This window comes from Littorina saxatilis, linkage group LG9 (genome assembly GCF_037325665.1).
Source record: "Littorina saxatilis isolate snail1 linkage group LG9, US_GU_Lsax_2.0, whole genome shotgun sequence".
NCBI lineage: Eukaryota > Metazoa > Mollusca > Gastropoda > Littorinimorpha > Littorinidae > Littorina > Littorina saxatilis.
In genome coordinates, this window is record NC_090253.1 from 46,407,309 (window position 1) to 46,479,193 (window position 71,885).

At 41.6% G+C, this 71,885-nt stretch overlaps 2 protein-coding genes across 7 annotated transcripts; one reads left to right on the forward strand and one right to left on the reverse strand.

The window, feature by feature from the left end:
- The first annotated feature begins 11,188 nt into the window (after positions 1 to 11,188).
- LOC138976247 (MLX-interacting protein-like) lies at positions 11,189 to 50,194 on the forward strand. 6 transcript variants are annotated; one of them, XM_070349079.1, is made up of 18 exons: positions 11,189 to 11,645; positions 19,050 to 19,156; positions 19,820 to 19,893; positions 21,383 to 21,523; positions 22,877 to 23,060; positions 24,001 to 24,090; positions 27,184 to 27,344; positions 28,529 to 29,194; positions 30,676 to 30,808; positions 31,376 to 31,638; positions 32,710 to 32,842; positions 33,553 to 33,725; positions 34,515 to 34,646; positions 35,420 to 35,504; positions 37,758 to 37,857; positions 40,176 to 40,299; positions 41,040 to 41,169; positions 41,607 to 50,194. In XM_070349079.1, the coding sequence occupies exons 1-18, from the start codon at positions 11,275 to 11,277 to the stop codon at positions 41,750 to 41,752; spliced, it is 3,213 nt and encodes a 1,070-aa protein (XP_070205180.1). In that variant the 5' UTR covers positions 11,189 to 11,274; the 3' UTR covers positions 41,753 to 50,194. The 6 variants fall into 6 exon arrangements, with proteins under 6 accessions (XP_070205180.1, XP_070205181.1, XP_070205184.1 ...); XM_070349080.1 differs by having other exon boundaries at positions 35,423 to 35,504; XM_070349083.1 differs by having other exon boundaries at positions 34,524 to 34,646.
- Positions 50,195 to 56,096: 5,902 nt separating this feature from the next.
- Positions 56,097 to 63,424, reverse strand: LOC138976248 (uncharacterized). The gene is made up of 6 exons (XM_070349085.1): positions 63,142 to 63,424; positions 62,714 to 62,848; positions 61,102 to 61,271; positions 58,541 to 59,157; positions 57,051 to 57,303; positions 56,097 to 56,615 (listed from the first exon to the last, which is right to left on the reverse strand). The coding sequence occupies exons 4-6, from the start codon at positions 58,815 to 58,817 to the stop codon at positions 56,183 to 56,185; spliced, it is 963 nt and encodes a 320-aa protein (XP_070205186.1). The 5' UTR covers positions 58,818 to 59,157; positions 61,102 to 61,271; positions 62,714 to 62,848; positions 63,142 to 63,424; the 3' UTR covers positions 56,097 to 56,182.
- Positions 63,425 to 71,885: the final 8,461 nt, after the last annotated feature.

Here is a 71,885-nt window from a genome sequence, read left to right on the forward strand (position 1 = left end):
TGTGTTGTGTATATTTATTAAATGTTTCTAAACGGTAGTTGTCCTTCGGGTCCGAAGAAGACGTTTTCGTTTTGCATCCTATCTATGTACACGGAGTACGTGGCTCTGCAATCCTAATCTGGAGGCGCAGAGCCTGGAACAGTGGGGGCACTGTAAAACAAGGCAATGTTGAGATAACCTTTATTTATCTTTTTATAGAACAAAGATTAGGAAGTAACGAACATACACTCTGTCTGGCTGGCTGGCTCTCTGCCTGTCTGGTTGGCTGTCGGTCGGTCAGTCGGTCTCTCTGTCTCTCGGTTTTGATTGTTTGAAGCCACTTTTTGTCTTGGATATCTGCCCTCCACAACACATCTTTTCTTCTTCTGCGTTCGTGGGCTGAACTCCCACGTACACTCGTGTTTTTGCACGAGTGGAATTTTACGTGTATGACCGTTTTTACCCCGCCATTTCGGAGGAAGCATGCTGGGTATTTTCGTGTTTTTATAACCCACCGAACTCTGACATGGATTACAGGATCTTTTCCGTGCGCACTTGGTCTTGTGCTTGCGTGTACACACGAAGGGGGTTAAGTCACTAGCAGGCCTGCACATAAGTTGACCTGGGAGATCGGAAAAAATCTCCACACTTAACCCACCAGGCGGCCGCGGCCGGGATTCGAACCCTCGACCTTCCGATTAAGAGGCCGACGTCTTACCACCTCGCCACAGCGCCCGTCCACAACCCGTACTACGTCTTGACATTGTTGCTCTGCGGTTTTACGATTCGCCGTTTGAGAAAGGAAGCGTCTCAACTTTTCGTCCATTTTGCATTTTCTAAGGTGAACGTGACTGAAAACACAATAGCTGTTGATTTACATGTATTGCTGAGGTCTTCATAACAATACAAAACGTTTGTACCCGGCCTCACACTGACATCACTGGGTCACCTCATGTCACAGGGCAACCGCACGTGGGGGTCAGTAAATGCTGATAGTATTTATTCTCGAGTCATAATTACTACTTACAAACTTGATGATCAGACGATCATTACTAGTTCCTCAGCAAGGCCTTATTGCCAGTAAAATTACTTTCGAAGTATCGATTAAATGTAGTCCTTTTGAGCGCCCACTGATTTTGTACGTGCAGCGGTGACAAAAAACAACTTGAGTTACACAGAACTTGGTGTGATATGTGTGTGTGTGTGTGTGTGTGTGTCAGTGTGAGTGTGTGTGTGTGCCGGTGTGTCAGTGTGTGTGTGTGTGAGTGTGTGTGTGTGTGTGTGCCGCGTGCATACTGATATATGTGTCGGTGTGCTCGTGTTTGTGTATCGGCGGTTTGCAGTGCCACGGTGTGTGTGTGTGTGTGTGTGTGTGTGTGTGTCAGTGTACGGTGTGTGTCACGTGTGTGTGTCAGTGTGTGTGTGTGTGTGTGTGTGTGTGTGTGTGTGCATACTGATATGTGTCGGTGTGCCCGTGTTTGTGTATCGGCGGTGTGCAGTGCCACGGTGTGTGTGTGTGTGTGTGTGTGTGTGTGTGTGTGTGTGTGTGTGTGTGTGTGCGCGTCAGTGTGTGTGTGCGCGCGCGCGGGTGTGTGTGTATGTGTATGTGTGTCAGTGTGTGTGTGTGACAGTGTGTGTGTGTGTGTGTGTGTGTGTGCGTGCCAGTGTGTGTGTGTGTGCCAGTGTGTGTGCCAGTGTGTGTGCCAGTGTGTGTGTGTGTGTGTGCCAGTGTGTATGTGTGCCAGTGTGTGTGTGTCCGTGTGTGTGTGTGCCAGTGTGTGTGTGTGTGGGTGTGTGTGTGTGCCAGTGTGTGTGTGTGTGTGTGTGTGCCAGTGTGTGTGTGTGTGTGTGTGATGTGTGTGCGTGCGTGTCAGATGTGTGTGCGTGCGCGGCACTATGACTCTTTACTAAACTGATTTGATTTTGTCACGTTAAGTGTTGGAAGTAGGGGAAGGTTGCCTAACATGGACCACCTCCTGTTCCGAGTGACAAACAAACGGTGCTGGAGCGCTCAAAACAATTTCATTCGCCGTATTTACCCTCACTGGATGACTTGCACATGTCAAAACAGTTGCAAAAACACAAACCACAAAACCGTTAGGCTTTTTCTCTTTTTTACACTGACTTTTGGCAGCGTTTACTCTAAATTGGACGCTTAAAACGCACTAATTTCTGTTCACAGCCAAAGCTGTTATCATACAAAATTGCTATATATATGACAGCTAAGCCTGTATTGTTTACATTTTAGCAGTTTTGATCCCGAGTTTCTACTGCAAATAAAAATTAAATGCAAAATTTCAAAGTATAGGTGTGTCTCCTATGATATAGACCACTTTTCAACAAATAGAAGAAAATAAAAACTAAAGGCTAGTTTAAGTAATTCATTAAGAAGCTTGCTGAAAATAACCTATATAGTATAACAAATAGTTTTCTTTTCGTCGGAAGTTGATAATTTCAATTTTTTCTCTACCCGTTTTGATAAGATTCTTTAGTTTTCTGTTGTGCTTCAAATAACGTTCTCGTCAAACCGAAACAGATAAATCTAAAGCATATTTGAATTAGTCTGTCTTGCACACTAAATTGTATAATGTTATTTTGAAGTATAGGGAGCTTTTTACAGTGATTCGTGAAGGCCCCTTCACTGGTCCGCATTAGGAGACCAGGTGTGAAATGTTCTGTATTTAATTTTTGCTGAATGTCTATCAATGCTAATTTGCTCTAATTAGGCCTTAATGTTAATTAAATAGAGAAGGACTACCAAACACAAAATGAAACTTCTTTGAATGAAAACGAGTTAGTTAGGGGAGACCGGGGCTAGTCCGCCCCCGGGGCACATCCGTCTTTGTCTGTTTATTCTTACGTTTGCCACCTTTTAGTCATTCACACCATGTGGGAGTGGTGTCCCTTCTTCCCGCCATATCCTGCAGAAGTTCAGAGGTTGCGCGCCCATATATCGTGAGTACAGATCACAAAAAGTGTTTTTCTTCATTTTTGTAAAATGAATGCATAGGAGTTGACTTAGGTTTTGATGCATTACCTCTGAGAACAAATACTTAGTCTTGGTGTCGAGTGAAAGTGCGTTAATTAAGGTCGAGTTCTGACGAAAGTTTTGCTTCTTCCTTCCCATGTTGTGCTCGTTATCTGGCACTAGAGTTGCCTGCCCGTGCAGGGGCAAGTCCGCCTATTTGTCATGGGGCATGTTCGCCGTAAGCAGTATAGTATGTACAACAAATGTTCATGCGCACATAAAAACTGTCTGCACATTGATATCAGCTACACATTTGTCTTGATGTAAAATAAAAAAATCAGTCTTCTAGTTCATCAAACTCGCCAGTTATGCTACCAAAAGCATAAAAGTAGCATAAAAGTAGGCGGACTAGCCCCGGTCTCCCCTAACGTAATTTTGTGTTACATTCTTTCGTATTTTGTCATTGGCATTTTTGAACCTAAATATTGAAGGGAATTAAAAAAGCTTTCCCACTAAAGCTTGCCCACTACTAGTCTTGTACCTACTATGGGATGAGAGCGGCGGACTTGCCCCACCCTGTAGGCGGACTTACCCCGACTTGGGGCAAGTTCGCCTACGTTAGGGTAGGTCTACTTAAAGCAGTATGTACAACAAATGTTCATGCGCACATAAAAACTGCACATTGATATCAGCTACACATTTGTCTTGATGTAAAATAAACAAGTCGCGTAAGGCGAAATTACAACATTTAGTCAAGCTGTCGAACTAACAGAATGAAACTGAACTCACTGCATTTTTACAGCAAGAGCGTATACTCGTAGCATCGTCAGTCCACCGCTCGATGACAAGAATAGCGGGGTAGTAGTTGCGCTGAAAAGGATAGCACGTTTTTCTTTATCTCTATTCTTTTTAACTTTCTGAGCGTGTTTTTAATCCAAACATATCACATCTATATGTTTTTGGAATCAGGAACCGACAAGGAATAAGATGAAATAGTTTTTGAAACGATTTCGAAAGATTAATTTTAATCATAATTGTTATATTTTTAATTTTCAGAATTTGCTTTTAATCCAAATATAACATATTTATATGTTTTTGGAATCAGAAAATGATGATGAATAAGATGAACGTACATTTGGATCGTTGTATAATTATTTTTTTTTTACAATTTTCAGATTTTTAATGACCAAAGTCATTAATTAATTTTTAAGCCATCAAACTGAAATGCAATACCGAAGTCCGGCCTTCGTCGAAGATTGCTTGGCCAAAATTTCAATCAATTTGATTGAAAAATGAGGGTGTGACAGTGCCGCCTCAACTTTTACAAAAAGCCGGATATGACGTCATCAAAGACATTTATCGAAAAAAATAAATAAACGTCCGGGGATATCATTCCCAGGAACTCTCATGTCAAATTTCATAAAGATCGGTCCAGCAGTTTAGTCTGAATCGCTCTACACACACACACGCACACACACACACACACATACACCACGACCCTCGTCTCGATTCCCCCTCTATGTTAAAACATTTAGTCAAAACTTGACTAAATGTAAAAATCAGTCTTCTAGTTCATCAAACTCGCCAGTTATGCTACCAAAAGCATAAAAGTAGGCGGACTAGCCCCGGTCTCCCCTATTACAGACCTGGGAACCCCTGTTTTGCATTTAGAGTATTCTCAAACAAACTTGGTGTATTTTTTAGACAAATGACCGTACTACATTCAACATTTGATTATCCTTGATTAAAACATGCTTCACACGCGTCCGTCACACCGTTAATTAATTTTATCTATACATTTAAAACAAATGCTTTTTACATTTAGTCAAGTTTTGACTAAATGTTTTAACATAGAGGGGGGAATCGAAACGAGGGTCGTGGTGTATGTGCGTGTGTGTGTGCGTGTGTGTGTCTGTGTGTGTGTGTAGAGCGATTCAGACTAAACTACTGGACCGATCTTTATGAAATTTGACATGAGAGTTCCTGGGTATGAAATCCCCGAACGTTTTTTTCATTTTTTATATTTAGTCAAGTTTTGACTAAATATTTTAACATCGAGGGGGAATCGAAACGAGGGTCGTGGTGTATGTGCGTATGTGTGTGCGTGCGTGTGTGTGTGTGTGTGTGTAGAGCGATTCAGACTAAACTACTGGACCGATCTTTATGAAATTTGACATGAGAGTTCCTGGGTATGAAATCCCCGAACGTTTTTTTCATTTTTTTGATAAATGTCTTTGATGACGTCATATCCGGCTTTTCGTGAAAGTTGAGGCGGCACTGTCACGCCCTCATTTTTCAACCAAATTGGTTGAAATTTTGGTCAAGTAATCTTCGACAAAGCCCGGGGTTCGGTATTGCATTTCAGCTTGGTGGCTTAAAAATTAATTAATGACTTTGGTCATTAAAAATCGGAAAATTGTAAAAAAAAATAAAAATTTATAAAACGATCCAAATTTACGTTTATCTTATTCTCCATCATTTGCTGATTCCAAAAACATATAAATATGTTATATTCGGATTAAAAACAAGCTCTGAAAATTAAATATATAAAAATTATTATCAAAATTAAATTGTCCAAATCAATTTAAAAACACTTTCATCTTATTCCTTGTCGGTTCCTGATTCCAAAAACATATAGATATGATATGTTTGGATTAAAAACACGCTCAGAAAGTTAAAACAAAGAGAGGTACAGAAAAGCGTGCTATCCTTCTTAGCGCAACTACTACCCCGCTCTTCTTGTCAATTTCACTGCCTTTGCCATGAGCGGTGGACTGACGATGCTACGAGTATACGGTCTTGCTGAAAAATGGCAGCTACTTGACTAAATATTGTATTTTCGCCTTACGCGACTTGTTTGATAAATGTCTTTGATGACGTCATATCCGGCTTTTCGTGAAAGTTGAGGCGGCACTGTCACGCCCTCATTTTTCAACCAAATTGGTTGAAATTTTGGTCAAGTAATCTTCGACGAAGCCCGGACTTCGGTATTGCATTTCAGCTTGGTGGCTTAAAAATTAATTGATGACTTTGGTCATTAAAAATCTGAAAATTGTAAAAAAAAAATAAAAATTTATAAAACGATCCAAATTTACGTTCATCTTATTTTCCATCATTTTCTGATTCCAAAAACATATAAATATGTTATATTTGGATTAAAAACAAGCTCTGAAAATTAAATATATAAAAATTATTATCAAAATTAAATTGTCGAAATCAATTTAAAAACACTTTCATCTTATTCCTTGTCGGTTCCTGATTCCAAAAACATATAGATATGATATGTTTGGATTAAAAACACGCTCAGAAAGTTAAAACAAAGAGAGGTACAGAAAAGCGTGCTATTCTTCTTAGCGCAACTACTACCCCGCTCTTCTTGTCAATTTCACTGCCTTTGCCATGAGCGGTGGACTGACGATGCTACGAGTATACGGTCTTGCTGAAAAATGGCATTGCGTTCAGTTTCATTCTGTGAGTTCGACAGCTACTTGACTAAATATTGTATTTTCGCCTTACGCGACTTGTTACATTTAGTCAAGTTTTGACTAAATGTTTTAACATAGAGGGAGGAATCGAGACGACGGTCGTGGTGTATGCGTGTGTCTGTCTGTCTGTCTGTGTGTGTGTGTAGAGCGATTCAGACTAAACTACTGGACCGATCTTTATGAAATTTGACATGAGAGTTCCTGGGTATGATATCCTCAGATATTTTTTTCATTTTTTTGATAAATGTTTTTGATGACGTCATATCCGGCTTTTCACTGTCACGCTCTCATTTTTCAACCAAATTGGTTGAAATTTTGGTCAAGTAATCTCCGGCGAAGCCCGGACTTTGGTATTGCATTTCAGCTTGGTGGCTTAAAAATTAATTGATGACTTTGGTCATTAAAAATCTGAAAATTGACAATGACAATTACCTGAACATTGACAATGACGAAAGAAAGATTGTGTGTGTGTGTGCGCGCGCGCGCGTGTGTGTGTGTGTGTGTGTGTGTGTGCGTGTGTGTGCGTGCGTGTGTGGGTGTGTGTGACCATGTTTGAATTTATTCGGATTTAGTTCTCTTTCCTTGTTTGTATTATGATTATGTAAGTGTAAAGCGCTCTGGGCTCGTCACCACGAGGTTTACGCGCTATATAAGTAATCGTTATTATTATTATTATTATTAAAATTGTAAAAAAAAAATTTTTTTTATAAAACGATCCAAATTTACGTTCATCTTATTCTCCATCATTTTCTGATTCCAAAAACATATAAATATGTTATATTTGGATTAAAAACAAGCTCTGAAAATTAAAAATTTAAAAATTATGATCAAAATTAAATTTTCGAAATCAATTTAAAAACACTTTCATCTTATTCCTTGTCGGTTCCTGATTCCAAAAACATATAGATATGTAATGTTTGGAGTTGAAAACACGCTCAGAAAGTTAAAACGAAGAGAGGTACAGAAAAGCGTGCTATCCTTCTCAGCGCAACTACTACCCCGCTCTTCTTGTCAATTTCACTGCCTTTGCCATGAGCAGTGGACTGACGATGCTACGAGTATACGCACACCGTATACCGTGGTTGCATTAGAAAAACGCAGCCGCCGGTTTTGGTTGCGCACTTCCGCCGTTTAACTAAGACACGCGACGTAAGTATCTCCACAAAATCACCTGTAACTTCTCACACATGACATATCATCACAGAAACATCGATTGTACTTTGGCCTAAGATGTTGCTGCATCGAACGATCGATCTGTTTCAATGCTTTAATGTGCTTGTGAACGTTGTGCTTCAATTATTTACACCTTTTTATGCGTATTCTGTGCAAGTTTTGACTTTCCACAGTCACTACGGACATTTAAGAGCATGATAATGATCACACACTATTGTGCTGTAATCAATGGCAATTCCTTGACATCGGGGTCAAATATTAAGTTTTAAAGTGGAACAGAAGCGTCATATTTCATGAATCTGTGAGGACACACCACGAATTTTCGGTTGCACACTTCCGCCACAGTCGGTTGCACACTGCCGCCGTTGAAGTTTTGCTTCGGGTGCACACCGCCGCCGCTTTTTTTTTCTACTTCGCTTATAAAATAGAGTTTCTTCACATTGTTTAACGTCTAACTGACCACACAGAGCCGTCTTAAGACATAAAACATAGATAGGCTCAAAATATTTTACAAAGAGAAGGGGAAAGTTTTGCAGTGCGGAAATTTAAAATAATTGCTTTGTTTGGTACACAATACAACAAAACTTGCTTTCTTTCCCGGAAGGTACATGGTATAATCAAATTGCGCCAGCTGTTGGTGAAAAGTCACTGGAGACGATGATTTCATAACCTTTTGGTGTACTTTCTTGAGTAAATAGTAAAGTGTTGTAATTTTAATAATGTAGACTTTGTCTTTATTTGTGATAGGTGATGAAAAGAAACAAGAAGCAATGGGCAGAATTAACAGGTCATACATTTCGATGTGTGCCTAGACATCAAAATAACGTGAGAGAAATATTCTAAGATTTTACTGTTTCTTATAGCCACAATTGCATGTCTGTAATTGCAGATGGAGGTATCTGCTCAAACGCTGGACAGCTACCTTGATATTAGCGCTGAGGTAGTCGTGGAGACGGAGCCTGTAAACCCTCCAATCGGACTTCCAAAAATGACATCTAGGCTAGGTATTGCAAAGTTTATTTTTGCGCATGATGACCTGCAAACACCGAGTGTCTCCGAGCCGTCCACAACTTGACCCTGGTTCTTAGGACCGCCCATGAACCGGATAAATTTTCCGTGGAAAAGGTGGTACCCAGTTCGCCAGAATAGTTTCGTCTCCTCCCTGTATCTCATAGAACTTGTGTTTTCTTCACTGTAAAAGCGCACCACATCCAAGAATAACAGGAAAGAAATGTTGTTTAGCGGAAATGTTCCTTCACATATCAATTCATGCAGTAGAAGCCATGTTGACAAAAGTCCTTGCTCCTTTAATCGTTGGGCAGCATTTGGTAGAATTTCCAGCAGTCGGTTTATTTCAGCATCAAGACCCTCAGGTTTGCTAGCTTCACACTCACTTTGCGACTGATCTACACTCTCACTGTTTGACGGATCCACAAACGTTTTGTTTTTGATTGTGATCTTACCACTGCCATCGTTCACCTCTATCTCCTGGCCAGCTTTATTAATCTCTGCGGGTGTCAACCGGAAATCTTTTGACACGAACTTTCTCTTTCCCGTTGCTTCATCGAGTACCAACTTTCGAAATTTTAATGGATCACCACTATGCTCCGCTTCAATATGACGTACTACTTCCGTTAGTCTTGAAAAAAGGTCCGAACAGTAGTAGCACTTGAACTCCATCACCTGAAAGGAGCACATTCTTTCATTATAAAAACCACAAACAAAAAACAAGCCAGGGACAAAAGATCACACACACACACATACACACAAAAAAACAGCTCCTGGGTAGCCCATTTGGTTTAGCCATGCAGTCATGAAGCTGCATGGATTATATCCCATATTTATTTTTCGATATCAGGTTTGTACCAATCCATGTATCTTAATGAGTGAAATGAAATAGTCTTTTCGTTGTGATCATCTCACTCTACCTTACTATATTATTGTTATCTCAGTAGACTAGTGGTTGAGCGTTGGTTGTATTGTGTTGCGTTGTGTTGAGTAGAATCTGAAATCCTCTCCCCCGATGTAACCGGGGTTTTGGCATCTATTGCCATATCACAACAGAATGTTGGTGTCACAGTGAGTAATGACAATAACAAAAACAAAAAACCACATAAGAGAGAGAGAGAGAGAGAGAGAGAGAGAGACAGAGAGAGAGAGAGAGAGAGAGAGTGAGTGAGAGAGAGAGAGAGAAAGAGAGAGAGAGAGAGAGGCTATTTAATTTAATATATTACCAAATTAGTATACACCAGAAGGTTTATGATTTTCCAGACCTGTATGGAACATGCCTAGAGACAGACACAAATAAAGTCCTGTTTCTTTCTTTAAAACAGTGGCGGCGGTGTGCAACCACTTGCGACGGCGGTGTGCAACCGCAACAAAAAAGAGACGGCGGAAGTGTGCAACCGAAAAATCTTGGGGTGTCCTCACAGATTCATAAAATATGACGCTTCTGCTCCACTTTAAAACTTATTATTTGACCGAGATGTCAAGGAATGGCCATTGATTACAGCACAATAGTGTGTGATCATTATCATGCTCTTAAATGTCCGTCGTGACTGTGGAAAGTCAAAACTTGCACAGAATACGCATAAAAAGGTGTAAATAATTGAAGCACAACGTTCACAAGCACATTAAAGCAATGAAACAGATCGATCGTTTGATGCAGCAACATCTTAGGCCAAAGTACAATCGATGTTTCTGTGATGATATGTCATGTGTGAGAAGTTACAGGTGATTTTGTGGAGATACTTACGTCGCGTGTCTTAGTTAAACGGCGGAAGTGCGCAACCAAAACCGGCGGCTGCGTTTTTCTAATGCAACCACGGTATACGGCGTGATACGGTCTTGCTGAAAAATGGCATTGCGTTCAGTTTCATTCTGTGAGTTCGACAGCTACTTGACTAAATGTTGTATTTTCGCCTTACGCGACTTGTTTCAATGTTTACTGACAAAAACAGTAATCATGTGTCAAAATACTGGATCGGCTTCGGGATGGGCCATTTAGGAACCTACGCTAACAAGATGGCGCGAGCTTGCATTCAAAGTTTGAATGCAAGCTCGCGCCATCTTGTTAGCGTAGGTCAGTTCCTAAATGCGGGATGGGCTTGTGAAGAAAAGTAGTCTAGGAATTTTTCTCGTCGTATTTTTTGTCCACTGACCGTACTGATCGTATTCAAGACAATAATGCGTACAAAACACGGCAAAACTGAGTCGTATGAGTTCCCAGGTCTGTTGTTATTAGCATGAAACAATAAGTGGTCCATATAGGCAACCTTCCCCTATAGTTCAGTGTGACAGCCGGCCGCATATCTACTCATGAAAACAAGTTAATCAAGAAGAATGACCGCCAGGAGTTTCAACTGCAACAACAAAACCATTAGTTGGAAAGACCACAAGAATAAAGATGTTAACAAGTCCATATGATATCAGTCTGTTTACATAGGCAGTCAGCTGCAACTAGAGTTATGTTTAGCAGCAGTAACCTCCCCTATGTTATTCACCCTTGAACTTGCTTGTTGATTGCTTCCTGCGATTTGATTGGTCTAAAACCTCTGTTCACGTGCTTAGAGCGTGACACACAGCAGCCTTCTGTAATGGCGGAGCTTGTTTTGGTAGCAAGTCAAGAGCAGAGTGTTGATGAAAATTACCTGACCTTCGATTCTGGGAATGGCCAGGGACAAGCTTCCGGGGCCTAATACACCTGACAAAATGCTGCAGATTCAAAACAGGCAGAAAGCGCTCCTGTCTGAGAGTATTTTTGACGGTCCTGGTAGCCCCCAAGAATCTCCCGAATCGACGATTCATAGTGGGCATTTCATGGTAAGCAGAGTGCACGAGGACAAAGATGATGATGACGACGATGAAGTTACAAACTTCTCCGACGATACCAAAGACTTTTCAGTTGCAATGGGCTACGATTTTGTTCAGGCGAACAGGGCGACCTCGCAGACCTACAATTTCGGGCCGAAAAGTACGCAAACGCTTTCCATCGATGCTTCGCTGACGAAATTGTTCGAGTGCATGACTCTAGCCTACAGGTGGGTACGGAATAATATTGGTTGTGCTTTGCATGGTTCTGTATGCACAGATATGCTGCCTTGTCTTCCTCAGACAAACTTGGTGCATGTTTCAATCAAACGTAAACTGTACTGCATGATATTCTGTTGCGGGAAGGAGAGGGGTGGTTTACAGACAGAAACGCGAGGGGAAGTTGGTCATTCGCTTGACTGACCTCCCTTCTGTTGTGTAATGAGGGTCACTATACCTAGATGAGACAGTGACAAAAGGTCAGGTGTCATGTCTACTGTCCCGAATGACACACGATTGCTGACATTTCACCATTGCCAACAGAATAAACAAATAAGAAATAGGTAGAAAATGAATGTGAAAACTGACTTTAATTGTTGATCAGTATTTTCTATACCACTAACAAATAATCCACTTGCACATAGCTGTTTGGCAAATGTATGTTGCATGGGACACACTGACATGAAAGTGGAAGATGTTTTTCCCTCTAGAGAAACTACATATCAAGTTACACTTTTTGTGCTCTTCCATTCCAGTTGGCAATCAATTGTTAACGCATGTTATTAGAAAAAATAGAACGAAAACAGATTAGATAGAATGAAAAATGTACTGGTGATGTCATTTGGGACATACTGACATGAAAACGTCACCTTTTGGCATTGTCTCAGATACGTATCGTGGTTTTGACAGGACAAGCCTCCAGGTAGCAGGTCATTTACTGAGACTGGTCAGACACTGAAACAGTCACTGAGTCAGCTGTTTTCACCCGTTGCATCATACTTCATACTCACTTTGCGCTTGGACCATCCCTTTGGAAAGGGGGTAACAAATTTTAGGACTAGTTACTGGGCATTGTTATGTTATTATCCAGCAAGAATAATGCATTGAACTCTTGAGTTGGAGTGTAACAGCTTGAGCTCTTTACTTTCTTAGTGAAGGGTCAGTTTGTACTCTCGGTGTTGTTAATGTTATGGGGCCTTACTTAATGTTGTGTGTTTCGATCGCAAAGGGAGTGACACTGTGTGACTGACACGACATTGATCATATTTTTAGGGCTGACTGGAAAACATAATTTTATTCTTTGAAAATGGGAGTGTGACTGCTTTGTGAGTGTCAGCTGGCCTGTGACAAGGTGTATGGTGAAACGGATACTGCTAATACTAAATAGGACTTGGAGATATATCTTGTTGTAAAAATTCACATAACTGACATTCTTTCAATAGTTTTCACAATGTATAGAAGTACTGTCATGCAGATTAATTATAACATTATTTCTCCTCGCAGTGTAAATCTGCATGGAGAAATAAGTAGACGTTGCGGTCATACTTTGGTGTTTTTGGTGTTAATTATGCTCAAGACTCTTCCTGTTTGGCTTTGAGTTTGACAGGCTGGCAGTTTGACAGGCTTACCTGAACTGTGATTGCATCATCACCTAGTGTAGCACTAATCTCTTTTTACATTTAGTCAAGTTTTGACTAAATGTTTTAACGTAGAGGGGGAATCGAGACGAGGGTCGTGGTGTAGTGTGTGTGTGTGTCTGTCACTGTCAGTCTGTCTGTGCGTGTGTGTGTGTGTGTAGAGCGATTCAGACTAAACTACTGGACCGATCTTTATGAAATTTTACATGAGAGTTTCTGGGAATGATATCCCCGGACGTTTTTTTCCTTTTTTCGATAAATACCTTTGATGACGTCATATCCGGCTTTTTGTAAAAGTTGAGGCGGCACTGTTACACCCTCATTTTTCAATCAAATTGATTGAAATTTTGGCAAAGCAATCTTCGACGAAGGCCGGGGTTTGGTATTGCATTTCAGCTTGGTGGCTTAAAAACTAATGAGTGAGTTTGGTCATTAAAAATCAGAAACTTGTAATTAGAATTATTTTTTTATTAAACGATCCAAAAACAATTTCATCTTATTGTTCGTCATTCTCTTATTCCAAAAACATATAAATATATGTTATATTTGGATTAAAAACAAGCTCTGAAAATTAAAAATATAAAAATTATGATCAAAATTAAATTTCCGAAATCGATTTAAAAACAATTTCGTCTTATTCCTTGTCGGTTCCTGATTCCAAAAACATATAGATATGATATGTTTGGATTAAAAACACGCTCAGAAAGTTAAAACGAAGAGAGGTGCAGAAAAGCGTGCTATGCAGCACAGCGAAACCACTACAGCGCTAAGAACAGGCTCGTCAGTTTCACTCCGTTTTGCACAAGCGGTGGACTGCGGTCATTGTGAAAAAATGCAGTGCGTTCAGTTTCATTCTGTGAGTTTGACTGAGCTTGACTAAATGTTGTATTTTCGCCTTACGCGACTTGTTGAATGTTTTGGTTGGTAGAAGTCATACTGTACTAACTCTGACAAACAGCAGTTGAGATATTTAACAGAGATACTAATAGTACTATTACTATTAGTATTACTGTATTACTTTGAATACTATTAGTAGAGTATTTACCTTCTTCTTCTTCTTCTGCGTTCGTGGGCTGAAACTCCCACGTACACTCGTGTTTTTTGCACGAGTGGAATTTTACGTGTATGACCGTTTTTTACCCCCGCCATTTAGGCAGCCATACGCCGTTTTCGGAGGAAGCATGCTGGGTATTTTCGTGTTTCTATAACCCACCGAACTCTGACATGGATTACAGGATCTGTTTCGTGCGCACTTGGTCTTGTGCTTGCGCGGACACCGAGGAGAGTCTGCACACAAAGTTGACTCTGAGAAATAAATCTCTCGCCGAACGTGGGGACAAACTCAAGCTGACAGCGGCCAACTGGATACAAATCCAGCGCGCTACCGACTGAGCTACATCCCCGCCCAGAGTATTTACCAACGTAGGACACTCGTTGAGAAAAAAATGGGTATTAGGGTACAGGATGTACATGTACAATTTACATTAAAGCCCAATACTAGTTCTGTAATGTTTTTAACTTCAAGCATGATGGAAATTATTTCACTTTTCAGTGAAGACACTGAAGTGTCACAAAGTTTGCACTTTAGATCATTTGACCCAATCCAGCAGTGTTAGACACAGAAATAGGGTTAAAGGTTACACCCTTTTTTTATGCAGCGGAGATTGCCCTCACGTCTTTACAACCGATAACGGATAAGTAACAGTACTACATAACACTAAAACAAAAGTTACAAGAAAACGGGGCCACTGCAGTGTTTCTTCTTATCACTATCAGTGTAAACAGAAAATGATAAATACTAACTCTGCCCAAGCTAGTACTTAGTAGTCATGATTGTATACATTACATGCACATGTATACATAATGATAGAAAATGGGTGAGGATGTTATCTTTTAAGGTAAATTTATGGAGAACAAGATCAAATGCATGAGAATACTTTCAGGTCTTAAAAGTACAATACAGTAAAACCTGCATCTAGCGGACCCTTATTTCGGCGGACACCTTTGCATAACGGACAATTCAAGTGAGGTCGGATGTATTTTACTCTCAAGAACACCTTGAAAGAGCGAACACCTCAAAGGCGCGGACGCGGACACCCTTTTCTGGTCCCGATTGGGTTCGTTACTTGTCAACAATGGACAAACCCTTGAAGCAGACAGCTTTTAGCAGACGCTGGTCCACCATCTTGGTTCTGCAAATACAATCTCGCTGGCGATGTGAACGCGCGAGAAGCTTATTTTGTAAGCCAATGACAGCGAAGTTGATTTTTGTATGGTGCACGCTCATTGGTCGATGCCGTGAACTCACAAACATTTCGGGTTTCTACTTTCTGTACTGTGAGTGTGATGCATCCTCATCCTTCGTCTTCGTCTCATCATGCCAAAACGAAACATTTTGACTTTAGAAGAGAGAGTCGATGTCATATAGACCGTTCGAAAAGTTGCTGATTTGCGGAAAAACTCAAATTTCCAACATAAAAGCTGATCGAACACAAATTCTCAGTCAGTGGGACTCCGGTGCCAGATCGACAGCAAAATGTGTTAAGAGAAGAAAAACAACCTATGATGAGTTGAACGAAGAACTCTGCGAGTGGTTTTCAACAGCTCGATCAAAGAATCTTCCAGTGAATCATGAATGGCCCATTGCTTCAGATAAGAAACCGATTGCACCTCTCTGTCTCTGTCTCTGTCTCTGTCTCTCTCTCTCTCTTTGAACAAAAAAACAAAACACAAAAAAACTTGAGGGCTTCAAAACTTTGAGTTTTAATAATCACTGTGGCAAAAAAGAATCAGTGACTTGGTTTTTTTTTGTCCAAAAAAATGTTGGCGCATTCATATTCATAAGAAAGGACACCTTGTTACAAAGGACAGTGTCAAGGCTCCCCAAGAGCGTCCTTTGCTCGCAGGTTTTACTGTAGTATATATATAGCTATTCTGATGCCAGATGGACACGTGGGGGAATTCGGGGGCCGTGATTGGATGGTCTCTTTCGATCATCAAAGCATAATGCTACGGAAGTCGGCCATTTTTGCCAATATCCAAAAGCATATTGGCAATAACAAAGACGCATGGTTCTGGTTTACCCATCTGTACCACACGATGTTTCAATCGACAACAGCACACAATGACAACTTGAAATTCTTCTCGGGAATGTTTTTCAGCTTTACAAATGTCGATAGTGTAACCGAGTGCCGTAACACTACGAATCAAACAGGATTGAAAATGTTAGGGCTAATTTCTTAGCCCTATAAAAACTGTTATGCAAACCCGAAGGTTTCCATGAACATACAGACAATCGGAAACCACCAGACCCCATCACAAACAGAGTTCCACAATCCACCGGTGAGTTACCTGCCCATCCTTAAGATTTTGCTTAGAACTGTCAAATCCTGTCCTATGGTAGATCTTTTTAATTCACATGATAAAAAGAACCACACTCTTTGAACACATTAAGATCACTGGCTGAAGGAGTTCTAAGCAGAAAGGGAAGAATTAGTACAGTGGAACCTAGCTTTTAAGACCCCGCAATTTAAGACTTCCTCCATTTTAAGACTTACTGTTCATAACCTCTGTAAATGTACCCCCATCTTAAGACTCCCTCCTTTTTAAGACTCCCTCCTTTATAAGATTCCCTCCTGTTTAAGACTCCCTCCATTTTAAGACTCCCTCCTGTTTAAGACTCCCTCCATTTTAAGACTCCCTTCTGTTTAAGACTCCCTCCTGTTTAAGACTCCCTCCATTTTAAGACCCCCTCATTTTTAAGACTCCCTCCTGTTTAAGACTCCCTCCATTTTAAGACTCCCTCCATGTTAAGACTCCCTCCATTTTAAGACTCCCTCCTGTTTAAGACTCCCTCCATTTTAAGACTCCCTCCATTTTAAGACTCCCTCCATTTTAAGACTCCCTCATTTTTAAGACTCCCTCCATTTTAAGACTCCCTCCATTTTAAGACTCCCTCCATTTTAAGATTCCCTCCTGTTTAAGACTCCCTCCATTTTAAGACTCCCTTCTGTTTAAGACTCCCTCCTGTTTAAGACTCCCTCCATTTTAAGACTCCCTCCATTTTAAGACTCCCTCATTTTTAAGACTCCCTCCATTTTAAGACTCCCTCCATTTTAAGACTCCCTCATTTTTAAGACTCCCTCCATTTTAAGACTCCCTCCATTTTAAGACTCCCTCATTTTTAAGACTCCCTCCATTTTAAGACTCCCTCCATTTTAAGACTCCCTCATTTTTAAGACCTGATTTTCTCAGATTTGTGGAGGTCTTACAGGGGGGTTCCAGAATACCTTACATTACAACACCAGCAGTGTTGTTCCCAGACTGAGGACTAAACTGGTTCAGTTGGACCTGTATCAGTTCAAATGTCCTGGCTATGATAAAATTGTTAAGTCAGATGACTAATCCGAGTCCTACACTACATGTATGTCAAAACATTGGATGTACATGTATGCAGCCACACCAAGTCAAATCATTTAGATTATAAAATGTAAGAACTTAAGAAGACTGAGGCATGAGAAAAAGACTGCACTAGTGCCCCAGTGCAGAAAGATCTGGGTCAGGACGGTAGTCCCAGCTTCTGCCCTCATTTTCATAATCGGGTCACCTTTTTATCAAAGCCCTTTAGAGTGCTGAAATTTCTTTCTGAGCTACTTGTGCGCCATGTAGCAGTGGGTGGCATTCCATTGCTATTTTAATAATAATAATAATAATGGACATTTGATATAGCGCATAATCATATATATGCTCAATGCGCTTTACATATTAATTTCTGCCCTGTGTTGCTTTCTGGTGTAGGTGTGTTGGTTGAAGAGAAATGAGAAGAAAAAGATTGAAAGAAAATGGAGGGGGCTGCTTACACTTAAGTTACAGTGTTAACAGAACTTACCTGCAGAGCTGTTTTTAGCTTGTTGTTTGGATAGAATCCAAACTGCGTCTTCTTTCAGAAGCACCTGTTTACGTAGCAATTAGTGCTTAAAGTTTGTCGGTTAACCCTGAATCTGATATGCAAGTAATAAATTGTAGTAATGGTCCCATGAGCTTTTGTATTTTTCTTACATATATGTCTGATGAGATTTTGTGTTTTTCTTACACATATATTATGTGTGTGTGTGAGAGAGAGAGAGAGATAAAGCGCAAGCATGTTTTTTAATTGCAATGCTGTTAAATGTGAGGATAGTGGTTTTTTGGCAGTTTGCACTCGGGGCGGGTTGGTCACATACACTCTTTTATTAAAAGATGGGTGATTGGTTAGGCAGTTTGTGTTGCTTGCTTGCTTACCATTAGGCTGAGTAGTATATGAGCAATGTACTGAGGTTTGCATGCAGAACAGTTAAGGCTCGCAATTCATATGCCTACATGTACACTTTTGTAAAAATTACTGGTTTGCGTTCTGTTCCTAGGTAAGACAAAGTTTACTATGTGAGCAATGTACTGAAGTTTGCCTACAGAACAGTTAAGTCTCTCAAATCATGCGTACATGTACACTTTGGTAAAAATGACTGCTGTGTGTGAGTTCTGTTCCTGGGTAAGCCAGAGTTCAGTAAACCACCTTTTTGCTTTTCCCACCTGTGTGAAAGGCAACACCCCTCTCCTGCAGAGAACAGCTGGCAGTTGCCTCACATTGAATGTTGATAGACACACACATCACCTGCACAACCCTGGGAGGCTGCATAGGTTGGAACCTTGTTGAAAAGGTCTCCCAGTGAGGAGTTCAGGGAATCAGAAGAAGGGAGAGGGGGGGAGGGGGGGTATATTTGCAGGGTTCTTGTGAATCTAAGGCAAGGATGGAAGAGAAGAATAAGAGGGGTTCAGGGAATAAGGGGGGGTAGGGGGGGGGGGGTCGGTATTTGCAGGGTTCTTGTGGATCTAAGGCAAGGATGGAACGGAAGAATCATAGGGGTAATGCGGGTGTGACGTACTGTGTGCACGGAGTGAGATGTTCTTTTTCTGGCCCCTGTCTGTTGTTTGAAACGTCTGTGCGTCATTCCATTTCAGTGGCAAGATAACATCGCCAAAATGGAAACCTTTCCGTGGAATGCACCTGACGGTCAAGGACAAAGTGCGATTAAACAACATCATCTGGCGCGAGTGGCACATGCAGTGTAAGTCTTTCTAAAAATAGATGACAAGAATTTGTTAACGGTTGAGTAACACTTTTGCACTTGTCTTAGTCTTTGCTCTTACCTATTTGGTCCCTGTGGGTTTTTTCTCTCACTGTTTTGTTCTTACTTCTCACTCTCTGAACAACCACACGCACACTATCTGTCTCTCTTCCAGTGTATGTCTGTCTGTCTCTCTCACTCTCGCTCTCTCTCTCTCTCTCTCTCTCTCTCTCTCTCTCTCTCTCTCTCTCTCTCTCTCTCTCTCTCTCAGAGTGTCTCGCTCTCGCTGACCTCTCTCTCTTTCTGGAGATGTTTTTATCATGTATGCAAGCATGCTTATAAAGTTATATGCATTCTGTAAACCTTTCAACTTTATCAGACTGATCTTGGCAGATGCATACACATTCCTGTGGGTTTGAGTTTTGAGTTCCTACACTTATTATAAGTAAACTTTCGCTCCCGTTACCCCCCCCCCCCCCCCCTCTCTCTCTCTCTCTCCTTCCACACCCCCACACTCATTCACCACCTAAAATGTTGGCAACATGCGAATGGTGCTCTGCTTTAGAGCAATAAACCAAAGATTCAGCCATGCTCATGCTGCGTTGCCAGGTGCCAGGCTGCTTACTTTTATCATCAGTCCAAGATGAATTTGTTCCTCTCCAGATATCTTTATGCAGAGGTCGGTGGTTTGCCAGTTTGCCACACCACTGTCAGACTACATCCATACCAAACCAGAGGTATGGCTGCTTCAGTGCTTGCAATTTTATTACCTGCTTATTTTTTTTATTTTTACGTAGCAGTGAACCGTATTCCAGAAATACACACAACAATTTAAATTTATTTAAAAATTTTTTTAGGCCCACACACAAAGAATGGTTGTTTAGGCCAAACAAAAATATATGTTGATGTAGGGTAATGTGACCAAAAACGATAGGGGCGGTAGGTTGGCTTTTTTTATTTTATTTTGTATTTTGTATTTTTTTAAAAATTTAGGTTACTTCCCTTAGTCTTGATATGGTTCGCAAAATGTGCCAAAAGTTTTTTTTTGTTTTGTTTGAGAAATGAAAAAAAAAGTGTTAGGGTCAGCTGGAAAAAATAGGGTCGGTCGGGTTACCCTAAACCATTTTTTTGGTTTTTTTTGTGTCTAACTGATGTCACTATGATATTTTGTAATATGTTCACGTGAATATTTATGTAAAGCTATGAACTATTTTCTTCTTTTAAAAAAAATCTGTTTACTGGATTTCAAGAACACAAGTCCTGGAGCCCCGGGTAGCTCAGTTAGTAGAGCACTGGACTTGTGATTTGGTCGCAGGTTCGAATCCGGGTCGGGGCGGACACGGGTCAACTTTATGTGCAGACTCAGAGTCGGTATCCATTTGTCACCACTGTGGCACATAGAAGACTTCGGTCATGCTGCCATAAGTGCAGGTGGCTGAATACACCTACACACGCAACCGGCACGGTTGGCCTAGTGGTAAGGCGTCCGCCCCGTGATCGGGAGGTCGTGGGTTCGAACCCTGGCTGGGTCATACCTAAGACTTAAAAATTGGCAATCTAGTGGCTGCTACGCCTGACGTCTGGCATTATGAGGTTAGTGCTAGGACTGGTTGGTCCGGTGTCAGAATAATGTGACTGGGTGAGACATGAAGCCTATGCTGCGACTTCTGTCTTGTGTGTGGCGCACGTTATATGTCAAAGCAGCACCGCCCTGATATGGCCCTTCGTGGTCGGCTGGGCGTTAAGCAAACAAACAAACCTACACACGCAGACACCTGGGTAGCGCGACTCTGTTGCTGCCAGCTTTCCACTGGGAGGAAGCGACCCGAATTTCCCAGTGATTGGACAAGAAAGTCATGAAAATGAAAATGATTAAAAAAAAAAAGTATACTGAGCCCAGAAGTGACATGCTGACACACCTTTTAATAATTTACAGTTACACTGCTTACGTGGGCCTGTTTGGTAATGGAGTCTTTTAGAGATATTTAGCGATATTTTGAGACTAATTAGTAATTTGTGACGCACGTTTCAGGTAGTGGTGTTTGAGGGAAAGTGAGTGAGAGAGAGAAATGGAGATTTTGAGAGACCTTTAGCAATATTTTGAGAGTAATTTGTGACGCACGTTTCAGGCAGTGGTGTTTGAGGGAAAGTGAGTGAGAGAGAGAAATGGAGATTTTGAGAGACCTTTAGCAATATTTTGAGAGTAATTTGTGACGCACGTTTCAGGCAGTGGTGTTGGAGGGGAAGTACTGGAAGAGACGCCTGGACACAGTCACCAAAGAGTACAAGAAATGGCGCCGATACTACAGGGACAGAATCCTGCAGACTATGCCAGAAACCCCTTCTCTCTTTCCTTACTCCAGGGAGGTATGTTTGATGACTTTGTATATTATTAGTTATTTCTAATATGCTGGCTGTTAGCAAATGATAACCAATATTCTGACTGTTAGCAAATGATAACAGACACGTCGAGGAAATGTAATGTCCAAATGAGCCAGCAGTCACCCTTCCTTGATAGACTGTGCTGTGTGTGTGTTTCAATGGCTACCTTGATAGACTGTGATGTGTGTGTTTCAATGGCTACCTTGATAGACTGTGATGTGTGATGGTTACCTTGATAGACTGATGTGTGATGGTTACCTTGATAGACTGTGATGTGTGATGGTTACCTTGATAGACTGTGATGTGTGCATGTTTCAATGGCTACCTTGAAAGACTGTGATGTGTGATGGTTACCTTGATAGACTGTGATGTGTGATGGTTACCTTGATAGACTGTGCTGTGTGTGTGTTTCAATGGCTACCTTGATAGACTGTGATGTGTGTGTTTCAATGGCTACCTTGATAGACTGTGATGTGTGATGGTTACCTTGATAGACTGTGATGTGTGCATGTTTCAATGGCTACCTTGAAAGACTGTGTGTGAGTGTTTCAATGGCTACCTTGATAGACTGTGATGTGTGCGTGTTTCAATGGCTACCTTGATAGACTGTGATGTGTGTGTGTTTCAATGGCTACCTTGATAGACTGTGATGTGTGTGTGTTTCAATGGCTACCTTGATAGACTGTGATATATATGTGTGTGTTTCAATGGCTACCTTGATAGACTGTGATGTGTGTGTGTTTCAATGGCTACCTTGATAGACTGTGATGTGTGTGTGTTTCAATGGCTACCATGATACACTGGGATGTGTGCGTGTTTCAATGGCTACCTTGATAGACTGTGATGTGTGTGTGTTTCAATGGCTACCTTGATAGACTGTGATGTGTGTGTGTTTCAATGGCTACCTTGATAGACTGTGATGTGTGCGTGTTTCAATGGCTACCATGATACACTGGGATGTGTGCGTGTTTCAATGGCTACCTTGATAGACTGTGATGTGTGTAGTTTCAATGGCTACCTTGAAAGACTGTGATGTGTGTGTGTTTCAATGGCTACCTTGATAGACTGTGATGTGTGTAGTTTCAATGGCTACCTTGAAAGACTGTGATGTGTGTGTGTTTCAATGGCTACCTTGATAGACTGTGCTGTGTGTGTGTTTCAATGGCTACCTTGATAGACTGTGATGTGTGTGTTTCAATGGCTACCTTGATAGACTGTGATGTGTGATGGTTACCTTGATAGACTGTGATGTGTGCGTGTTTCAATGGCTACCTTGAAAGACTGTGTGTGAGTGTTTCAATGGCTACCTTGATAGACTGTGATGTGTGCCTGTTTCAGCAGCACCTGTCGGAGGTGGAGCTGTTGGAGCGTGTGAAGGACGTGAGTGTGATGCCGCGCAACGTGCTGCAGTCCTCCACTGACCTCACCCTCCTCAACGCTGACCTCATGGACATGGACTTCAGCGACAACCTCTTCTCTAGCCTCAGCCAGCCCTTCGCCTTCCCTAACCCCAGGGATATCGGTACGTCTTTTAGACCCTCTGTTTCTCTAGTGTTCTCAGCCACCCCTTCCCCTTCCCTAACCCCAGGGATATCGGTACGTCTTTTAGACCCTCTGTTTCTCTAGTGTTCTCAGCCACCCCTTCCCCTTCCCTAACTCCAGGGATATCGGTACGTCTTTTAGACCCTCTGTTTCTCTAGTGTTCTCAGCCACCCCTTCCCCTTCCCTAACTCCAGGGATATCGGTACGTCTTTTAGACCCTCTGTTTCTCTAGTGTTCTCAGCCACCCCTTCCCCTTCCCTAACTCCAGGGATATCGGTACGTCTTTTAGACCCTCTGTTTCTCTAGTGTTCTCCACCCTCATCTAGCCCTATTTTCCCTCCCCCTTCCCCCACCCCTGGGATATCGGTACCGTCTTTCGGGACCTTCTGCCGGGTTCGTACAGGTGCTTGAAATCCTTGAAAGCGCTTGGATTTGGAGGGGTCAACTTCAAGTCTAAGAAACAAAATCTGTACGAACCCTGCTCTGCTTAAGGAAAGAGAGAATGCTTTGTGTCCTACAGGCTAAATATTTCGCCTCTTAAGGACAAGATATGGGTTATATGATTTGAGTTTAACGCCCTCACGGCTTTTCACGAGATACACAAGGGTATGCGTGTTAAGGTGGTCTCAGCCATCTGCACTTATGGCCTGCTTCTCTAATGTTCCCATTGTTATTTACTCATGTGGTGAATTACTACTACAGTCAAACCTAATTATTTGAATTAAATAAATAAATTCAATTACATTTTTTTTCCAATAGAGACTAGTAAGTGAGCGATACAAACCAGTAAGTGAGCGATACAGACCAGTAAATGAGCGAAACAGACCAGTAAGTGAGCGAAACAGACCAGTAAGTGAGCGATACAGACCAATAAGTGAGCGATACAGACCAGTAAGTGAACGGTATGATGTGTGTTGCAGGTCAGTTGACGTGCGCGGACCTGATTCAGCCTGGCCTGGTCCAGCTGCAACCCAACCTTGAGGACTTCATGGACATCGACACCATGCAAGGTAAGCCTCTTCAACCTCTGCTTCATCACCTTGGCTGGATTTTGGGTGGATAGGTTTGGAGACCTGCTTGTTGGTTGTGTGGTGTAAATGTTTGTTAAAACTGGCATTGCACGGTCGTTTCTCTCTCGCTGACTCGCTCTCTCTCTCTCTCTCTTTCTCTCTCTCTCTTTCACTCTCTCTCTCTCTCTCTCTCTTTCTCTCTCTCTCTCTCTCTCTCTCTCTCTCTCTCTCTCTCCCTCTCTCTCTCTCTTTCTCTCTTTCTCTTTCTTTTTCTCTTTCTTTCTCTCTGTCTCTCTTTCTCTTTCTCTCTCTTCCTCTCTCTCCCTCTCTCTCTTCCTCTCCCTCTCTCTCTTCCTCTCTCTCTCTTCCTCTCCCTCTCTCTTCCTCTCCCTCTCTCTTCCTCTCCCTCTCCCTCTCCCTCTCTCTCTCTCTCTCTCTCTCTCTCTCTCTCTCTCTCTCTCTCTCTCTCTCTCTCTCTCTCTCTCTCTCTCTCTCTCTCTCTCTCTCTCCAATTTTGATCATAACCCTCGTAAAATATACTGTTCAAAAAAAGAAACGCATAGTTGCTACTTGCCAAATTTGTTTTATTTTTCGAAAAAATTAACAGAAAATCCAATATTTAGATTATTTGTTTGAAATTTGGTATGGACACAGTTGAATGCACACACAGTTCATTTGCATCTTCAAATCAATCAGTCAATCAATACGATTGGGTGCCGAGGCTGTCAAGTCAGTAGGGGGTGTGACTGCCTTGAGCAGCAACAACTGCCCGGCACCTTCTGGGCATGGACTGGATCAGATGCCGGATATCTTGCTGTGGGATGATGTCCCACTCCTCCTGAAGTGCCTGCAATAGATCGCGGTGATTTGCCGGCGCTTCTTCTCGCCTGCGCACACGTCTGTCCAATTCATCCCAGAGGTGTTCTATCGGGTTCATGTCTGGCGACATGGTTGGCCAGGGAAGCACCTGGACATGGTGGTCGGTGAGGAACTGGGTGGTGAGTCGTGCTGTGTGCGGGCGAGCGTTGTCCTGCTGGAATATGGCATCCTGGTCAGCCAGAAGAGGAAGGGCGTGTGGGCGCAGAATTTCCTCCACGTATCGCTGGGCAGTTATGCGCCCTTGGACGTGCACCAGGGTGCTCCTTCCAGCGGTATTGATCGCCCCCCACACCATGACGCCTCCACCACCATGAACGGGTGCCTCATCCACACAGTTGGGCGCGTAACGTTCGTTTACTCTCCGGTAGACCCTCCTCCGACCATCATGTCGCTGGAGCAGGAAGTAGGACTCGTCGCTGAACCACACGTGTCTCCAGTGATTCCGGACGGTCCAGCGAAGGTGCTGGTTGCCCCACTGCACTCGGTTCTGGCGATGGCGGCGGGTGAGGACAGCTCCTCTGTGAGGTCTGCGAGCTCTCAAACCAGCTTCATGCAGGCGGTTCCGCACGGTCTGGTCCGATAATCGGTGTGGCCCGGGGAGAGCCTGGACAGAAGATGAGGCCGACAGGAAACAATTCCGGAGGTGGCGGAGCCGTATGAAGCGGTCGTGAGCAGCAGTTGTCGCCCTTGGTCTTCCCGCTCGTGGCAAGTCAGCAACGGAGCCAGTGGCTTGAAACCTGACCCACAGTCTACTGATGGTGCTCTGGGACACGTGGATGTGCCTAGCGATTGCACTTTGACTTTGGCCTGCTTGTAAACGACCCAATGCAATTTGGCGGTCTTCTCTGCTCAATCGGGCCATCTTTCGTCGCTGAATTGTCGTCTGATTTTTTTGTGGCGAACAATCCGCTTTTATGGGTTTTGGAAGACATGGTGAGAGCTCAATATTCCCCGAGTTTCACGAGATTACACTGAAGCATGACGAGTGGTCATGCCAAATGAGCAATTTTGACATTGTAGCCACTGATAACGCATGCGTCACGTGCAGAGCTCACTTGTGGCAATGGACGAAAGGTCGACGACCAGATAAACATTTTCTGCAGTTTGGTGGATATCCTTGTAGCCATATAACTAAATTAACCAAATATTACAAGCTATGCGTTTCTTTTTTTGAACAGTATAAGATTTGATTTGATCTCTCTCTCTCTCTCTCTCTCTCTCTCTCTCTCTCTCTCTCTCTCTCTCTCTCTCTCTCTCTCTCTCTCTCTCTCTCTCTCTCTCTCTCTCTCTCTCTCTCTCTCTCTCTCTCTCTCTCTCTCTCTCTCTCTCTCTCTCTCTCTGAGTCTCTCTGAGTCTCTCTGAGTCTCTCTCTCTCTCTCTGAGTCTCTCTCTCTCTGAGTCTCTCTCTCTCTCTCTCTCTCTGAGTCTCTCTCTCTTGCCTCTCTGAATTGTGTGTGTGTGTGTGAGGGAGGGATGGCCAATTTGTCCTTCGCTGGGGGTATGCAGTGCCTTCAGTGGTTGTCTACTGTGCCAAGGGCATTGCACTTCTACATAATTGTTGCTTGTCATTTCACAAAGAGTTGGTTGAGGCTGTCTCCGTTCTGTAGGTATGATGTAGGTGTTGGTTGATGATTTTGGGGTTGGTTAGGAGTTACCCAGCTAGCAGACAGACTCTTGAAATTGGTAGAACAGTTGAGATTCGGTGGCATAGCTGGTGTGAAGCAGATCGGTTTACCCTTACTACTTTGGAGTAATTTATAACTATTTTTTTTGATTTTTTGGGGAAAAATACTCCATTTGAGTCTACACCGACTTTCAAATGTGCTTTAAATTAGATTTGTGTTGCTTATGTTGCCGTTCGTAAGCACTGGGTTACTATTTTGGTCATCAGATTATTATTTTTTGACTTGACCATTACTCCTGTTAAGTTTTGGTGGTAAACAGGTGAAGCCTGAGACCAATTTTTTTTCCATGAAAGAAAAGTTGAAGTAAGCACTAAGAACAGATCTCTGTAACAATTTACACCCAGTTAGCTTAGTGCTTTGGTTCTTGTTGAATTTATCTCAGTTATATGTATGCTTTGTATGCTCGTTTAATTTGTGCTAGTTTATTTTAGAATGAATTAATATAGCGCCTGGAGCCAATTGATGGGACTCGCGCTACAGAAAAGTTATTTATTATTATTATTTGCTGTGTGCTGTGTTGCTTTGACAGACATGCTGGGGATGTCCCGACAGTACAGCTCGTCTTTTTCTTCGGCCTTTACTTCGTCCTTCGCACCGTCCTTCACACCGTCCTTCACACCGTCGTCTGAGTCGTCCTCTGGTCTGTCGGACCTCCACACCGCCATGGACATGGCTCAGCCACAGGTACAGGTAGGGTTCATTGGCTAGATCATAATACTGTAATAATAATACATGTAATAGTTATAATAATAATGATAATAACAATGCATGGTATTTATAAAGCGTGTGTTCAAACCCTGCTCAAAGCGCTGTACAATCATTGGGGAAAAAAACCCAAAACATAACATTATTTACAGTGGACATGGCTCTGCCACAGGTACAGGTAGGGCTCATTGGCTAGATCATTATAATAATAATAATAATAATAATAATAACGATGCATAATATTTATAAAACGTGTGTATCCAGGGTTTAAACCCTGCTCAAAGCGTTGTACAATTATGAGGGGAAAAAACTCCAGAACATAACATTATCTACAGTGCAATCACGCACATATCAATGAATAACGCATTGCACTATACGTATAATGCATTGTCACAAATACTGCTATGGATGCTGCTAGACAAGGTAGATAAAGCTACATTCACTGGTCGTTTGGAAGCAGAAAATGTTGGTTGACAAGAGGGGAGAAGAGAAGAAGAAGAGAGAGGACTCTCAAAGTCTTATACAGGGTGACCCCCCAAAAAAATGCCACCCACAAAAATGCTAATTTCTTCTACATCTGTTGACTGAATTACTGTATATTGTGTGTACATTAACTTCAACTTATGCATGACCAGTCCACAAAGTGGCAAGCTTATATAGGTCAATTCGTCTGACTTTTGTGCACTTTCGACAAAATGTTCTGAATTCGGGGAAAGAAACTTGCCAATTTGTTGACAGGTCATGAAAAAGCTGGAGTTTATGTACACCAACTATGAAATTATTCGGTCAACATATGAAGTAGATGTCAGCATTTTTGTGGGTGGCCATTTTTTGGGGTCAACCTGTATTTAAACTTCAGAAATATGATTGACTTTTTCTTTGGCCTGTTTGAGCTCTGAGGGCACATTTTCAGAACAGTTTTTTTTAGACTAGAGTCGTACTTTACAATTAGGCTCTCCTCTGAAAGGGGCATATGGCTGCCTGAATGGCGGGGTAAAATCGGTCATACCTGTAAAACCCCACTCTTGCAAAAACATGAGTGAACGTGGGAGTTTAAGCCCATGATCGAAAATATCCCAGTTCCCGTGTCTACAGACTGAGGTCAGTGATAATTTGTATTTCTGACACTCAGAAGAGGAAATGAAAGTTGTTGTTGCATTTGCGTGCAGAGCACCATGGCCCAGTCCGTGCTGGGACTCCTGGACCCGTCCATCTTCAACAGCGGCAGCAACACAGCTGGCATCAGCATGCTGACTGCTCTTGCTGCTCTCACCTCCAGCAACAACACCAACAACAACAACACCAACAGCGGCCTTGGCATTCCTGCCGCCACCACCCCGGCAGCCAGCACCTTTTTCTTGCCGGACGCGCAGATGATCGTGGACGATTCATCGTCATCGGCAAGCAAACAGACGTTCTCTGCCACACGTCAGCAAGTCGGGTTTGGGGGAACGCCTTTCAGTAGTGCAAGCCCTCCCCTAAAGAGCGTCACGCAGTCGGCCCCGGCTTTCCTGCGAGGCGGGCTGAACCAGCAACAGACTGTCAACACAGACGGGTTAAATCTCACCCACATCCCTGGCCTGTCTCTCTCCCCCCTCCCTGTCTCCCAAAACCGTTCCCCCGCACCTTCTCAAGCCGCCTCCACCTCCAAAACTTCCCCAGGGCAGACAGGGAGCGCTCGCAACTCGCAGCAGCAAGCAAAGACTGTGAAAGGACAGATTAGTGCCAAGGTCAACTCGAGGACGGCGTCTCCGTCCAACTCTCCGTTGTCCAGTAGGGGAGGTTCGGGTCAGACAGGGTCATCGGGCAAAAGGGACGGATTTGTTGTGCCGCAGGTGGGTGCTTGTTCACACAGTGGCATACTTCTGGGCATGGTGTGTGATATTCATGGAATTGGAAAGTTTTCTTATCTTATATGAATGGATGTAAGTGTGTGTGTGTGTCTGTCTGTCTGTGGTTGCCATACCTCAGAGATGGAAAGAAACAAGATCAAGATATTGTGCATGCACACTACCAAGGAGCCACATATGTGCACCTGAGGTTTAGTTTCTTGATTCATTGTTTCCTTAGGCCAAAAAAAAAAATAGTCTGTTTACGGTAACCCGACCGACCCTATTTTTTTCGCGCGACCCTAGACTTTTTTTTGGCATTTGGAAAAATAAAAAAAATAATTCTTTGTTTTTTTTTGCAAAATAACTTAAAAATATGGGGTTTTTTAGGGGGGAAAAAAAAAAAATCCCGACCTACCGACCCTATTTTTTGGGCCTATGTTACCGTAAACAGACCTATTTTTTTGTGTGTGCCTTATATTCCATTAATGCTTCATCAGGCATGAAGGTCTTCAAATTGTGTATACAGTTGAACCTGCCTATAATGACAACCCAAGGGACTGACCAAAAGTAGTCATGTTAGACAAGTGGTTGCTACGGAAAGGTGAATTATATAGCCAAAAACTTTTTAGAGAATTGTGTTTACAATTACAGTCGAACCTGCCTATAATGACCGCCCACGGGACTGACCAAAAGTAGTCATGTTAGACAAGTGGTTGCTATGGAAAGGTGAATTATATAGCCAAAAACTTTAGAGATTCTGTAGGATGATCCTTGTGAGCAAGTGGTTGTCATTGAGCGGTCGTGGCAGGGGCAGGTTGGACTAGTTTTATTAAGCTGTAGGGGCGGGGATATAGCTCAGTTGGTAGCGCGCTGGATTTGTATTCAGTTGGTCGCTGTCAGCGTGAGTTCGATCCCAGGTTCGGCGGAAATTTATTTCAGAGTCAACTTTGTGTGCAGACTCTCTTCGGTGTCCGAACCCTCCCCCCGTGTACACTACATTGGGTGTGCACGTTAAAGATCCCACGATTGACAAAAGGGTCTTTCCTGGCAAAATTGCTTAGGCACAGTTAATAATTGTCTACCTATACCCGTGTGACTTGGAATAATAGGCCGTGAAAGGTAAATATGCGCCGAAATGGCTGCAATCTACTGGCCGTATAAAATTTCATCTCACACGGCATCACTGCAGAGCGCCTAGAACTGTACCCACGGAATATGCGCGATATAAGCGTCATTGATTGATTTAGAGAGGAGCAAGTACTAAGTGTTGCAATAGTAGTGTGTGCGTGTTTATAAGATAATGTGTGTGTGTGTGTGTGTGTGTGTGCGCGCTTTTGGGCACCAACTTCAGGTACTTATCCTGCAGTTTGCAATATGGTTTAGGTCTTTGTGTACATGTGCTAATGTGGTAAAGTAGCATTTTGTGACTATGTCCATGCGTGCTCAGTTCACCTGTTCATTTTACAGTTTGTCCTATTTTGCAGGGAAAGCCCGCGGCGGCACAACGAAAGCCTCGTCCCATTGCCCCCGCCCCCTCCCCTCCTCGCACCACTGCTGCTGTCTCCACCCCCACCCCCTCCATGCAGAGCACCTACCTCGCACAACTCCTTAGGGAAGGTGAGGAAACTAAAGGAATGAGAAGAATTTCTGCAGAATGCAGGGATGGCCAAATCTCAAAATTTTAACTCACCAACCGGGCGAGTAACTTCAAAACATTTTGCTGGCCTGATATTTTCCATAGTTGCTGCATCTGCAGTGTTTATATGGCTTTGAAACTTGATATTACAACCAGAAGTGATGCATTGGACCAGAATGTTCACTGGCCAGCCTGGCGAGCTGCCAGACAGTTTCTACTAGCCCGGCGGATTTTTTACTCGCCCCTGACAATGAGGCAGACGATTTGGTCATCCCTGAGAGTGAGAAAGTTTGTTTGCAAGAAATTAAATGCAAGAAGTTGAATTAATGGGTAATAGTATTGTATTGTATTATACATTGTATTGTAAAGTTTAACTTATCCTTACCATCCTGATGAAGTCAACGCCAGGGTGACGAACATTTGATGAAACTTGCCTAAACTGGTTGCTGTTGTGTTTTATTAGTGTATTGTATTGTTTTGTATTCACTATTGTATTGTATCCTATCGTATCGTATCGTATCGTATCATATTGTTTTGTATTGTTTTAGGCACTTACCACCGGGCAGGCATCAACATCAAGGAAGAGCCTACCCCAGTCCCCGTGGTCTCCATTGCCAAAAATACGACCAAACCAATTTCAAGTCCGCAGCTCTTCACTCCTATCCTACCCGCCGTGCCTGCCTCCAATCCTCAGCGACTGGCCCCCGCCCTCTCTTCCTCCCCCTCCCCCATCAGCCCGTCTGTCACCGTCACTGCTGTGTCTCCTGGCGTCGCTAAGCTGCCCTCCGATTTCACCGTGGAGTTCACCAAGGTAGCTTGGGTTGAAGTGTGTGTGTGTGCGTGTGTCAGGCAATCCAAATCTCCTGGATTTTGCGGATTTTCGCGAAAGCAAAAAAACCCCAACTACACGCCAAAAATGATAGTTTAACCCAGGTGAGAGGGAAAAAAATAGTGTTTTTCTTAGCATGCACAATGATCTTTCACCAGATGGGGGGTTACATTCATATTTACAAGGCCAAAATGCCTCAGCTTCTGGGGGTAGTATTTATTTCCCTGAAACTCATTCTTCCTTGAATGGATTGTGCCTGGTGTGTGTGTAAAGAACTACTTTATTTCACTATGTATGTGTATGACTTTGGTGAGAGGTTGGAATTGTCAGCGTTCAAGGAAGTTTCTTTCAGTTTCATTTTCACATTCATCACTTTATTGTCCCATAGCTGGGAAATTCAATCAATCAATCAATCAATGAGTCTTATATCGCGCATATTCCGTGGGTACAGTTCTAGGCGCTCTGCAGTGATGCCGTGTGAGATGAAATTTTATACGGCCAGTAGATTGCAGCCATTTCGGCGCATATTTACCTTTCACGGCCTATTATTCCAAGTCACACGGGTATAGGTAGACAATTATTAACTGTGCCTAAGCAATTTTGCCAGGAAAGACCCTTTTGTCAATCGTGGGATCTTTAACGTGCACACCCAATGTAGTGTACACGGGGGGAGGTTCGGACACCGAAGAGAGTCTGCACACAAAGTTGACTCTGTGAAATAAATTTCCGCCGAACCTGGGATCGAACTCACGCTGACAGCGGCCAACTGAATACAAATCCAGCGCGCTACCAACTGAGCTACATCCCCGCTTCCTCCCACTCCCAGTGGAAAGCTAGCAGCAACAGAGTCGCACTGCCCAGGTGTGTGCGTGTTCAGATGTGTGCATGTTCAGGTTGAGAGTATTCTTACGGAGCTGTATAATTGTATCCATTTTATTAAGTCAGAATGATGCAGATACAAAATTGTAGGGAATCACCAGGAAAATGATTTACTTTAAAAGTGAAAAAGTTCTTTCAGTAAAATCATCTCTGAATTGCGGTTGTTCATTGCAGGTGGCGGGAGTGGATTTTCCCACCAGTGTGCTGATCGCAGCGGCTAGCTCCGCCCTTGGCACGACCTCTGCCAGTCTCAAGGACGTTCTCCGTCTCAATCCCTCCAACACCGCCACCGCCTGCATCCCTTCTGGTGAGATTTTCTATCATTCAGTTGCTCAGATGTGCCGTTGTACAGTCAAACCTGACTAAAACAACCACCCAAAGGGACCCACCAAAAGTTATAGGCAGGTGGTCGCTTATACCGAGCAAGAATAACTCATTGTTAAACAAAACAAAAATGAGGATGAAAATCGCCTGTCGTTTCAATGCTTGTTATTTCCTCAGGTGCCAGGAGAATGGTTCCGAAAAACTGGCACTTACTCTATTAATATTACACATGTCGTGTGCATTTTGAGCGCTTATTTCCCTAACATTTATACAGACAGTTTACTCAAAGAGAAAAAGGTTTGAACTATGGTAGAGAACTGAACTTATAGTTTGGTGACTGAAAACACATTCAGGCAGTTTTGAGACCCCACACCCACAATATTTGCAATTCCGGTTTGAGGATCTGCCAGCATTGTATAGCTTGTTTGATTTCTGTCTGCTGGTGCTTTCCAGGAAACATCTGGCATTTTACAGACATTTTGTGGTAAAAATCAGAATTAAAATGCTAGGTGAGACATATACTAAGAAATGGATTGAAAGGGGACAGATCTGTTTTCTGGGACTTCAGAAGAGAAGGAGAAGGATTATTCTTAAGTTAGCGACATGCTTACCATTACTTTGCACACACAAATTATTCTCTTGTTGGAGTGCACAGAACAGGGCCTTTTTTAAAATTTCTTTTTTTGTCTCCAGCGACAGAGATGATGACCACGTCTGTGAGCAGTCCCAAGCCCAGAAGTCCCATGCCCATGTCCATGTCCCCCAGTCCCATCCCACCGGCCACTCCCCCTCCCTCCTCTCCCCTGGCAGCAGCTTTCTCCGAGTCCCTCTCACCTGTGCCTAGTCCCTCGTCTCTTTCTGTGTCGGTGAGTATTGGGTCATGCTCATTTTGTTTGCTTTAGTAGCTTATTGCTGAGGGAGGGAGGGAGGTGTGTGTGTGTGAGAGTGTGACTGCGCATGCGTTTATTCACAGTGAGTGGATTCCACTGTAGGTTACACTTGTCTTCATGATCCATATGTATGTAAGGTAACAGAGACTGTTGTGTAAATGACCAATCTAAAAACAAGAACTGTAGGTTATTGGAATGGTTGATTATTGACAAAACAAAAGGCTACGTAGCTTTACCTCCATTTGGAAACTCACTCTCTTTTAAGACCTGATTTTCTCAAGAGTTATGGGGGTCAAATGGGGTTGTGATAGAAAACAGAATATTGGGTTGGTGTTGCTGATACAGTCAGTGAACGGTAGCTCAGTTGGTAGAGCTCTGGACTTATGATCCTAGGGTCGCAGGTTCAAAGCCGGGCCGTCAACTTTATGTGCAGACTCGGAGACGTTATTCATGTTCCACCCCCGTGTCACCACTGTGGCACGTAAAAGACCTCGGTCATTCTGCCATAAGTGTAGGTGGCTGACTACACATAAACACAAATACACCTGGGTAGCGCAACTCTGTTGCTGCTAGCTTTCCACTGGGAGAAAGCAACCCGAATTTCCCAGTGATGGGACAATAAAGTTTTGAAGAAGAGAAAACCATAAAAAACATAAAAATGTAGTCTTTTTTTCTTCTTTTTTTCTTCAAATTTTTTTTTTTGCCAAGCTTATTCTTGTGGGGCATTAAAGCATAAAGGATACATATATATGTACATATTTACAGTCGTTTCAGTCCTCACCCCCGTCATTCAACAAAGAGGCGACGGCAGAGCTGGGGTTCAGGCTGGGGGTGCACACGGAGCAGAGGAGGGTGGCCCACCTGTCCGCCGAACAGAAACGTCGCTGTAACCTCAAGGTGAGCAAGCTCCTCTGTTTACAGTGTATTACAAAACCTCTTTGTGTGTGTGCATGTGTGTGTGTGTGCATGTGTGTGTGTGTGTGTGCTTGCGTGCGTGCATGTGTGAATGTGCCTGCGCGCACTCGCAAGTCGGTCAGATTTGAACAGAACAACAGAAAGCTAGAAAGGACAAGAAGACATCTGTAATAAAAAGCGCTTTGAACATTTTGTTCTTTTTTGTATACAGCTTTTGGAACTGACCTTTTTGTGCTCTAATCTTTTGTGCGTTGAAGCACTTGTTTTGCAAGATCTTGGTTTGTACATTTTCACAATTAGTCAAGTCTTAGTTTGCTAATTAAATTTGTCATTAAAAGCAAATTTTCATTTACAGATTACAAAATTGCATTGTAATCCTCATGTTCTCCTGAATCAAAAAATATGTAGATATGTTTACTCTAAAAACGCGCTCAGAATTAAAGAAAATAGGTTGAGTATAATGTTTGCATGCTTTGCGGAGACGAACGTGACCCGTCTCGGTATTGGGGTATTGTTAGCCGAGACTATCTGAATGTAGTGTTGCCGATGACTGTTTTTTTTAGTTGATCTTTTAGCTTGATGCCTATCGATTGAGTAAATGTTTTTATATCGCTTCACACAACTTGTCTTGTTTTCTTTGAATATGTGTGCCTTTCTCAAGTAACCACTGTGAAGTGTGTGTTGTTTTGTGTACTTTGAATATGTGTGCCTTTCTCAAGTAACCACTGTGAAGTGTGTGTTGTTTTGTGTCCAAGCAGAGCGGCTTTGACCTTCTTCACACCCTGGTCCCGGCCCTCGCCCAGAACCCCAAGGTCAGCAAGGCCACCATGCTGCAGAAAAGTGAGTCTCCCATTGGCTGCTTTGTGGGGAGAGAGTGGTTTTTATTGGCTGTTTTGTGTGGAAGGAAAAGGAGTCCCATTGGCTGCCTTGTGAAGAGAGAGTGGTTTTCATTGGCTGTTTTGTGGAAAGAAAGAGGAGTCTCATTGGCTGCCTTGTGGAGAGAGAGTGGTTTTCATTGGCTGTTTTGTGGAAAGAAAGAGGAGTCTCATTGGCTGCCTTGTGGAGAGAGAGTGGTTTTCATTGGCTGTTTTGTGTGGAAAGAAAAGGAGTCTGATTGGCTGCTTTGCGGAGAGAGAGCGGTTTTCATTGGCTGTTTCGTGTGGAGAAAAAAAGGAGTCTGATTGGCTGCTTTGTGGAGAGAGAGTGGTTTTCATTGGCTGTTTTGTGGAAAGAAAGAGGAGTCTCATTGGCTGCCTTGTGGAAAGAGAGTGGTTTTCATTGGCTGTTTTGTTTTGAAAGAAAAGGAGTCTCATTGGCTGCTTTGCGGAGAGAGAGCGGTTTTCATTGGCTGTTTTGTGTGGAGAAAAAAAGGAGTCTGATTGGCTGCTTTGTGGAGAGAGAGTGGTTTTCATTGGCTGTTTTGTGGAAAGAAAGAGGAGTCTCATTGGCTGCCTTGTGGAGAGAGAGTGGTTTTCATTGGCTGTTTTGTGTGGAAAGAAAAGGAGTCTCATTGGCTGCTTTGCGGAGAGAGAGCGGTTTTCATTGGCTGTTTCGTGTGGAGAAAAAAAGGAGTCTGATTGGCTGCTTTGTGGAGAGAGAGTGGTTTTCATTGGCTGTTTTGTGGAAAGAAAGAGGAGTCTCATTGGCTGCCTTGTGGAAAGAGAGTGGTTTTCATTGGCTGTTTTGTTTTGAAAGAAAAGGAGTCTCATTGGCTGCTTTGCGGAGAGAGAGCGGTTTTCATTGGCTGTTTTGTGTGGAGAAAAAAAGGAGTCTGATTGGCTGCTTTGTGGAGAGAGAGTGGTTTTCATTGGCTGTTTTGTGGAAAGAAAGAGGAGTCTCATTGGCTGCCTTGTGGAGAAGAGAGTGGTTTTCATTGGCTGTTTTGTTTTGAAAGAAAAGGAGTCTCATTGGCTGCCTTGTTAAGAGAGAGAGTGGTTTTCATTGGCTGTTTTGTGTTGAAGGAAGAGTCTCGTTGGCTGCCTTGTGGAGAGAGAGTGGGTTTCATTGGCTGTTTTGTTTAGGGTGTTCTTTCATTGTTTTGAGGAGAGAGTAGTTTTTATGGGCTGTTTTGTTGAGGGTGTTTTTATTTGACAGTTTTGTGGCAAGAGAGAGTGGTTGTTGTTGAGGGTGTGTTTATTTGACTGTTTGTGTTTAGTGTTTCTCTTTGGCTGTTTTGTGGAGAGAGAGAGTTGTTTTCATTGGCTGTTTTGTTGAGGGTGTTTTTATTTGGTTGTTTTGTGGAGAGAGAGAGAGAGAGAGAGAGAGAGAGAGAGAGAGGTTTTCATTGGCTTATCGTGTGGAAAGGAAAGGAGTCTCATTGGCTGCCTTGTGGAGAGAGAATGTTTTGTTGAGAGTGTTTCTGTTTTGCTGCTTTTTGGTGGGAGTGTTTTTCATGGAGGGAATGTGATTCTCATTTGCTACTGTTTGGAGGGAAAGTGCTTCTTCTTAGCTTTTTTTGTGTAGGAAAAGGGTTTCTAGTTGTTTCTCGTTGGCTGAGTAATGTTGAGGACGAACAACTTCATGATGTGAAGGGCTATGTTTTGATGAGCTGGGGGGGGGGGGGGGGGGGGGGGGGGGGGGGGGTGGGGTGGAGGAATGTTAAAGACGAACTACTTCATAATGTAAAGGGCTTAGTTTTGATGAGCTGGTTTTGAAAGAGTGGAATGACAGGCGCAGTGGCCTAGTGGATAAGCCATCGGCCTCCTAATTAAAAGGGCGAGTTAAAGCCGCGGCCGCCTGGTGGGTTAAGGGTGGAGATTTTCCGATCTCCCAGGTCAACTCTTGTGCAGACCTGCTAGTGTACATGCAAGCACAAGACCAAGCATGGTGTGATCGGAAAAGATCCTGTAATCCATGTTAGAGTTCGGTGGATTATAGAAACACGAAAATACCCAGCATGCTTCCCCCGAAATTAGCGTATGCTGCCTGAATGAATGGCATACACGTTAAAAAACAAACACACTTGTGCAAAAGCATGAGTGAACGTGGGAGTTTCAGCCCATGAACGAAGAAAAAGAAAGACTCAAAGAGTGGAATGATTGAGTTGATAAATTATTATTGGCTGACAAGTTTGTGCTGTTGTGTCTATAACAGCTGCTGAACATTGTCGGAAGATGAAGACGGAAAGGGCGCAGATGCAGCGCGAAGCGGCCATTTTGAAGCAGGAAATCGAGTCCCTCAACAACTCTATCAGGTGAGACTCATTCCAGAAAAAAACATGCACTGCAGGTTAATCAGGGGTACTGTTTACTCTGAGTGTTACTGTGTAAATGGACGTCGTCATGGAATTTGGGCATAGCTCATGTTGGACAGGTTTTCAGCAGAGGGCCAAAACTGATTATTTTTATCATGAAAAGTGTTAATATTTGTACCTGGTGTGGATAGAAAGATAAAAGTTTTTAAATTGTGCATTGTCCATCCTATTTTAGAGAACGTTTCTCATTGGGCACGATTTACTTAGTCTAAAGCACAAAAACATCAAAATCGCCAAGAATTGAGTTACGCCAAAATTCCAGGACGACGACAAAATGCTGTGTAGAGAGCACTGTCCTCTTGTTACCTAATGGAATCTATAAAACTATCATTTCTGAAACATTCATCTGGAAGGGTGAGGGTCGGGTTGAAGGGCTGTGTATAGAGAAGGGGAAGTTGGATTGGGACAAAGAATAGTCAGAAATTATTGTCAAAATACCCCCAAAGTCTTAAAAAGAATAATTTGATTTTTGACTCACATGCGAAGCAAAAGTGAGTCTATGTACTCACCCGAGTCGTCCGTCCGTCCGTCCGTCCGTCCGTCCGGACGTCCGTCCGTCCGTCCGGACATCCGTCCGGCCGTCCGGAAAACTTTAACGTTGGATATTTCTTGGACACTATTCAGTCTATTAGTACCAAATTTGGCAAGATGGTGTATGATGACAAGGCCCCAAAAAACATACATAGCATCTTGACCTTGCTTCAAGGTCAAGGTCGCAGGGGCCATAAATGTTGTCTAAAAAACAGCTATTTTTCACATTTTTCACATTTTCTCTGAAGTTTTTGAGATTGAATACCTCACCTATATATGATATATAGGGCAAAGTAAGCCCCATCTTTTGATACCAGTTTGGTTTACCTTGCTTCAAGGTCAAGGTCACAGGAGCTCTTCAAAGTTGGATTGTATACATATTTTGAAGTGACCTTGACCCTGAACTATGGAAGATAACTGTTTCAAACTTAAAAATTATGTGGGGCACATGTTATGCTTTCATCATGAGACAAATTTGGTCACATATGATCAAGGTCAAGGTCTCTTTGACCCTTATGAAATGTGACCAAAATAAGGTAGTGAACCACTAAAAGTGACCATATCTCATGGTAGAAAGAGCCAATAAGCACCATTGTACTTCCTATGTCTTAAATTAACAGCTTTGTGTTGCATGACCTTGGATGACCTTGACCTTGGGTCAAGGTCACATGTATTTTGGTAGGAAAAATGTGTAAAGCAGTTCTTAGTGTATGATGTCATTGCTAGGTTTAGGTCAAGCATGTGAGTCGTATGGGCTTTGCCCTTCTTGTTAGGTTAATTCTTATCATCCTTTCTTACATGTCAATAAATATGAAACGGTTAGACGGCTAATGTTCCAAAATCATGAATAAACAAACAAGAAAGGTAATTATTGGAACATTTGATTATCGAGAAAACAAAATATTCACCAGTACGTTCACCTCATGGTCTTTGTAAAGGACAGACGTACACACACATAAAAACACAGTTACTCTGACAATTTACTAAGGGGGGGCCCGGGTAGCTCAGGTGGTAGAGCACTGGACTTGTGATTGAAAGGTCGCTGGTTCGAATCCGGGCCGGGACGGACACGGGTCAACTTTATGTGCAGACCCAGAGACGGTATCCATCTCCCACCCCCGTGTCACCACAGTGGCACGTAAAAGACCTCGGTCATTCTGCCATAAGTGCAGATGGCTGATACCACCTAAACACGCATACATTTGTCTATCTCATCTGAAGTCGGGTTAAAACCCGGGAACATGCCCCTAATGGCTTTGCCGTGAGGTCGTAAAACTTGAATTTCTCTCTCACAATTTACTAATGAATGTTTTGTTTTATTGTTTATAATTAAACATTCCCGTAATTACCCTTTCTTGGTTTTGGGAGATTATTTTAAATGTTCGGAGACTCACAGTGGGCCGGGTAGCTCAGTTGGTAGAGCACTGGACTGAGGTCAAAGGTTTGAATCCCGGCAGGGACGGACTTCGATCAACTTTATGTGCAGACTCCGATACGGTATCCGTGCCCCAACCCCATGTCACCACTGTGGCATGTAAAAGGCCTCGGTCATACTGCCATAAGTGCAGGTGGCTGATTACACCTAAACAAGCACACACCTGGGTAGTATAGCGTGAGTCTTTCAACTGGGAGGAAGCGACCCGAATTTCCCAGCGTTGGGATAATAGAAAAATTGAACCGAAACAAAACAAAATTGTTTAACATGATGAAGGTTGTTGTGGTTTCAGTGTTGTACAGTCCCAGTTACCTGAGACGGGAGTGCCGGTGACACGACAGCGAGTGGACCAGATGAAAGAGATGTTTGAGGAATACGTACGCAGCAGAACGCTTCAGAACTGGAAATTCTGGATTGTATCCTTTTCAACTGACGGTGTATTTGTTGTTGTGTCTGTTTTTGTGTGGGAGATGGTTTCCTTACATCAGCAGGGAATGATGGAAATGACAAATTCTTGATTTAAGAGGTGTTTTTCTGATTTTCAAACCATTCAGAGATTTGAAATAATTGAGCAACACTTAAAAAAGTCAGTCTCGATGCAGATTGTCCTGATTTTTTTCTCATTATCAACTTTTATGTCTGCATTAATATATACAGCTTTTTTGAGATTCCATAAAAACCTTGAGTGCTGGTTTTCTGCATTTGTGTGTGTGTGCTTGTAAAGGTGCTTGCAAAGCATCTCATAATGCAATGATGATGCATGCTTATGAACAAAACGCTGTTCCAGCACTTTGTGGAAATTATCATTTTGAAATCAAGATAAAACTGCACTTTTTCAGTGTTCCTTCGTCATGTTTTACACCAAGTTCGGTTTGTAACACAAAGATTGCTGAACCCCAGAAAGTTTTGGACAGGGTTAGATGATGTGTTTTATTTTATTTGACTGATTCTTAGTCATTTACATAGAAGATGTTTTTTATGTGTTTATTTTGTGTATTGTTACTTGTAGTTTGATAATGTGAAGCGTGGAGAGAACAGAAATAGTTTGGGGTTTGCGCTATGTAAGTGTTCATTATTATCATTATTATTATGATTATTACGTCCCTTTGCCAAAATGTGTAATCTAAATGTGTAGAATTCCTTGACGTAAATCCAGTTTTCAATTATCATCCGGCCGCTGTTTGACTCCTACAACAACATGGTGTCGACAACCAACGTGGAGGAGTTGTGTCGCACAACCATCGCTTGGCTGGACCAGCACTGCTCTCTCGTCTCCCTCAGGCCCAGTGAGTGTGTGTGTGTGTGTGTGGAGGAGTTGTGTCGAACCACCATTGCTTGGCTGGACTACGGCCCTGTGTGTGTGTGTGTGTGTGTGTGTGTGTGTGTGTGTGTGTGTGTGTGTGTAGGAGTTGTGTCGAACCACCATCGCTTGGCTGGACCAGCATTGCTCTCTCATCTACCTCAGACCCAGTGAGTTTGTGTGTGTGTGTGTGTGTGTGTATGTGTGTGTGTGTGTGTGTGTGTGTGTGTGTGTGTGTGTGTGTGTGTGTGTGTGTGTGTGTGTGTGTGTGTGTGTGATTCATCGCCGTTTGCCGTTTTAGAGATGTGGGAGGGATGTGTGTGTGTGTGTGTGTGTGTGTGTGTTGGATTCATCATTGTGTGCTGTTTCCCTTTTACTTCCCAAACGGTTGACTCCAATGTGTCCAATGGTGTGTGTGTGCAGCTGTGTTGAACGCATTGCGTCACCTGAGCATGACGACGAGTATTCTGACGGAGCCGCAGCGGGTGAGAGAGCAAGCCACGCAGGCCGTCACCAAGGGAGGCGACGGCAAGGGAGGCAAGCTAGGCGACACCACCGGCCACTCATGATAACGCAGCACAAACCATTCAGATGGAATCTGAAAAAGACAGATGATTGTTTGAAGTTCGAGATGCAGCACAAACGATTCAGTTAGAGTCTGAAAAAGACAAGTGATCGTTTGAAGTTCGAGATACCAAAGGGCAGGGTGAAAGGTAGCAAGACCTGGTGCGACTGGCCAAAGTGTGACAAGGCTTGGATGGCATTAGTGATGTGATGGCCATGTTCAAGACGCGAGATGACAAAGTGAAAGTAGCAAGGCTCCAAATTGCCAGCCAAAGTTTGAAAGGCTTGATGGCATTTGGTACGCAAGACAAGAGACGAGGACGAAGATGTCGTTTCAAGGTTGTGTTGATAGTACACTACAGCAGAGCTTACCTGTGAATAGTAGTTACTGCAGAGAACAACACCTATGAAAAGTAAGTCATTCCTGTGAGAAAGATGTTTTTCAGTTGATGCCAATAGAGAGTGTAAGATGACCTCTGATCAAGTGCCTGGTATGCTGCAACCCTCTGTCCACAACTGTGAAGCACGACAAGTCAAGTGCAGAAAAAAAAGAAGATGAAGTGTTAAGATTCATCTGAGCGGTGAAGAAAAGCCATGGATGACACAGTATTCTGACGCCTACTTGAATACATGTATCAGTATTCAGTCGCTTGAACCTGTAGAGTGTTGCTCAGTTGCTTCAGCGTACTTGTGATGAAAAAGTGGATTTGTTGTGCCTGAGTGAAGGACAGAGTGACTCTTTGCTTGTGCTTTTGGGATTGATAGGCAGGTTTCCACTGGCATTTAGAAAGCAGTGAACTTTCGGCTTGTGGCTTCAATTCCTGGACTGTGAATTGTCGTGTCTTTTAGTGCCTAAAGCAGTGGTTGAGAAGATATGGATGATTGCGTTATTTGCTCGATTGCATTTCTTGCTTGAGATCTTTTGTAGCAAAATTGAAAGTGCTTTATTGCTTTGAAGCAGAAGCTATTAGACAGAGAAAGTGTGGAAAGTTGTTTTGTTTGTGGAGCTTTCTGCAACCATAACGCTATGTGTTTGTTTTCAGCCTGAGCAGCTACATAAACTTAAAACATCTAGTTGAAATTACTTCGACTTTGCTGTCTGTTGTAAGTGATGCGTAGTTCGGCACTTGGTTGTTGATGGAAACAAGTATTTGTTTGTGTTGGTACAGTCGAGTAAGTGGTATGCTTTGGCAGCTTTGTGAGCTTGAATAGCTTGATACAAGTTACTGTGTGACCCTCCAGAGTTCAAGGGTCAAGAAGGTTTAAGAATCTTCTTCTTCTTCTTGGCGTTCGCAGAGGTTACACAATCAGTCCAGCACTGGTGATAAATGTTGTCGTTTTCTCCAACTCCTGTCGACTGCCGTATAGTTTGGTCTGCAAGGGAGTTGGTGACGGCCACACTTCTTTTCGTTCCTCATCTAGTAAGGGACATCGCTGTAAGATGTGTTCCGCTGTTTGGTCCTCTGGACCGCAGGCACAGGTTGGTGATGGCGCCAGCTTGAACTTTCGGTTCATGTGAGCATTGAGCCTGTTGTGGCCAGTACGCAGTCTGATGAGGTTGACTTGCTGCTCTCTGGACATTGTGTGGTAGTCATCTCTGTTTGTCCTTGGCCTCATCAATGCCTTGATGATTGTCTTCTGCTCACTAAAGCTGACACTGTTTTCAGGTTGGTCTTCCACGGCTCCTTCTTTTGCCAGCTCATCGGCCCTTTCATTTCCTGGTATCCCACAGTGTGCTGGTATCCACTGGAGGACAACTCTTCTGGTTTGTCTGACCATCTGTAATGCTTTGGCCAGCTGTGGGAGTTTGTCGTTCTCTAGGGCCTGAAGGACTGAAAGGGCGTCCGAGAGGAAGACAACTTGGTAGCAAGGGTCTGCGGAGTCCTGAACGAAGGAGGCGGCCTGCATGAGAGCTTCTGCTTCTGCTTTATAGTTTGTGCAGTGTTTGCCAGTGGCAACGCTGGATGTAGCTGTATGTCCCCCAGGGGTTTAAGAATCAATCGATCATTCATTGACACAAGTTGAAAATGACCATGCTCCGAGTTTTTTCTAACGGAGATAGCAACGGACAGTTGCTTGTTTGCCAGTGGTGGTCTCAGTATACCATAACCAAATAACAGTACTGAGTGCTGGTTGATTGTGTGAAGAGGTTTGACGATTTATTGTGATGGTTAACAGCTTGAATTGCTTTACACAAGTTGAAAATGACCCTACTGTGTTTTTTTAAAAAAAATTTTTTTAATTGGGAATGCCATGGACAGTTGCTTTTTTTGTGCCAGTGATGGTCCAAGTATGCTAGATGACAGTACTGAACTGTGTGTTCGTTGAACGTCAGAAGTGTTAAAGATTTATTGTGATGGCAAATTGCAATGTGTTGTGATGATACAGAGATACATACGTTTTATATGGACACTTTCAACAAATTTATGCCATAGGAAATACAATTAGTCCCGCAAGTGTGCTACTGCTAATGTGCATTGGAAGATGGTTGGAAGACTGTGTAACTGAAATCAGAACGAGTTTAAAAGCTAAACTTTCTGCATTTACATTGTAAAGATGGAGATTGGTGAAAGAAAAGAATAGAAGATAGGTGAAAGAAAAGAATAGAAACTAGATTTTAAGTCCCAAGGGTAACCTTGCTCCACATCTGTTCAGAACACAGTTGTCACATCTGTGTGTGTGACCTGTTGGTAGAAAAAATGAAATTGTATTGTTTTTATGGATTTACTGTGCAAACAGGATGGACATCATACAGTGGAACCCCCCTTTGAGACCTCCACAAATCTGAGAAAATCAGGTCTTAAAAAGGAGGGAGTCTTAAAATGGGGGTAATTTTACAGAGGTTAAGAACTTCTTCTTCTTCTTCTTGTCAATCACTCAAGAGGTTAAGAACAGAAAGTCTAACAAAACAAGGTCTTAAAAAGGAGGGAGTCTTAAACTGGGGAGCCTTAAAAAGGGGGGGGGGGGGTTCCACTGTAGAACAAATAAAATGGTATTGGTTTCATGGGCTTACTGTGCAAACAGTATGGATATTATAAAGACCATGCACATGTATGCTTGAACTCTTGTGAAGGTTTTTGTTGTAGCTGGATCACCGATAGAAGAGGTTAGTTTACGCACAGGGTTTCAACACTAAAACTGAAAGTGACAAAGGGAATAAGGTTGGTTTTACACACAAGGTTTCAACACCAAAAATGAAAGTGATTAAGGGAATACTTTTACAACAAGTATGATGTGTTAATAGTTACTCTGAAGTATTGTTTATTACGTTTAATTGTTTATGACTATCAGCGATTACGAGATTGCTGTGGAGAACTTAGAAAGGTATGACGTATGTCTGTTTAATTGATAGCTTGGTATTACGTTTTACTGTGCCATTAAAAGAAGGGAGTTATTTTTTACCATTGAAAATAGGCCACATAACTTAAGACGTTTGGAATTGTCTTCCATTTCAGAGTTTTTAATTTTTTAATTACACTGTTTTCTTCTAATTCCAGCCTGTTTAGAAAGTTCCAGATTCATTAATTTTGGATTTTATATCAACTTTAGAAAGTGTTTTTATTCTGAGAAAAACAGCCGCTGACTGAATTATTTTACAATGTTACTTTTAGGTCACACTGCTGTCTTGGTCTGGGCAGAGTTTATAAGGACTGAAGGACATGTGCAGATGGAAATGCAGGATTATGTTGCTAGGATTGATTGTCATTGGCAAAATTGCTGAAAAAGCCATAAAACTGAACAGTTTTCTCCAATTTCCGGAAGTTTTTGGCAGTCCCTTGTATCACTTTTTCTCCACTGTGAAAAAGTTCAGCAGGAAAGTTCACTTAGTTGCAGCCAGTTGAAATGGAAGAAGTTTTGGCGTTTTCCTTACTGCCGACATAAAACGACATTCATGAAATCTGTTTGTACTTTTAATAAGTGTATGTATCATACACGATTGTTGCATGTATTCAGCCTGTGCTGATGTTGTGAAAAACTTGTTCCCCAGTCAAACTTCAAAGCGGCATTGCAGACTGCCTTGTATAGATGGGATTGTACATTGGGCCTAAAAAAAATAGGTGTGGTTACGGTAACCCGACCTACCCTATTTTTAGGGGCCGATCCTATAACTTTTTATTACATTTGTCAACAACAAAAAACAAAACAAAAAAAAACGAGTGCAAAAAACGCAATGAAAGCGAAAGCGCCCGTGTCGCACACTTACTTCCCTGTCAAGTAGGTTTAATTTGTACACATTAGAAAAAAAAGTTAAAAAAAAAAAAGTGATTGCCTACCTACCCTATTTTTTTTGGCTATGTTACCGTAACCACACCTATTTTTTTTTTTGGCCTTGGGTATAATTTGAAGAAGATAACAAAATAAAATTGTGCCAATAGTTCGAATGAGAAAAAAGTATATGTTGTAGAACAGAGAGTTTGTGTGCTTGTTCTCTCCCCCATTAACCTGCTGATTAAATAGGTTAAAATGAAATGAATTTTGTTGTCTTATAAATTATCCCTTTGATTCAAATGTTGAAAACTGATTTGTTGAGACATTTCTGTGAAATGTGATTCGGGTTTGCTGTTTGGAACCTTAATTATGCATCATCATTACATGGAATTGTGAAATGTGCAAGTTGTAAACATGCGTTTCATGATTGAAAAATTCATCAAAATTGTGGAAGTAGATTGATGAAATACAGTACTCAGGGTTCGTACAGAGTCCTTGAACCCTGGAAAACTCCTTGAAAATTGGAAAACCTTTTCCAGGCCTTGAAAAGTGCTTGAAAATAGAGTTTTGTTAAATAGTCATTGAAAAGTACTTGATTTTTCCAAATTGTTGTCTATACATTTCGTCAGCAGCTTGTCTTATTTAAAAAAAATGCAACCCCCTTTTTTTTCGTCAAATACAGTACACATTTTGGGAGAATAAAAGATTGAGTAAAAACGAAAGCAGATGAACTATTACTAGTCACCCGTAGTTGCTTCCCTTCCCGGAAGTTGGCAAGGGAAACAACTACGGAATGACTAATAGAAATTCACCAGAAACTTGATGACTTGAAAAACTGAAGGTAAGCTTGGTGCTTTGCATTAATTTGGGGAAAATCATGTCCTTGAAAAGCATTTATTTGGTCCTGGAAATGTCCTTGAAAACTCCTTGAATTGTATCAGCTCTGCCCTGCAGGAACCCTGAGTACTACAGACAGTGGTACTGTACCTGCCATGCGAGGTCCCTCCTGTGAAAGAACACCTCCGAACAAAGGACTCCTTCTATAGTCTCTTAGTTTGTTATCTTGACCAAATAAACCTGTCACCCCCCCGTGGGTTAGGGGGAAGAATTTACCCAGCATGTCGTAAGAGGCCACTAACGGATTCTGTTTCTCCTTTTACCCTTGTTAAGTGTTTCTTGTATAGAATATAGTCAATGTTTGTAAAGATTTTAGTCAAGCAGTATGTAAGAAATGTTCAGTCCTTTGTACTGAAAACTTGCATTCTCCCAGTAAGGTAATATATTGTACTACGTTGCAAGCCCCTGGAGCAAATTTTTGATTAGTGCTTTTGTGAACAAGAAACAATTAACAAGTGGCTCTATCCCATCTCCCCCCTTTCCCCGTCGTGATATAACCTTCGTGGTTGAAAACGACGTTAAACATCAAATAAAGAAAGAAAAGAAAGTCCCAAGGGTGTCCTTTCATGAAGGGTTTCCTTTCATGAAGGGTTTCACTGTGTGCGATATGCCAAGCTCCTTCAGTGAGAGAATTTAAACACCTCCAAAAAGAGGACACATCTGCAGCTGAACTCGACCAAAGTGTACCTGTCATAAGGAACCTACAAATAGTACAATAGTCAGTGTTTGGAAATAGATAAATGTTGTTTTGCGCCCTCATGATGAATTTACCATTAGGGGCATGTTCCCCGGTGTTTTCCCCGACTTTAGATGAGATACCCGGTTGGTATGCCGTGTTAAGGTGTAACCAGCCACCTACACAATACACTTATTGCAGAATGACCAGGGTCTTTTACGTGCCACTGTGGTGACACAGGGGTGGGACATGGATACCGCCTCGTAGTCTGCACATATAGTTGGACTCATACGTGACAGCCCCGGCCTGGATTCAAACCCATGAGCCTAGGATCACAAACCCGGTGTTTGGAAATAACTGGGTCAGGGATTTTATAAACTGTGGACAAGTTGTTGGACATTCTTTTAATGAATGCGAGTCAAGTAAGGAATATCGCCGTCATCACGAAATTTTGACAAAACTCGTTTTAGAAAGCATCCAAAAGTCCAAAATTAAAACCGATTACTTTTATTATGAAATATTGTTTTTCATCACAAGTTACGCCAAAATTTGTTGACGTCGATATGCTGATTCTGCGCCCCAGTGAACAGTGAGCTTCTGTGTGCATCACTGCATGTTTTCAAGAGAAAAGGGTATATCAAGCGCGCGGACACTGCATTTTATGAGCCCTTTTATTTTTTAAACATGCACATGTATGGGAGCTCGTTGATCACTGTGATGCTGCCTCACTTCAAGGGAAACAACTCTCCCGCAGCACATAAAAAACACTGACAGAGTTGTGGCCAAAATGTTTGATTCAGGGAGTCTGTTCAGTATGGGGGGTGTTCTTGTGTCACAGCTGTTGAATAAACAAGAACTCAAGTCCAAAAATCTGGATAATTTGAAAAGTATTGATAAACAAGCCTTTGCGTTGTTCTCTGTGTGCATTTTCAGTGTATAGTGTTTGTGTGCTGTGTGTGTGTGTGTGTGTGTGTGTGTGTGTGTGTGTGTGTGTGTGTGTACAGCGTTTCCTGTAATGGATATGGATCTCAGGGACAGATTCTTTCAGCATACTCTTTAACTGTAACACTCTTGTGTGTTAGCCTCCCAAATACTTGATACTACTCGCTTAATTGATACTACTCGGTCTAGTACGCCGTTGCTAGAGGTATTACTGTAGCTTGGGATTATGGGAAGTCCCAGTTTAGAACATAGTTTTAAGAAGAACCGGTAATATGCAAAACAGGGAAACCCCCCGCGGGTTAGGGGGAAGAATTTACCGGATGCTCCCCAGCATGTCGAAAGAGGCGACTAACGGATTCTGTTTCTCCTTTTACCCTTGTTAAGTGTTTCTTGTATAGAATATAGTCAATGTTTGTAAAGATTTTAGTCAAGCAGTATGTAAGAAATGTTAAGTCCTTTGTACTGGAAACATGCATTCTCCCAGTAAGGTCATAATATATTGTACTACGTTGCAAGCCCCTGGAGCAATTTTTTGATTAGTGCTTTTGTGAACAAGAAACAATTAACAAGTGGCTGTATCCCATCTCCCCCCTTTCCCCGTCGCGATATAACCTTGAACGGTTGAAAACGACGTTAAACACCAAATAAAGAAAGAAGGAAAACAGGGAAGATTACATAATCAACTTGTCACCCAGGCATCAGGAGTACTCTGTCATGACCTTCCCCCACTCCCCATCCCCCTTTACCAGTTGTGTACATAGAAAGATGAAAAAGCTTGTTTGAGAAAATAGAGTGTGTGTGTGAATCCAGCATGGCCTTGCTATTTGTAAGTATTAAGCAGCTAATTCAGACTGAAGGTACGTATGTGGCTTTGATGAAAGACTGGAATTGGATTTGAATGAAAGGATGATGTCTAAATTTGTCTAAATAAAAGAAAACACACCAGTAACCAGAATAGGTACTTTTATATCAATATTTTGGCATGTAACTGCCTTCTTCAGGATGGTAATTTCCTTTTATCAATGAAAGGATGTCTGTTACATTCATAAGGAGGAAGTACACTTTTGACAACAGAATGTAATATTTCAGCAGATACAGTGGACCCCCCGCCCCCCCTCCCCCTCCGAAAATCTGAGAAAATCAGGTCTTGAAATGGGGTTAAATTCTTAAAAGTCTTAAAGAGCGAGAGGTTGCGTGTTCAGGCCTGGGTCAGGCCGCAATTTTCTCCCCCCTTTCCTAACCTAGGTGGTGGGTTCAACTGCTAGTCTTTCGGATGAGACGAAAAACCGAGGTCCCTTCGTGTACACTACATTGGGGTGTGCACGTTAAAGATCCCACGATTAACAAAAGGGTCTTTCCTGGCAAAATTGTATAGGCATAGATAAAAATGTCCATCAAATACCCGTGGGACTTGGAATAAAGTAAAAAAATTCCATCTCACACGGCATTAAGTCTCAGGAAACATGAATACACGCATGCAGGAAAAAAAAAATATATGGGTAGCGCCGTATGTATGGCAGCTCGCTTTCCCCAGGGAGAAAGCAGCCCGAATTTCCATGAGGGTAACCTCACTGGACTGTAAATCTTATCCATCCATCCATCCATCCAAAGGGAGGTTCCACTGTAGAATAGTAGATTTTTGTAAATTTCTTATGATACATTTTCTTCAAGAAAATGAAGGCTGACTTTGTGATAAAATGTAGCAGTGAAGAAGAAGACGTCTGTAATAAAAGCTGTGAAATTCAAAAGGATGCATGAACTAACTCTGTTTTATGTATTTAAGGAGATGGATAGTACATTGAAGTGTTCTTGTATGAAAGTATGATAGAAAGATGTGGTGTACTTTAATACTAGAATGGTGAGAGTATTGATAACACATTTTGGAATTTATTTCTGATAGTAAAAAATTGTGATGTTTCTTTGATAAAAATTGTAAAGAAACTGATGGAATGGTGGTGTTTGTAGGTTTGTCTGGTCGGGAGAGAAAGACAGAGAGAGAGAGACAGACAGAGAGAGACAGACAGACGGAGAGACAGACAGACAGACGGAGAGAGAGAGACAGACGGAGAGAGAGAGACAGATGGAGAGAGAGAGACTGACAGAGAGACAGACGGAGAGAGAGATAGAGAGAGAGACCGACAGAGAGAGAGAGACAGAGAGAGAGACAAACAGAGAGAGACAGACTGAGAGAGAGACAGACAGAGAGAGAGAGACAGACGGGGAGAGAGAGAGAGAGAGACGTCTTGAGGTACGTCATTCCTCAGCTTCAGACAGTCATGCAAATGACAGAAAGTCTATGAAGAGAAGGTGGAAAAACAGCGATGCCGGTGATTATTCGTGAATGCCAAAACAAATGGTAGCTTATGTCACACTCATCATATCTCATGTGTGTGGTTTCTGCAGTTTGGAATAAAGTGGAACCCCGGATTAAGACCCCCCAATTGTAAGACTTACTCCGTTTTAAGATCTTGATTTTTCTCTTTTTCAGTTCATAACATCAGTAAATTTATCTCCAATTTAAGACTCTCTCCTTTTTAAAGGTCCTTGTCTACATTTTTATACCAAAATCACCATTAAAATGCAGTCTTTTATCTACAAATATCAACAATACACCCCCTTTCGATCAGGAAAGACGAAGCCAGTGTAGCCGTTTGAAAATTCATTGTAGTATATTCCAGCGTAGTACTCATAGTAGGATATCCTTATTTGGAAAATGCCAAGCACCCAAAAGTAAAATCTTTTTTTTACATATTTTTTTTTTCTATAACTTTTTTCCCCATGGTTCATTCATCATCTGACATAACGTTTTAGCGAAATCTAACCATAAGATTATTGAAAAAAAGCAAAAATGTAGACGACCACCAGTCCTTTAAGACTTCCTCCTTTTTAAGACCTAGTTTTCTCAGATTTGTGGAGGTCTTAAAAGGGGGTTCCACTGTAGACGAATTCCGAAAAAACAACTCTGTTGGAACTTAACTGAGGTTGGACTAAGGCCAACAAAAAAAAATAGTCTGTTTACGGTAACCCGACCGACCCTATTTTTTTTGCGTGACCCTAGACTTTTTTTTGGCATTTGGGAAAAAAAAATCTTTTGGTTTTTTTTGCAAAATAATGTAAAAATATAGTTTTTTGGAAAAAAAAAAAAAAAAAAAAAATCCCGACCTACCGACCCTATTTATTTGGCCTATGTTACCGTAAACAGACCTTTTTTGTTGTTGGCCTAAGTGGTAGTATGATGCACCATGAAGATTTACAGTTCACCATACACGTATATAGTGTACAGTCATAAGATGCTGTGCCTTTGTGTATTAGTTCTTAGTTTTATGTGGTGTGTGCATGCAACATTTTCTTGTTTTGATGTCGAGCTTAAATGTGTGATACTAACATTTGATTCATCTTTTGTTTTAAATGCAACTATGTTTTGGTTTGACCCCGGTCTTTCTAATTTGTGTTAATTATTTAACCAAGCGTCCTATGGTTTAACATTTACTTAAGAAAACTGGATTCACACTGCGCTATAGCACAGATTGCAAATATATATATATATAGATATTATGAATCTTTTTAAATGTGGATTTTTTAGATTTTTTATAGTACCCCATTTTCAGAAATTGAAAATACTGCTGCTTTTAGTATGGTTAAATATTGATTGATCGAGGCATAATTTTGCTGTTGCTCCTTCATCGTTTTATTAGCAATAAAAGTTAGCTTTTGTAATTGGTACCTCAACAACTGACCATCTGCTTTTGCAAAAGAGATCGAACAATGCACATCTCAACAAAGCAGTTTTTGGAAATATTATAAATGTATACTATACATATATATATTTTGATTTTCAAAAGATGACGTACTGTTACCCTAATGCCCTCTCCAGGTCTAACTCCTAAACGTCACACCCAGCTGTGAGTCAGTAAGCTGTGCATAGTAAAATCTTGGCTCATTTTTGCAGCTGAGTTTTTGCAGGTAAAAATGTCTCACCTCTCTTTCTCTTTTGTTTGTTCATGTGTGTGTGTTTTTTAAAAACTTTTAATTTCTTTTGTGTGTTTATTACATTTATTTTAGTGTTTGCTGTGTTCAGTGAGGAATAAACAAGGCAGCGACATGTATGTCAACCTGTAGTATTAATTTGTTTGTGCTCAATTTTCACTCTTCCGTTCGTTCCCTTTAGTTTATTATTTTTGAGGGGAAAGCAATGAAATGACTCTGTGACCATTTCTGACTCGCTCTTCTCTGACGTAGATTATTGTGTGTCTTTTGTGTTTACACATTGTTTCTTTCTCGTCTCTTTACTGTCCTCATCTTGACGTGTAGTAATAATAATCCTGTAATTCATGTCAGAGTTCGGTGTGTTATAAAAACACAAAAGTAACCAGCATGCTTTCCTCGAAAGCGGCGTAGTGTACGTGCTGCCTAGCCTGAATTGCGGTGTAAAAACAGTCGTACATGTATGTAAAAACACACTCGTGCTAAAAAACACACCATGAGTTAACGTGGGAGTTTCAGCCCATGAACGACGAAGAAGAAGAGTAGTGTAGTATGAAAATAAAAAGAAAACACACCAGTAACCAGGTTAGGTACGTTTATATCTATATCAATATATCGGCATGTTACTGCCTTTATCGGGATGGTATGGAAAGAATGTAGTATTAGTATGGAGACTGTAGGTGAGTGTTACATCTGTTAAAACTTTCTGAAAGTTCTTGTGGATTTGACTAGGTGGGGTTGGGAGGAGTTGGGGTAGGGAAGGCTGAGAGCACACTTATCATGGTAGAAGTAACAAACGTTACCCCCCGCGGGTTAGGGGGAAGAATTTACCTGATTCTCCCCAGCATGTCGTACGAGGCGACTAACGGATTCTGTTTCTCCTTTTACCCTTGTTAAGTGTTTCTTGTATAGAATATAGTCAATTTTTGTAAAGATTGTAGTCAAGCAGTATGTAAGAAATGTTAAGTCCGTTGTACTGGAAACTTGCATTCTCCCAGTAAGGTCATACATTGTACTACGTTGCAAGCCCCTGGAGCAAATGTTTGATTAGTGCTTTTGTGAACAAGAAACAATTGACAAGTGGCTCTATCCCATCTCCCCCCTTTCCCCGTCGCGACATAACCTTCGTGGTTGAAAACGACGTTAAACACCAAATAAAGAAAGAAAGAAATGAAAACAAAACTTAAGTTGACTCTTTCTTGTTTTAAAGGATCATATTTCATTGATTTCGCTTTTGTTTTAAAATAAAAGCCTTTCTTTCCATAACAAAAAGAGATAATTGTATTTAACAGACTTCTGGTAAGTGTAGATTTAAACTCTTATGAATGTTTAAATGAATCCATAATGCATCCTCACCAGTGAACAATTGGCAACAAGAAGAGTTGTAGAATGATCCGTTGCGTTAATCAACCAAAGCCTTACCATCTTTCTTCATGTTTTCATTCTCTTTTCACCTCTATTCTGGCTGTGTCAGTGTGTGCTGAATTTCTCACATTATCTCTTCGTCAAATGTCGTATTGTTGACAGTCTAAAATTGTTGCTGTATAAAAGGTTTAAATGTTTGTGTACACAAATGCTAATGATCATGATTACATATTGTGTATGTACTGACTTAATGTGATGCTAAAGTAAATAAATAAGATGAAAGTTTATATTTATTATGAGGCTATTTTTTCTTGCTCTGTTATTTTGTAAACAGCACATGTGCACATTTGAGCTGAATCCGGCTTAGAGAGAGAGCAAGAGAGAGAGAGAGAGCGAAAGAGAGAGAGAGTGAAAGAGAGAGAGAGAGCGTAAGAGAGAGAGAGCGAAAGAGAGAGAGCAAAAGAGAGAGCGAAAGAGAGAGAAAGCGAAAGAGAGAGAGCAAAAGAGCGAAAGAGAGAAAGAGAGAGAGCGTAAGAAAGAGAGAGAGCAAAAGAGAGAGTGTAAGAGAGAGAGAGAAAGAGAGAGCGTAAGAGAGGGAGAGAGAGAGCAAAAGAGAGAGAGCGAAAGAGAGAGTGAAAGAGAGAGAACGAAAGAGAGCGAAAGAGAGAGAGAGCGTAAGAGAGAGAGAGAGAGAGCGAAAGAGAGCGTAAGAGAGGGAGAGAGAGAGCGAAAGAGAGAGCGAAAGAGAGAGCACGAAAGAGAGAGAGAGCGTGAGAGAGAGAGAGAGAGCGAAAGAGAGAGAGAGAGAGAAAGAGAGAAAGAGCGTGAGAGAGATAGAGCGAAAGAGAGCGAGAGAGAGAGCGAAAGAGAGCAAAAGAGAGAGCGAGCGAAAGAGAGAGCGTAAGAGAGAGAGAGAGAGAGAGCGTAAGAGAGAGAGAGAAAGAGAGAGAGAGAGAAAGAGAGAGATCCACACAGAGATGCATGAATATATGATGGATACAACACTGTTCATAGATTTTGAAAATTGTAATTAAAACAATCTATGTGCAGAAATGTCCTGCTGAGAATTTCAGTCACATATATTCTATTCCAGTTAGCAGACGGTTAATAGCTGGAAACTTGAAGTCAGGCAGATGAAAAGCATTAACATGGAAATAGTAGTGCTGCTGCTATTACCTCAAAACCAAATCATTACAAATTCAAAATCTTAATTTTGACAACACTTAACAATCATGTTAGCAACTTGTGCATACATGCAGCTCCCATGAATCCTGTTGTAAGTCTTTAACATTTGAAGATGCTAAAAGGGCTGTTAACAAAGTTATTAAATCATCTGTTTCTTCATCATTTTTGTGGCACAGAAAAAGTAAAAGGGCATATAGCATTCCAACACACACAAACTAAAGCTTTTGCAAATTACTGCATTCTCATGGCAAACTTTGCGACCGTCAAATAATGGCTCTCACCCATTCTCAAATATTTATCTTTTGACAGAAGGCCTCAATCCGAAAGTGATTAGATAAAACAGATGGATCTTGCTGTTCTCTTCAATAGTTCACACCTCAAAACATTTCCCTAGCATCCTTAGCACAAGTTTTGAATCCAGAAAAGCCTCACTGCACACGTGACCATGGTCAACCGTCAGTTTCTGTCACTTTACATGGCAAGTGACTTTCAGTTTTGGCAGTGTGATCTAAATCACAACCTGGATAACAACGCATTTCACTTACAACTTACACTTACATCTAGGCTACCTTATAGAAACATATTTGGTAGCTACATTACAAGAAGCTGTAAATCTGACCTTATCTTCAACATTGACATAACTTGCACTAATCAGAATACAGAATACAGAATACAGTATTTATTGAGCCAAGTGACATTAAAAAACATTTAAAGCACAAGGAATTTCGCGTAGTGTTGGTAAAATCACGCACACACACACACCCACACACACACTGACACACACACACACACGCCCACACATACACTGACATGCACACCAACACACACACATCCTCAGCACAAGTTTTGAATCCAGAAAAGCCTCACTGCACACGTGACCGATGGTTAACCGTCAGTTTCTGTCACTTTACATGGCAAGTGACTCTTTCAGTTTTGGCATATGGTATACACTGAAAGATCAGGATCACAGCAACCTTTAAAATATGCTGAGCTGTGATAGCAGAAAGTAAGACATTTTTATACAAGAGTTATAAGATATAATGGTTAAAAATGTGTCTAACTTGCAACAAAGCTTTTATATCTCACCCCCCCCCCCCCCCACATACACACAAGACTCACAAGTTTTCAAGCGGAAAGAAAAACACCCAAATGAAGTTATAACACACCATCCCTGATATCACAAGTTGAGCTTAGCCATGGCAACGTCAGTCAATGTTTCACTGTCTTCGATCACAGCCAGATATTTGCCCACATGTTCACTCTTCACACGACTTCCCTGGCTCTCACGGTACAGTCTCTGTCGTTCAGCAAACTCTTCAGCCTCAAGCTTGACTCGCTCGGGTTTTGACCCCAATCTGTCTTTTGTGCTCGTTTCACCAGAGGCGTCAGTGTTTTCTTGATGCGCCGTGTCTGCTTTTGTTTTCTGAGCTGCTTTCTGAGCATACATGATGTCTTTCGCCCGTTTCTTTTTTTCACGCAGCTCTGCGGACATCAGCTGCATCAGATCCTGGAGTTCTGTGTCGCGTTGCTCCGTTACCAAGGTGATGGATGCGTCATCGGGGAGATTGGAGTACAGGTGTCGAATCACCAGGAGGAGTTGGTTTGAATCCCTGTTCGAGTATAAGCACATGTTATATATATAGAGGGAGTATGAGTGGAGTAATGCCGTTTTCAGAAAAGGTGAGCTTTTTCAGTTCAAAACAACAGACATAAGCAACTGACATCAAAGTGTATAACTGTTGTGAACTTTCGCACTTGTCTGGTACACCTAGGTGTGTGTGTGTGGTGTTGTGTGCGCGTGTATGTGCCTCTGTGTGTGTGTGTGCATGCTTGTGTACGTGTGCATGTGTTTGTGTGTGTGTGTGTGTGTGTGTGCTTGTGTTGGAGAACACAAACTCATTTTCTGTACATGATTCGTGGCCCTTCTCCATTTTCACATCTGTCTGTCGGTCTGTTTTGCCTCCCCGTCTGTACGCCTACTTTTTGGAATTTACAAATTCAATGCATTCAAAACACCTGTTTGAGAATTCAAATGGCATACACACCTGACAAAAACCAAAATTCTTGCTGCTCGCTGGGGCAACGGTAGAAATCCTTGCGACTGCACCCGCACTGAACGAAGACACTCTGGAGCTGAGGAAGACGCGACGTACTGGCCAAGGCACCTTGTGAAGATGAAGCCAGCGCTCTGCAAACTTCTGGTCAGCTCTGTCGCCTCATGAAGCACGAAGCTGACCTGACAGGCCCAGGGGTGTTGGATGGCTGACAACAGCAACAGGTCTTCTTCCAATTTGGCATCTGAAGCGGAACACAAAAAAAATAAAATAACGAAAACTAAAATTTTGTAGAAAAAAATCGCACCACATCAGTCTTCTTCTTCTACTTTGTTCATGGGCTTAACATCCCACGGCTTGAACACGTATGACCGTTTTTACACCGCCATTTAGGCAGCCTATGCTGCTTATGGGGGATGCATGCTGGGTATTTTTGTGTTTCTATAACCCGCCGAACTCTGACATGGATTGCAGGATGACCACATCAGTCAATACAGTGGAACCCCCCTTTAAAGACCCTCAATGTAAGACTTTCTCCCTGTTATTTTCAAGGCCTTGTTTTTTACATTTAGTCAAGTTTTGACTAAATGTTTTAACATAGAGGGGGGAATCGAGACGAGGGTCGTGGTGTATGTGTGTGTGTCTGTCTGTCTGTCTGTGTGTGTGTGTAGAGCGATTCACACTAAACTACTGGACCGATCTTTATGAAATTTGACATGAGAGTTCCTGGGTATGATATCCTCAGACGTTTTTTTCATTTTTTTAATAAATGTCTTTGATGACATCATATCCGGCTTTTCGTGAAAGTTGAGGCGGCACTGTCACGCTCTCATTTTTCAACCAAATTGGTTGAAATGTTGGTCAAGTAATCTCCGACGAAGCCCGGACTTCGGTATTGCATTTCAGCTTGGTGGCTTAAAAATTAATTAATGACTTTGGTCATTAAAAATCTGAAAATTGTAAAAAAATTATTTATTTTATAAAACGATCCAAATTTACGTTCAGCTTATTCTCCATCATTTTCTGATTCCAAAAACATATAAATATGTTATATTTGGATTAAAAACAAGCTCTGAAAATTAAAAATATAAAAATTATGATCAAAATTAAATTTTCGAAATCAATTTAAAAACACGTTCATCTTATTCCTTGTCGGTTCCTGATTCCAAAAACATATAGATATGATATGTTTGGATTGAAAACACGCTCAGAAAGTTAAAACGAAGAGAGGTACAGAAAAGCGTGCTATCCTTCTCAGCGCAACTACTACCCCGCTCTTCTTGTCAATTTCACTGCCTTTGCCACGAGCGGTGGACTGACGATGCTACGAGTATACGGTCTTGCTGCGTTGCATTGCGTTCAGTTTCATTCTGTGAGTTCGACAGCTACTTGACTAAATGTTGTATTTTCGCCTTACGCGACTTGTTTAAGATTTTCTGTTAATAACCTATACAAATGTACCTCATACATGTGTCTCATACCTGTAAGATTGCTAGGGTCGTTTCCAGAATCTCCAACGCTCAGGCTGGTCAGGTGACTGTTCTGCTGTAAGGCTTCCGACGCTCTCACAACGAATGTTCCACAGAATGCCAACTTTGTTCTTTCTTCTCTCACCCCTTGCTTTAGTCCTCCATCTCCTCGCTCGTCCATCACACGTCCTTCCACACCATCAGTCTCGCTCGCTCTAGTCCTATCTTTGCTGGATGATGCCCCATCACACTGGCTTCTACATGACGCACCAAAAGATCTGGCAGGCATTTTCTCACCACTTACAGAATCTGCGATAGTCTTCACCACAAATTGCAGATGAACCAAGAACTCTCTCTCCCTGCACAATCCCAGGTCCGAAACAGGGAAGACACACGTCACGGCCACTGATTCTGAGGGTTGGATGACATCCGCCTGTCGTGCATGAAGTTGATGTTCCAGTTTCTGTCGCTTTGGTAGGTTTGAGCCCGCTGAAGGAAACTCTGTGGTGGTCGATGCTGCAGTGCTGGTTTCCAAGCACTGCCATACTTTGGTGTGTGCTGAAAGCTGGTGCTGAGAATGCACAGTTGTTGAGGTTGATGTCAGTATGGCCACGCAGTTCCTCAGTTCTCTGTTTAAAAAATCAAAAAACAAGAAAGGTATGTTGTTGGAATGTTTAATTATTGATAAAACAAAACGTTACGTTCAAGGATATATCGACCCAGCTGTCTCTTAGGTGCACAGACAAACATTAAAAAAAAAAAACCTTATCTGACAACATGTTCAGCCGCTTGCAGGGAAGACACAAGCGAGGCAATGTTTCTTCTGTTTAGGAAAGATCTAACATTCGATTAGACAACAAAGGGCGATGATGTTGCTGAACCCATTTTCTCTATTCCCCTTATAAAAATACAGACATGCAATGGGACACTACAACCTGTTCAAAATTTTACGCACCTGAGATTAGATTACAAAATCTGGGTGTTAGTGTTACACTCTCATTCTCACAACCCAGCAAATAAATGTATACATGGCTGCCCTAAGCTGTCAAACGGAACAGCTAAAGGGAAGAAAAACAAGAAGAGCAAACGCTCGATCGAGTCACTTTCGCAGTTCTGAATATTATATGAGGACAGGAAGAAATTGCTATTCACAACACAATGAGTCACGTTCACATAAAATTTGAGCCCGGTCACTTTTATAGTTTCCGAGAAAAGCCCAACGTTAAGTTGTGTGTTGCCGAACAGAAAAGGCTAGTTATCTCCCTTGTTTTTCTGATAACGTTCGTAAAAGGCTACAGATGTAAATACTTTGATGTAAAGAATAATCCTACAAAGTTTCAATCACATCCGATGAACTTTGTCAAAGATATAAAATGTCTAATTTTTCCTTTGACGCTGACCTGTGACCTTGAAAAAGGTCAAAGGTCAACGAAACCATCGTTAAAGTGTAGAGGTCATTGGAGGTCACGACTAAACAAAATATGAGCCCGATCGCTTTGATAGTTTCCGAGAAAAGTCCAACGTTAAGGTGGTGTCTACGGACGGCCGGCCGGACAGACTAACACTGACCGATTACATAGAGTCACTTTTTCTCAAGTGACTCAAAAACCAACGGGAATAAAAATACATCTCTTTTTCTCTCCCTAACACACACTCGCTCACTTTACAATGTATAGGTGCATACATATAAGGCAAAAAAATAAAAAAATAGGTGTGGTTACGGTAACATAGCCCCAAAAAATAGGGTAGGAAGGTAGGCAATCACTTTTTTTTTGTTTAACTTTTTTTTTAATGTGTACAAATTAAACCTACTTGACAGGGAAATAAGTGTGCGACTCGAGCGCTTTCGCTTTCATTGCGTTTTCTGCACGCGTTTTCTTTTTTTTCTCTCTTTTTTTTTGACAAATGTAATAAAAAGTTATAGGGTCGGCCCCTAAAAATAGGGTAGGTCGGGTTACCGTAACCACACCTATTTTTTTTTTTAGGCCTAAACACAAACTTCTATGTGTCAGTCAAACCTAGCTGTCATGGCGGCCACCTCTTGATAACAACACACTGTCCCATATGACCACCACAAACAATTCTGGATGAGTTTTTTTTATTATCTCCCCCTGTATAAATCATCTTTCCATTGCAACCACCTGTCTTTGTCACAATAGTGTCTATAATGACAATAAGACATAAGATCTTATTTCAACCACGTGCATTACACAGGAATATATCTTGGTTTGACTGAGTTCATTCAATACAGAGTACATTCAAACCCAACAACCAAACAGTGCTAACAGAACTGCATACAGTGATACACACAGTCACTTACACCCACACAACACACACACACACACCCACACTCTACATTATACCGTGTTCCCATCTTGTCCACTTCACATAAAATACTCCTTTTACCAGGTGTACTGCATACGTGAACCGCTGTTGGCAAAGAAGCATAAAACTCCAAATAAAATCTAGATATTTCCACAATAAGAATTGGGATCAAATCCTAATAGCACTGAAAAACCATGTTCGGTCTGTCCCCTTGGGTGGTCCTCATGGATAGGTTTGACTGTACTTACCTACTGGAGGTGTTGACAAGCTTGACACCCACGACACACACACTGTCGACGACACGATGCCACAAGGTCTGCACACTGACGTCAAGGCAACTCTCAGCTGTCTGCAGTTGTGTCCCACGTTGGTGACTTCTCGTGGGCGTGTTTTCTCCCAGGACCGACACCAGGGGGACCTGACAGACAGTCACAGAGCTACAGCTGTCGTCAGTTCTTCATGTCACATGTGATGGTTTTCTTTCATTGATTTAACTTTTAAGAAAGTATTATTGTATTGTACATGTGTTCAACTGTACTTTGCTTAGCTTTACACATGACAGGCAGTCACAGAGCTACAGCTGTCGTCAGTTCTTCATGTCACATGTGATGGTTTTCTTTCATTGATTTAAGAAAGTATTATTGTATTGTACATGTGTTCAACTGTACTTTGCTTAGCTTTACACATGACAGGCAGTCACACTCACAGAGCTACAGCTGTCGTCAGTTCTTCATGTCACATGTGATGGTTTTCTTTCATTGATTTAAGAAAGTATTATTGTATTGTACATGTGTTCAACTGTACTTTGCTTCTAGCTTTACACATGACAGGCAGTCACAGAGGTACAGCTGTCGTCAGTTCTTCATGTCACATGGGATGGTTTTCTTTCATTGATTTAAGAAAGTATTAATTGTATTGTACATGTGTTCAACTGTACTTTGCTAAGCTTTACACGTATGACAGACAGTCACAGAGCTACAGCTGTCGTCAGTTCTTCATGTCACATGGGATGTTTTTTTCTCATTGATTTAAGAAAGTATTATTGTATTGTACGTATGTGTTCAACTGTACTTTGCTAAGCTTTACACATGACAGGCAGTCACACTCACAGAGCTACAGCTGTCGTCAGTTCTTCATGTCACATGTGATGGTTTTCTTTCATTGATTTAAGAAAGTATTATTGTATTGTACATGTGTTCAACTGTACTTTGCTTAGCTTTACACATGACAGGCAGTCACACTCACAGAGCTACAGCTGTCGTCAGTTCTTCATGTCACATGGGATGTTTTTTTCTCATTGATTGAAGAAAGTATTGTTGTATTGTGCATGTGTTCAACAGAACTTTGCTAAGCTTTACACTTGACAGGCAGTCACAGAGCTACAGCTGCAGTCGTCAGTTCTTCGTGTCACATGTGATGATTTTCTCTCATTGAGATTTGTATTGTCTTCGTTAAACACGTGGGTTCAGTCTTTTTAATTTATTTCTCGCTCTCATGCGCAGTCACCATTGTTTTGCTTTCGCTCATTGAGTTCAGAAAGTATTATTGTATTGTGCTTGTGTTCAACTGCACTTTGCTGAGCTTTTCATGTGACTAGTAAGCTGACAACTGATGATACATTACAAACTTGGCGATAAAGAAGAACAAAACCCACCCCAGAAATCTTGAATACACTGGGTTCTCCTCCCCCACCCCTGTAAAACTTCCTACCTTTTGCTTTTTCGGAAGTTTCTATTCATGCTCTCTGTAAATTTACCTCCCAGTTTATGACTCCACCTGTTTTAAGACATGATATATATCCAATGTTTTTTGGGCATTCTTTAAAGGGAGGTTCCACTGTATAACCAATCTTTCACGTACCTCTGGTGCTGTGAGGTCTGGCACTGTGTTCAGTCCACTAAGACTGAGATCCTGAAGACGTTTCCAGGTCTCCGACACAAACTGTTGCTTGGCTTCTAGTCTCTGTTCCTCCTCCGCTACTCTTCGCACCAGTGTCTGGAAGAAAAAAAGTTTAGTATATGTAGAGGGAATACATTTAAACTTATGATTATATTAAAAAACATAAAAATATGATACAGCTAAAAGACCAATAATCGCTTACACAAAACAATGTTCTTAGTGAAACAAATGTTCTCCACTTGCATCCCATTCCCACAGCTATAGGTTTTGTGATCGATAAAATGTATTGGCAACAATCTGTGTGTAAGTTTATAGTTATACACTGATAATTGATTTTTTTTTATCACAGGTTATCAACTTTAAACATAGAATTTTTTTCTTGGCCTCACGAGATTTTGTTCCTGGAGGGCACTGACGACATGCTGTAGATTTCCTGATCTGTCCTCCTGCAGGTTTTTCTGAGATAGATGATCCTCTTCACTGCTTTCCCTCCCATCTTCCACAAAGCCTTGCAGATCTGTCAGCAGGTAACCAGCCTCTGGTTGCCGTGGTAACCAGCCATCAAACAGCAACAGCAGTTGTCTCCCCCCACACTGAAGGAAATCTCCAACCAAAGGTTTGAGAACGCTGTCCCAGTGATGAACTACCTGGAAATGAAAATCATCAGAAGCATTTTATTGAATCAACTTTGAATGCATACATTTACTAATAAATAATGTTACAACTTACAAGAATTTTAACCTACAAAGTTCATCTGGAACAGTGTAATTTTCTAATTATATTTCTGCAATCATGATGAAGTTTTGTTATTTTTTAAATTTTCTATTTTTAGTTTGAGTACAATTTACATACACATACTTTTAAAATTAAATGATTGCATAGCCATTTGCAGTGGTGTGCATACAAATCCAAAAAAAAAAAGAGACTGTAAGTTCCAAAATTCAGAATAAAAAACAAGAAAGGTAGGTTGGTGGAACACTGTCTTGTTAATGTTATTGACAAATAATACGTTACAATCACTATAACTGATTATAATACGTTTTATATAATTGTAACGTATTGTCTTGTCAATAACAAACGTTCCAACAACTTACCTTTCTTATTTTGAGTGTGCATACAGTTATTCATACGGGTCTGTCTTGCTTGTAAGTGTAACACCTAAAACTATAAATATTATTTAACATATATTTGACAGTGTACCACCTGTTCAATATTATGTATACTAAAACTTACCTTACTAATTGCATGTTAATTGATTAAACGCCCCACAATGATGTGCTTGCATGGCGACCATACAAAAAAAAGAAGAAACAAGTCGCGTAAGGCGAAATTATTACATTTAGTCAAGCTGTGGAACTCACAGAATTGAATTGAACGCACTACATTTTTTCACAATGACCGTAGTCCGCCGGTAGTGCAAAAGGCAGTGAAAGTGATGAGCCTGTTTAGCGCGGTAGCGGTGTGCTGCATAGCACGCTTTACTGTACCTCTCTTCGTTTTAACTTTCTGAGCGTGTTTTTAAGGCCAAAAAAAAAAAATAGTCTGTTTACGGTAACCCGACCGACCCTATTTTTTTCGCGCGACCCTAGACTTTTTTTTGGCATTTGGGGAAAAAAAACAAAAAAAAAAAAAATTGGTTTTTTTTCGCAAAATAACGTAAAAATATGTTTTATTGGAGAAAAAAAAAAAGAAAAAAAAAAAAACATCCCGACCTACCGACCCTATTTTTTGGGCCTATGTTACCGTAAACAGACCTATTTTTTTTTTGGCCTAATCCAAACATATCATATCTATATGTTTTTGGAATCAGGAACCGACAAGGAATAAGATGAAATTGTTTTTAAAACGATTTCGGAAATTTAATTTTAATCATAATTTTTATATTTTTAATTTTCAGAGCTTGTTTTTAATCCGAATATAATATATTTACATGTTTTTGGAATCAGAACATGATGAAGAATAAAATAAAAGTAATTTTGGATCGTTTGATAAATAAATAATTTTATTTACAATTTTCAGATTTTTAATGACCAAAGTCATTAATTAATTTTTAAGCCTCCATGCTGAAATGCAATACCGAAGTCCGGCCTTCGTCGAAGATTGCTTGGCCAAAAATTCAATCAATTTGATTGAAAAATGAGGGTGTGACTGTGACAGTGCCGCCTCAACTTTTACAAAAAGCCGGATATGACGTCATCAAAGACATTTATCGAAAAAATGAAGAAAACGTCTGGGGATATCATACCCAGGAACTCTCATGTAAAATTTCATAAAGATCGGTCCAGTAGTTTAGTCTGAATCGCTCTACACACACACACGCACAGACACACAGACACACATACACCACGACCCTCGTCTCGATTCCCCCCTCTATGTTAAAACATTTAGTCAAAACTTGACTAAATGTAAAAAGAAGAAAAAAGTAAGATAAAAGACGCTTACCTTGCCGTCAGTTCTGCCAACAGCAAAACAGTGTTTATCGTCTGTGTGACAAACTAAGATATCACTGAATAGCACCACCTCTATGATTCCACAGGCTGGGTGAGCAACGTCAATCTGTGACCACACATCTACACACGTCTGCATGATGCCATTGGCAAAAGTCATCACATACCCATCATTCAGACCCACCAGACATATGTTCTGGTAAAAACACGACTGGTCTGACAACACCGTTCTGTGACACGATTGAATTGTGACCGTTGAAACTTTTGGAGCATACTCCTGAGGCATGAAATGACGAGTGTTGAGAACATTTCTTTCAAATTTATCATCATTTGGCTTTTTCTCAAGGGCTATGGAAGATATCGCTTGCCAGCTTTTACTAGAACTATGAATTATACATATGCTCCAGTCTTGCTCTGATATCACAGAAAGAACCCTGGAATTAATGAGCTTGTCGTTTTGACAAGCAGTAGCAGGACTTTGCCCTGTTGTCAATGTCTTTTTACTTTCACTTTTACAGATAACAAACTCCTGTTTATGTGAAGCTTGCCTCCCCTTTACATCTTCATGGAAGAGTACAAGTTTGTTGTGGCAAACAAGAAGCACCCTTGGTCCGTAGGTAAGTACACAAAAACAAGTCATCAACGTGTCTATTTCTTCAATACACGTAAACTCCTGCACTGGCATCAAATCAGGAGCTGGACGATCATGGGTACCCTGAGCCTCCGAGTGGCTAACAATACACCCACCTCTCCAATTTGCACGAAGAATAATAAACCGAGTTCCAGTTTCCACAGAAGCTTTACAAGAAGCAAGTATAAATAGATGTTCAATCCCAGTCCTGTCGTCAACACACTCCTTCACATCCTGAACATGCCAGTTTACTTTCGATGTCCGAGTTGTGGGAGAACCCACTTCGTTACAAAATCCCGACTGTTTGAAGTGCCTGAAGCTTTCCAACTCAAGTGATTTTTCACGCTGCGATACGTACAACAATCGTCCTTTATAGGCACACAACTCTGGTTCCTCCATGACTCTGTCATTGTGTAGAAGCTGGGTTCACATGATTTGATCCATGGACAAGTTCATGGGCAGCGCCATATTGATCTGTCCGCGAAATCGCAACCAATCGAAAAGTTTAAAGGAAGGGAAGACACTCTTAAAATGTGCAGAGAAAATTGGTTTACTCGTTTCCTTCCCCTGAACAAATCATCCTGACCGTGATCTCAAGACACTGACATAGACAACATTATATTTATCAGTGGTAATAAACTGATTAAAAAATGTATTAGTTATGAATCTAAACAACAAAGTGACTGTGGTGAGATAAACAAAGTTAAACAAGTCGCGTAAGGCGAAATTACTACATTTAGTCATAGATCTAAATATAGGTCCCTGATTTAGTCAAGCTGTGGAACTCACAGAATGAAACTGAACGCACTGCATTTTTTCCCAATGACCGTAGTCCGTAGAAGGCAGTGAAATTGACGAGCCTTGTTTAGCGCGGTAGTGGTTGCGCTGTGCTGCATAGCACGCTTTTCTGTACCTCTCTTCGTTTTAACTTTCTGAGCGTGTTTTTAATCTAAACATATCATATCTATATGTTTTTGGAATCAGGAACCGACAAGGAATAAGATAAAAATGTTTTTAAATCGATTTCGGAAATTTAGTTTTAATCATAATTTTTATGTTTTTAATTTTCAGAGTTTGTCCAGTAGTTTTCTCTGAATCGCTCTACACACACACACACGCACAGACAGACAGACACACACACACACACACACATACACCACGACCCTCGTCTCGATTCCCCCTCTATGTTAAAACATTTAGTCAAAACTAAGCGTGATATATGCAGCACAGCGCAACCACTACCGCAGTAAACAGCCTCGTTAATTTCACTGCCTTTTGCACGAGCGGTGGACTACGGTCATTGTGAAAAAATGCAGTGCGTTCAGTTTCATTCTGTGAGTTCCACAGCTTGACTAAATGTAGTAATTTCGCCTTACGCGACTTGTTTTGATCTCAGTTGCATGCTTGCTGCTTCAACCCTTTCTTTTGTGCCTCTTTCTTTTGTTTTGTTTTGTTGTTGTTGTTGTTGTCGGGGAGCATCCTTCTTCGTTGATTTTTTTTCTTTTGTTTTCCTGCTTTTTATATTAATGTGTCTACTTTAAATATACCTTTATCATTAACAATACTATTTCTAAATGTATTTTAAACAACTTTCCTATATAACAATTCCCTCTCAAAAATGTTTACAATATTCAGACGGGAACCATATCTATAAATACCAACACACATTAATTTTTGGCTATCACAATCAAATAGTTCACATAACTTATTATTATTGCCTTGGAACTTGGAACTGGCTGCTGTTTTTGTATGCTCTTGGGAACCTATGTAAAAGTAAATTTTAAGGGGCTTATTGTCCGTCAGGTCTTAATTGCCTATATTGGACATGAATTGGTTTATACGATTCGAGTTTTACTCCCTCACGGCTTTTTGATGTTTGCGTGTTTAGGTGGTATCAGCCATCTGCACTTATGGTAGAATGACCAAGATCTTTAACGTGCCATTGTGGTGGCACGGGGGTGGGAGATGGATACCGTCTCTGGGTCTGCACATAAAGTTGACCCGTGTCCGTCCCGGCCCGGATTCGAACCAGCGACCTCTCGATCACAAGTCCAGTGCTCTACCACCTGAGCTACCCGGGCCCCCTGGGAACCTATGCCGTACGCATGACAGTTTTGATAGGGCTTGGCTAAAATCTCAACCCTGGTTGACTGGCTTTGCCTCCAAACTGAGGTGATTGTTGTGCTTCGTGGACTCGGTTTCATTAGGAACGGAACATATCTGTTGAAGACAAGATTGTCGTTGTTGTTGTGTCAGTGATTATTTTTCCTCGTTACCGTGTTTCTGTGAGCTACAATCGTGTTGGTGTGTGTGTTTTCAGGCGAGGTGGGGGACTGGAAGAATCATCTGACCGTGGCACAGAGCGAGATGATCGACGCAGCCATGGAACAACTGAAGGGATGTGACTACAAGATGCGATATACTTTGTAGACCTCAACTCCATTTCAGTGAGACCTAGTGAACTTTGACTATCCATGTCCCACCCCCGTGTCACCACCGCCACAGAGATTAAATGATGCACCTGTCAATCCGATCTCAGCTTTTCTATTTTTACATTTAGTCAACTTTTGACTAAATGTTTTAACATAGAGGGGGAATCGAGACGAGGGTCGTGCTGTGTGTGTGTGTGTGTGTGTGTGTGTGTGTGTGTGTGTGTGTGTGTGTGTGTGTGTGTGTGTGTGTGTGTGTGTAGAGCGATTCAGAGTAAACTACTGGACCGATCTTTATGAAATTTTACATGAGAGTTCCTGGGTATGAAATCCCCAGACGTTTTTTCATTTTTTGAATAAATGTCTTTGATGACGTCATATCCGGCTTTTTGTAAAAGTTGAGGCGGCACTGTCACACCCTCATTTTTCAATCAAATTGATTGATATCAGTTTTGTAAAGCAATTTTCGACGAAGGCCGGACTTTGGTATTGCATTTCAGCTTGGTGGCTTAAAAATTAATTGATGACTTTGGTGGCCGAGTGGTAACGCACTTGCGCTCGGAATCGAGAGGTTGCGTGTTCGACCCTGGGTCAGGCCGCTATTTTCTCCCCCCTTTCCTAACCTAGGTGGTGGGTTCAAGTGCTAGTCTTTCGGATGAGACGAAAAACCGAGGTCCCTTCGTGTACACTACATTGGGGTGTGCACGTTAAAGATCCCACGATTGACAAAAGGGTCTTTCCTGGCAAAATTGTATAGGCATATATAAAAATTGTCCACCAAATACCCGTGTGACTTGGAATAACAGGCCGTAAAAAGTAAATATTCGCCGTAATGGCTTGAGATTTACTGGCCGATGTGAATGCGTGATGTATTGTGTAAAAAATTCCATCTCACACGGCAGAAATACGATATGTAAATCGCCGTGAGCTCTTGTGAGAAGGGGCGATTAATAAATGTCCATTATTATTATTATTATTATTAAATCAGAAAATTGTAATTACATTTTTTTTTATAAAATGATCCAAATTTACGTTCATCTTATTCTTCATCATTTTTTGAATATTTGGATTAAAAACAAGCTCTGAAAATTAAAAGCGAAACCACTACCGCACTAAACAGGCTCGTTAGTTTCACTGCGTTTTGCACGAGCGGCGGACTACGGTCATTGTGAACAAATGCAGTGCGTTCACTGAGTTTCATTCTGTGAGTTCCACAGCTTGACTAAATGTAGTAATTTCGCCTTACGCGACTTGTTTTCTGTTATCTTCCCCTCTCTGTCTCTCTCTCTCTGTCTCTCTCTGTCTCTCTGTCTCTCTGTCTCTGTCTGTCTGTCTCTCTCTCTCTCTCTCTCTCTCTCTCTCTCTCTTTATATATATATATATATATATATATATATATATATATGGTGGAAGAGAATGCTGTCGCTTATTTTCCTTTTGAGGATGAGGGTTTAACATGGATCGGGAACTTACAGGACAACCGCGGCTGTGCTTGCAAGTTTGGATAGTTCTTTCCGTGACTGAGCATCGTTTCAGTCTTACCGAACTGAGGGTGGAAAATAAGCGACAGCATTCTCTTCCACCATATAACATGTCACGTGACGTCGTTGAGACCGAGTGAAGGTATATCTCCGATGTATAGGGTATTCTTTCAACCCGCTGCACAACAGTAGTTTAACGTTACCTTAGTTCGGTCGTACCGGTGTGTAATACCTCCTCTCTCTCTCTCTCTCTCTCTGTATTCATGTCCAACCCCCGTGTCACTACGGCCACGGGGCGGATTTCTTGTCCCCGTTAAGATCAATGCTTGTTGTAAACATATTTTAAGAGTAAACACATATCTATATATTTTTGGATTCAGGAATTCACGAGGACTACAATTCAATAATGTTCGAGTCTGTGAAGAAAAACTGGATTTGAATGACAACTTTAATGAACAAACGAATGACTCATTCATCACATGCAAAGTACGTATGATAAACATCTGTCTGGTAGTTATGGAAACACGAAAATACCCTGCATGCCTACCCAACGAAAGCGGAGTGAAGCTGACTATGCTCTCAGAGTATAGTGTTCTTTCTTTCTTTATTTGGTGTTTAACGTCGTTTTCAACCACGCAGGTTATATCGCGACGGGGAAAGGGGGAAGATGGGATAGAGCCACTTGTCAATTGTTTCTTGTTCACAAAAGCACTAATCAAAAATTTGCACCAGGGGCTTAATTGCAACGTAGTACAATATATTACCTTACTGGGAGAATGCAAGTTTCCAGTACAGTCGAGACCGGATGTAAGAAAGTCGTCGGGACCCACTTTTTGTCTTTCATACATCCGGTCTTTACTAAATCCGGTTAACCGGATGTATGAAAATATTGTGGATTGACTTTCATACATCCGGCCACGCGTCTGTTACTTGATAAAAGTAGGTTTTTTTTCATTATCATATCATTTTTGTATTTATTTGTTTTTTTTTATGTTTAAATGTTTTGATACATATCCTTGTTAGAAGAAAAGGGTTGTGAATAACAAGTGGAAAAGTACAAGTATTTACATACACTGACACAGTCAGGACAACCGATAGAAAGAGCAACTGTTTGTGTAAGGAACTGTTCTGCTTTGCATAAGGCCGTGCACTCTCCGCCCCCCCCCCCCCCCCCGTCCCTCTGTGTGTGTGTGTGTGTGTGCGCGTACGGGCGTGCGCTCGCGCGCACGCGTGTGTGTGTGTGTGTGGCTCAACTGTATAATTGTGTGTATTCCCTCCACAACCCTTTTGCGCTTTTGACAATGTTTTTGGTCGTGGAAGCTTTGTAATGACCGTTGGCGTAGCAAATAACATTTTCTGAGTTCTCTCTCTCTCTCTCCCTCTCTCTCTCTCTCTCCAAAATGCACACATTTATAACACACACACACACGCGCGCGCACTGAATACAAAAAAAGTGAGTTAAACTTAAAACCAGTTTAATGGATTAAAACAACAACAACATAAAAAAAAAACTGAGTCACACCCACGACCAATGCCTCTGGTTCTAATTGTACAAAAAATGCCTTCCTGGGCTATTATGGCTCTTCAGTCATGACAAATTTATAACAGGCTAAAATGACTGAATAGACAAACAAAACAGATGAGTTAAACATAAAATCAGTTTAATGGATAAAATCAACAACAACAACAACAACAAGAACATAAAAACAACAACAAGAACATAAAAACAACAACATAAAATACAACAACATAACAACAACATAAAAAAATAACATAAAAAGATAACAACTGATTCACATCCATGACCAATGTCTCTGGTTATAAATGTAACAAAAATGCCTTCTGGGCTTTTATGGGTCTTCGTGACGAATTTGTAACAGGTTAAAAAAATGATTGAATGGAGAAACAAATTAAACAGAACAACTCCTTGACAGCTATAGAATCTGGATAAAAATCAGTTGGTGAGGAAGTTTTCAGGGCATCCTCATTTAGACTACCTTTGTGGACACCACCCGCTCAAAATGGCCACAGAGATTTCGGAGGTAAATGTTCTCCTCGGACCTGTCTACCCCATTTATCGGGAAAAGGGGTGGGTGTGGCAGCCATCCCCGCGAGCATTCGGAAGTGGCTGTGTACACCACAATG

Excerpts from the sequence above, each read along its gene's own strand:
- LOC138976247 (XM_070349079.1), top strand. The coding sequence starts at position 11,275 with ATGGCCAGGGACAAGCTTCCGGGGCCTAATACACCTGACAAAATGCTG. Across the intron at positions 35,505-37,757 it reads GGCCACCATGCTGCAGAAAA|CTGCTGAACATTGTCGGAAG; the intron begins GTGAGTCTCCCA and ends TGTCTATAACAG. Across the intron at positions 40,300-41,039 it reads AGAACTGGAAATTCTGGATT|TTTTCAATTATCATCCGGCC; the intron begins GTATCCTTTTCA and ends ACGTAAATCCAG.
- LOC138976248 (XM_070349085.1), bottom strand. The coding sequence starts at position 58,817 with ATGCCTGCCAGATCTTTTGGTGCGTCATGTAGAAGCCAGTGTGATGGG. Across the intron at positions 57,304-58,540 it reads CGACCCTAGCAATCTTACAG|ATGCCAAATTGGAAGAAGAC; the intron begins GTATGAGACACA and ends GTTCCGCTTCAG. Across the intron at positions 56,616-57,050 it reads AGAATTTTGGTTTTTGTCAG|GGATTCAAACCAACTCCTCC; the intron begins GTGTGTATGCCA and ends ATACTCGAACAG.